The sequence below is a fragment of the Quercus lobata genome, chromosome 5, assembly GCF_001633185.2.
Source record: "Quercus lobata isolate SW786 chromosome 5, ValleyOak3.0 Primary Assembly, whole genome shotgun sequence".
In the NCBI taxonomy this organism is placed as follows: domain Eukaryota; kingdom Viridiplantae; phylum Streptophyta; class Magnoliopsida; order Fagales; family Fagaceae; genus Quercus; species Quercus lobata.
In genome coordinates this window covers 60,132,702-60,189,587 of record NC_044908.1, presented here as the reverse complement: position 1 = coordinate 60,189,587, position 56,886 = coordinate 60,132,702, and the positions used below count along the sequence as shown (strand labels likewise).

The 56,886-nt window shown below is 34.9% G+C and overlaps 4 protein-coding genes and 1 long non-coding RNA gene across 7 annotated transcripts in view; 3 read left to right on the top strand and 2 right to left on the bottom strand.

The window, feature by feature from the left end:
• Nucleotides 1-19,474: 19,474 nt before the first annotated feature.
• Nucleotides 19,475-20,077, top strand: LOC115988917. Its single transcript, XR_004091707.1, has 3 exons — nucleotides 19,475-19,520; nucleotides 19,705-19,770; nucleotides 19,863-20,077. It is a non-coding gene; the product is annotated as an uncharacterized LOC115988917 (long non-coding RNA).
• A 2,458-nt stretch (nucleotides 20,078-22,535) lies between these two features.
• Nucleotides 22,536-30,453, top strand: LOC115991679. 2 transcript variants are annotated; one of them, XM_031115520.1, is made up of 8 exons: nucleotides 22,536-22,751; nucleotides 23,900-24,574; nucleotides 26,492-26,680; nucleotides 26,949-27,040; nucleotides 27,859-27,918; nucleotides 28,008-28,077; nucleotides 29,468-29,671; nucleotides 29,806-30,453. In XM_031115520.1, the coding sequence occupies exons 2-8, from the start codon at nucleotides 23,900-23,902 to the stop codon at nucleotides 30,190-30,192; spliced, it is 1,677 nt and encodes a 558-aa protein (XP_030971380.1). In that variant the 5' UTR covers nucleotides 22,536-22,751; the 3' UTR covers nucleotides 30,193-30,453. The 2 variants fall into 2 exon arrangements, with proteins under 2 accessions (XP_030971380.1, XP_030971379.1); XM_031115519.1 differs by having other exon boundaries at nucleotides 23,723-24,574.
• Nucleotides 30,454-32,305: 1,852 nt separating this feature from the next.
• Nucleotides 32,306-37,480, bottom strand: LOC115988615 (coatomer subunit zeta-1-like). The gene is made up of 6 exons (XM_031112180.1): nucleotides 37,375-37,480; nucleotides 35,363-35,522; nucleotides 34,716-34,863; nucleotides 34,519-34,596; nucleotides 32,748-32,832; nucleotides 32,306-32,594 (listed from the first exon to the last, which is right to left on the bottom strand). Exons 1-6 carry the CDS (start codon nucleotides 37,375-37,377, stop codon nucleotides 32,535-32,537), a joined length of 534 nt encoding a protein of 177 aa, XP_030968040.1. The 5' UTR covers nucleotides 37,378-37,480; the 3' UTR covers nucleotides 32,306-32,534.
• Nucleotides 37,481-40,111: 2,631 nt separating this feature from the next.
• On the top strand, nucleotides 40,112-46,770 carry LOC115988614 (pterin-4-alpha-carbinolamine dehydratase 2, mitochondrial-like). 2 transcript variants are annotated; one of them, XM_031112177.1, is made up of 7 exons: nucleotides 40,112-40,298; nucleotides 40,406-40,440; nucleotides 41,393-41,490; nucleotides 44,811-44,896; nucleotides 44,980-45,103; nucleotides 45,221-45,289; nucleotides 46,376-46,770. In XM_031112177.1, the coding sequence occupies exons 1-7, from the start codon at nucleotides 40,203-40,205 to the stop codon at nucleotides 46,462-46,464; spliced, it is 597 nt and encodes a 198-aa protein (XP_030968037.1). In that variant the 5' UTR covers nucleotides 40,112-40,202; the 3' UTR covers nucleotides 46,465-46,770. The 2 variants fall into 2 exon arrangements, with proteins under 2 accessions (XP_030968037.1, XP_030968038.1); XM_031112178.1 differs by lacking the exon at nucleotides 41,393-41,490 and having other exon boundaries at nucleotides 40,116-40,298; nucleotides 44,788-44,896.
• An 8,595-nt stretch (nucleotides 46,771-55,365) lies between these two features.
• LOC115993005 (flavonol synthase/flavanone 3-hydroxylase-like) overlaps nucleotides 55,366-56,886 on the bottom strand; it is a 17,112-nt gene continuing 15,591 nt past the window's right edge. Inside the window, exons 2-3 of the mRNA XM_031117269.1 lie at nucleotides 56,068-56,395; nucleotides 55,366-55,818 (exon numbers count right to left, since the gene is read on the bottom strand). Coding sequence (XP_030973129.1) covers nucleotides 55,606-55,818; nucleotides 56,068-56,395 — 541 coding nt within the window. The 3' untranslated portion in view covers nucleotides 55,366-55,605. The remainder of the gene's footprint in view (nucleotides 55,819-56,067; nucleotides 56,396-56,886) is intronic.

Below are 56,886 nucleotides of genomic sequence, written 5' to 3'. Positions count from 1 at the left end.
GTCGCAATTAATTTTTGTTATGGTTATTAGAGCATTACTATCAGGTATGTCAAATGTCAAATATCAAACACTAAAAAATCACTCTTATAAGGTGTTTTAAATGCCAAAATATTTTACATGAGTGAACACTACCATCTCAAATATAGAAGTGTACCGACAACAATTGTAAAAATTTTATTATTTTTTTATTCCCTTTTCTCTCTCCTCTCTCATCACTTTATTCCTTTTTTTTTTTTTCTTTTTTTTCTCTTCTCTCTCATTCTTCCTCAGACATTTCTATCAACTCATCTCTTCTTCTTTCACTCTTTTTTCTTCTCACTGTTGTTGCTTTTCTCTCTTCCTCTCAACCTCGCCGCACCACCTCCTCGACCTAATGTCGATCTCTGCTGCTATGGGAATTTTTTTTTTTTTTTTTTGTAGTGATTTGATGGGTGGGTTTGGTAGTGGATGGGTTCAAATGGTGATGGGCAAATCAGTGGTGGTGGGTTGCGATGGGTAGATTCAATGGTGTGTGGGTCAGCCTGTCGGTGGGTTGTGATGGTGATGGGCAAATCGGTGGTGGTGGGTTCTGATGTGTGAATTCGATGGTGGGTGGGTCCGCCTGTGGATGGGTTAGCGGTGGGTGGGTGGGTTGGTGGTGGCAGTGGGTGGTTGTGGAGGATGCGGCTACTTGGGTTGTGTTTTTTGTTTTTGTTTTTGTTTTTTTTGTGGTGGTGGTTTTGGTGTTCTACTGTAATGGTTCTAGTGTGAGATGGTGGTGGGGTGGGATGTGGGGTGTTGATGGGTGGGTGGGTCGGCGGTGGGTGGGTGGGGTGTGTGGGATGCGGTTGGGTTGTGTTTTTTGTTGCTATTTTTGTTTTTCTGTGGTGGTGGTTTTGGTGTATTGCTGTGGGGGTTCTGGTGTGAGACGATGGTGGGTGGGGCGTTGATGGGTGCTGGCAGCAGGGGTGGGCTATAGGTTGTGGTGGGGGTGGGGGTGGTTGGTTTTTTTATTTTGTATTTTTATATATTGTTGGTTTTTTTTAATGTTATTTTAATATTTTTATATATTATTTTAATGTATAGAATTGAAGAATAGAAGATGTGATAAATGGTGAATTGTAAAATGGTGTGTTAAAATAATAAAATAGCCTTTTTGGTGTGTTAAAATGGCATATTTATAGAAGTACTGATGGTAATGCTCTGTGATCCTCATGAAATAAATCATGGTCACATTTGAAGGTTTAATACGTACCACTTACGTGGATCAAAATATTAAAATAAAATATATAAAAATCATTTGATGTTAAACTATCCTCTATTTGTTTTTTGTTTTAGAGAGTTTCAACTTATGACATCCGCTTCTAATGATACTTTTTATCATCAGACCAAGACATCAATCGGTTTTTGATATAGGCAAAGATTGAACTCAGATCTCTTATTCAACTATCATAGACTTTACTAGTTTAGCTAATTGAAACCCACAACTATCCTCTATTTGTGTTGCTTTTGTTTCTTAAATCTTTGTCATTCATTTAGAATTTGAATTATACATCCATAATCTACTTCACATGAAAGGGAAAAGACTCTTTAATAGACTTATTGATAGCCATGATGAAGAAATAGGAGGATGGACAAAATAAGATGGATTGAAAAGTGAGAGAATGAGAAGATATCATCAATAAATTGTTTATTACTTGTATTTGGCATAAGAGATGGAAAATAAATATAAATAGAGCAAGACTTAGGTACAGTACTTAGGTGTTGTTCCTTAAGTTCCCCTTTTAAAATTCTGTCCTGTAGATTTTTTCTCATAAGATAGAAGTGTATTTTTTAATTAAGTAGCCACATGGCTAAATTTTAAGAGGGAAATCTAAGAAACAGCACTTAAGGTACTATACCTAAGTTTTGTTCATATAAATATATCATTTATTTTGTTAAGATGAAAAATTACAACAACAACAAAAAATTATATCAATTAATTTTTATGACCTTATATTATATAAGGAGTTTATGTTCATTTCTTTTTTTCTTTTTTTTTGAGAAAAAGGTAAGGAAATTTTATTGAATCAAATCCGATTGGAATACACTATCCAAATCACTATATAGAGATTCTACCCATACATCCGTGTCTACAGATATAACTGCTCTCCTAGCTAAAGCATGCGCCAACCTATTCCCTTCCCTCCTAACATGGCTAAACTTGCAAGAATGGAGCGACACCCCTAGACTCTTGCACTCATCAATCACATGACCAAATAAAGTGCTACAGCTCCTCGCCATATTCAGAGTAGCAAGAACCCTTGAACAATCCCCTTCTATCTCCACATTAAACAAACTCAGCTCTTTGGCAAATAATAGGGCTCGATGAGCAGCCATAGCCTCTGCCAACTCCACCGATTGAACCAAAGGAGTTTTTTGACTCAAAGCTGTGATCACTTGGCCCTGGAAATCATGGAACACCACTCTAACACCTGCGCAACCAGACATGTCAAAGAAAGCCGCATCAAAGTTTCCTTTATATACCGATTCCGACGGCGGAGACCAAGACCTAAGCACGCCGAGAAGAAACCTATGAGGGCTGATGATTCGCATTGAGAAAATCCATAACATAAGCCTTAGCTCACTGCCCAACTCGTGAAGATTCCATGATGGCTGCTTCTCCCTAAGCCAATTACGCTGCTGCCATAAACTCCAAGCTGTGGTGCAAAATAAAGCAACCCGAAACTGAGAGCTTTTTAGCATCACTACCTCAAGCAAGTCCCGAAAAGAGCAATACCGTTTCTGAAACAAGGGAGCAAAACCTGGATTAGACTTCCAAACAAACTGAGCATGGTCACACAGCCATAAACTATGCAGCAACGTCTCCTGATGATCCTCACAAAGATCACAGATTTCATCAATGGGAATATGTCTAGCACGCAAATTCTATTTAGTCGGGAGCGCATCTTTTGCTGCACGCCAAATGAAATTTTTTATCTTATTAGGGGCTCGGATCTTCCATATTTTTTTCCAAAAATTCTGCTACTCAATACCTGAGGAAGAGCTTGGTTGAGAACTAAAATTTTCCGAAGCCAGGAATCTATAAGAACTACGAACACTGAAGGAGCCATCAGAAGTCAGGGGCCAAACCAGGAGGTCTTCGGCACTACCATCACTGACTTGAATCCGACTTACCATCTCTGCCTCCCACGGATAGAAATTCTCCTCAAGCTTTCCCGGATCCCATATTTGAGTATCCAGATAGAACAAATCACTAACCCGAGACACAGAAGACTCTCTTCTTGGAGAGACAATTTTGTTGTAGGTCGAGTTTGGGAGCCATTTATGCTTCCACACATCAATCCCATGACCATTGCCCACACACCAAATAGCACACTTCTCAATGACCTCCCGAGCTTGTAAGATACTCTGCCAAGCATATGAACACTTCTGAGGAACTGAAGCGTCCATAATACTCCTATACGAGAAGTTTTTCGCACTAAACACCTTGTAGAGCAAAGTGTCTTTTTGATGGATCAACTGCCACACTTGTTTAGCCAAAAGAGCATTATTAAAATTTTGGATATCTCTGAAGCCCATCCCACCAATCGACTTAGAAAAGCACAAGGAACTCCACTTCACCCAATGAATCTTTTTTGAATCACCTTGCCCCCACCAAAATTTGCGAATCATTGCTTTAATATCCTTACAAAGATTGATCGGCAATTTAAAAACACTCATCGAGTAAGTAGGAATGGATTGAATTACAGCCTTGATCATAACCTCCTTTCCTGCTTGAGACAAAAGCTTTTCCTTCCAACCTTGCATCCTAGCCCATATTCATTTTTTCACCTTAGTAAAACAAGCCTTCTTTTCCCTACCAATAAAGGATGGAATCCCCAAATATTTTTCATAGTGTTGAATGGCAGGGACATTGAGTGCCACTTTGATTGCATCTTGTGTTTGTGTATTTGTATTTCCGCTAAAAAATAGCATAGTTTTCTCCTTATTAATCATCTGGCTTGAAGCCACTTTGTAGATATCCAACAGTGACCGGATCTTAAGGCACTCCTCCAATGTCGATCTACAAAATATAAGACAATCATCTGCAAAGAAAAGGTGAGTAAGTTTTAGGCCATTCCTACATAAGGAAAAACCCTCAATCTCTCCATCCAAGGCTGCTCTCCTGAAAATGACATTTAAACCTTCAGCACAAAACAAAAATAAGAAAGGAGAGAGGGGATCGCCTTGTCTTAAGCCCCTAGAAGGAGTAATTAAACCCTTCGACTCTCCATTAACAAGGATTGAATAAGTGACAGTACGAATACACTCCATAATTAAAGCCACCCAAGAATCCTGAAACCCCATCTTTAAAAGAATCTCCTCAAGGAAAACCCATTCCACTCGATCATAGGCCTTACTCATATCAAGCTTTAGGGCCATAAAACCCTTCCTTCCTGTGCAATTAGTCTTCATATGGTGTAAAGACTCAAAAGCTATCAAGATATTATCAGCAATCAATCTATCAACAGTAAAGGCACTCTGTGTTTTTGAAATAATGGAATTAAGCAAAGGTTTAAGGCGATTGGCTATCACCTTACTAACAATCTTATAAATCACATTACATAAACTGATAGGCCTAAAATCTGAGACCTTTTCTAGATTATTAACTTTTGGAATCAAAGTAATGAAAGTATGGTTAATAGATTTCAAGATAGCACCTGAATTTAAGCTGGACAAGACCGCTTGATGAACATCCACTCCTACGTCCGACCAATAGGTTTGATAAAATAATAGAGGCATACCATCTGGCCCTGGAGCCTTCAAAGGTGCCATCTCCTTAATAGCAGCATCTACCTCATCAGAAGTGTAAGGACGTGCTAACTCTACCCTCATCTCTTCAGTAACAATTGTATCAACCCAGTCAAGGATACGATCAAAATCATGAGGATGTGAGGTTGAGAATAGTACTCAATAAGCAAACCCGAAACTTGGTTCTCCTCTTCATGCCAGACACCTTCATCATCCTTTAAACCACTAATGAAGTTTTTCCTCTTCCTTTGAGTGGCTGTCCCATGAAAAAATTTTGTATTTTTATCCCCACTTTGCAACCACTGAATACGAGAGCGCTGTTGCCACATCTTCTCCTCCTTTTCATACAAAATTGAAAGTTCGGATTTGATACGAGTTGCTTCCTCATAGCTCCCAAATCTGACCGACTCCATCTCTGCCTTCCATAATTGTTCTTTAAGCTTCTTTATATTATCCTTTACACTTCCAAAATGATCCCGGTCCCAATCCTTCAACCTTTTTTTACACTTCTTCAATTTCTTCGTGGCAACATACATAGGGGTACCCACGACATTACAATCCCAAGCTTTTGTGACAATTTCCTTATACCCCAGATCTGTCAACTACATTGCCTCAAACCTGAAGGGTTTCCTTCTCCACCTTTGCGCCTCCCCATTAGAATCAAGAACTAGAACAATTGGCCTGTGATCAGAAGTAAAGCAATGCAAATGATGAATTCTAGCAGTGGGAAACTTAGCCAACCAATCATAATTAGCCACCCCCCGATCTAACCTTGCCCAAATCAATTCATTACGCCATCTTCTATGTCAAGTAAAATCCGGCCCTAAATACCCTAAATCCACAAAACCACATTGAGCCAACACATCTCTGAACATTTGCATTTGATTATGAGCTCTTGGAGATCCCCTTTTTTTTTCCTCTACCTCCAGAAATTCATTAAAGTCCCCGAAGCAAACCCAAGGAAGCTTTGGTTTGGAATTAAGCATTCGGAGCATATTCCACCCTTCAATTCTATGATTAGTATCCGGCTCTCCATAAAACCCCGTTAATCGCCAAGCACTCTTTGAATTTCCATCTACAATGGAGTCAATGTGATACTTCAAAAAGCTATCCACCCAAACCTTTGCACCCCCTCTCCAAAGCAAGGCTAATCCCCCACCTCGACCATCAGTTGGGACAACAAACAAATCATCAAACACTAACCTTTCCTTAAAACTAACCATCTGTTCCCTATCTGACCATGTTTCAGACAAAAACACCACCATGGGATCTTGAGCTCGTACAATATCGACAAGCTCTTGAACTGCAGGACGGTTCCTAAGCCCCCTGCAGTTCCATGCTAAGAGTTTCATTGTTGTTGGTGGGGCTAGTCTCCAGCCTCCACCGATAAATCATTGCTACAAACTGCCCTTCTCTTCTTACTGCCTTCAACATCCTCCATCTCTTCATCAGTGTCCCTATTCACTCGTTTCATTAGCAGAGATTCCTGCACTTCCTTAGACTTGTTTTGTTGCCGTGGCCGTCTTTTCCAAGTACCGGTCAAATTTTCCTTCCCGAAACAACATCATCTTCCTTATTCATTGGTTTGAAAACCACGTGGCTACCATGTTTGCAATGTGATGTAAGTATCTTTTCCTTATCCAATGCTGTAGTTGCCACATATGGATCACTAGTGGGTAGGCACATCTCCTTGACTGACACATACTCCCTCTGAGGTTAGCATTGGTTCATTAGTGGACAAATTCAGGTCCTTGTCTATTTCCTGTAAGTGAGTATTGAATAAAACAGGGTCAATTATAATATCTTTATTAGTTGGTAATGGGATTACCTCTTCATCATCTGCATGCATTGAATTTTTAATCACCATAATATTCTTTGTCCTTATGTCCTCATCATCAGTTAGTACAGTGAGTCGGAGAGTTGAGGGAGCCTTTTGTGGCATATGATTTGTCTGATCAGAATTGGCCCCGCCCTGCTTAGTTATGGGTTGTGACTTGTATAATCTCTCCATCATAGCTCGCATCCACCCCCCATATTGTTGCTCCTCCTTTCGTAAACTCCCTTTACTCCTCAACCACATTGGACAGTCTTTCTCATCGTGGTTCAAAAGTCCACACCAGTAGCAAAAAATAGGAAGCCGTTCATATTGAAAAGATATCCATTCAGGTTTTGATCCTCCCATGTTCACCATTCTACCTCGACAAAGGGGTTGAGATATATCAATATTAATCCGAACTCGAATACACTGACCACGACAATCCCCAAAACTGGATTGATCAACACTCCATAAAACCTTGGGTTTCATTATCTTTGGTGGTGGCATGCGGTGGTGGTTTTATATGTTGAGATGAGAGAAAGGAAACGGGAGAGAGACAAATTAAATATTTAATTGAAGTAAGAAATAGAGTATTGAGTTTGATGTGTGTCCATAAAAACATGAATAGCTAAACTATAAAAAGTAGAGTTTTTTGGGTTAGTTATCTAAAAATTTGATAAGGTTGATGTGAATGCTCTTCGAATGGAGAATTTGACAAGCAATCAAAATTTTAGTAAATGATGGGAGCTAAAATTGAGGTATAAAAAAAATGTCACTAATCTCATCTTATCTGGGTTTTTTTTTTTTCAATGTATATATTTAACTTTAAAATAGGAGCTACAATATGTCCAAAAAAAAAAAAAAACTAAATTTTTGTAATTCAATGATATTTATTGGTCTCTTTTATATGAAGATCCAATGTATAAAATATGGAAGATAATTAGGTACTTCTAAAACATAACAACCTAGTACTCCCTCTTCACATGAATAATGGATTTCACCATAAATTTAATTAGAGCGAATACTATTATGTGGGAGAATCATTGTACTCCCTAAGTGCTAAGTGATTATCCTTAAAAATATAAGTGTAGTTGGTATTGCAAAGATGACACCAAAAAAGACTCCCCCCATATTTTGGCATTAACATATACTTTCAAACAAAATACTTCAATTTTATGATGTACTAGTTGTAACATGTGTAGTAATAATGTTTGTTTTATTTGAATTCAAGTCAAACTTAAATGAGCTTTAATTGAATGACAATTAAACAGGTTTATATGAGTTCTTAATTATCACTTCAAAACCCTCTCTCTCTCTCTCTCCACACGAGACCAATTTGTCTTTTTCCTTCTATCCCATCCCCTTCTTTCTTTATTAGGCCCATTTATTCTATGTAAAATATTTTCCTTTATATTCAAGTGTTTGGAGTGATTAAAAAACTTGTTCAAACTTCAACCAAAATCATTTTTTATTGATGAAGAATAAAATCACACACTCTTTCTCTAACTCAAATCCCCATCCTCTCAATAGAACTAAATCCATAAAACTACAAAGTGAGAAATAATCTTGAACCTTCAAAATGACCACCAAAAAAAAAAAACCCTTGAAAATCTTCGGAATGACCAAAATACCCCCTCTCCAAAACTCCAACATATCAATGAGATTTGCAAAATTATAAAACTATTCCTAAAATCTTGAAAATACCCAAAAACTTCAAAATTAATCGAAATATCCTTAAAACTTTAAATTGACAAAAAATCACTAAAACCTAAAAAAATGATTAAAAAAATACTCCATAAATATGAAAATTCCAACAAAGCCTTCTAAATGTATTTGAAAGTTTCAAAATACACTTTTTTTTTATAGAAGAAATACCATAAACTTTCATTTAATCAAATTAGCTGAAATCGGCTTGAAGTAAATTCTGTAATTGTGGTGGAACATCCTCCATCCATACTAAATAACCACTAACATGTCTAGTATGTCTAGCTAGGTTATGTGCTATAATACTGCCTTGTCTGCGAGAGTGAGAGAAACTTATATTACAGAAAGCATCTATTGTCGGACTTGCTGCAGAAAATCAGATGACCAAAAGTTGCAAGTGACTCCTCCTTATTCTTCAAGGCTTTAATTACCACTGTTGAATCTTCCTCAATGATGATTGATGAAAAGCCTAGCTCAGCAACAAAGGACATAGCTCATATTGCTGCTAATGCTTCAACATCATCGGTGGAAGGAGGAAGGACAATATTCTCAGACAAAGATGCGAGGACCTGACCTTGATGATTTTGGATCACCACGCCCAACCCCGCTCTTTTGTTTTCTCTAAATACTGCCCAACAAAGTTTGCCTTGAGTTTTGTCATTGGTGGAGGTTGCCATTTGACTTGCTGACCTTTTGCTCTCAGTAACTGCGCTCCGAAAGCACCTGCAAAAAATCATGTAACAGTTGGGTGGCAAGGGGGCAAATTTGATTGTAAGGGAATTCTTTTGGCTGACCCTGACTTGGTTCCTACGATACCAAATCATCCAAGCGAGTGTGGTGAATTTCTCTAGGTCCTTCCTTTTAGCAATGATGTGTTGAACTAGTTCATGGAGAGTTGAGAAGCTTGTAACTCCTCTAAAGCTCCACTGACTATCTATTTCCCACACCACCGACAATTTTGGACACTCCCAAAGTGCATGAAGGATTTTTTCGGGAGAAGCACGACAGTGATCACAGGTGCTCTCTATCAGAACTAACCTATGGACCAAATTCGCCTTCGCTGGGATTGCATTCCTACACACTCTCCACATGAAATCCTGACTTTGTTAGAAACTGTGGAAGTCAGGAACTGTGGCTCCCCAACTATTCTTCTAGAGATCCTAATGAAGGCTTGGGTTGTTTGAATTTATGTCTGGAGTGGAATTTTCTTTAACAAGAAAATTATAGCCTGATTTGACATAGTATCCGAAGAGACAAAAGGCCAAATTACTTTATCCTTAGTCTGATTATGGCTCAAAGGAATACTCAATATCAACTCAGCTTCTTAGGGAGTGAACAAACCTTTGATTAACTCGGGCTCCCACCTATGAGAAACCAAATTGATGAGGTCCACCACTCAAGCTTCTTGAAATCCTTCCACAACTGGTGATTGCATTGTAGGATGATCTAGAGATGGTAACTAGGCGTCATTCCACATGCTAATATTATCACCACAGCCAACTCTCTATCTTGCTCCTCTCTTCAAAACTTCTCTTCCTTTCAATATGCTTTGCCAAGCATAGGACCCTTTTGCTGACTGAGTGGCCTCCATGATTGACCAGTTAGGAAAAAATTTAGCCTTGAAGATTTAATAAAATAGAGAATTTTTATTGTGTTGGAGACGTCATACCTGTTTTGCTAAGAGAGCATCATTAAATAAGGCTAGATCCTTAAAACCCATACCTCCATCTTTCTTTGATTGACAGAGGGTCTCCCACTTCACCCAATGGATTTTCCTATGATCTCCTCTTTGTCCCCACCAAAATTTCTTGATAAGACTTTCAATCTCAAAGCATAGATCTACTAGAATTTTGAAGCAACTCATGGTATAGGTGGGGATTGCTTGTATAACCGCTTTACTTACTACCTCCCTTCCAGCTTGCGAGAGTGGCTTTTCTTCCTAGCCTTGTAGTTTTCTCCACACCTTTTCCTTGATGAAGTTGAAACTGGCCTTCTTTCTCTTTCCCGCAAAAGATGGTAACCCCAAATACTTCTCATATTGCTTGATTTCAGGAACTCCCAAGGCTTGCTTTATGTGGTTTCTCATATCCTCTGATGTGAACTTGCTAAAGAAGATGGTAGTTTTGTTCTTATTAATCTACTGACTAGAACATCTACCATAGATCTCCAGTATGTGAAGTACATTTCAGCACTCCTACGCTGTTGCCTTGCAAAATAGAAGACTATCATTTGCAAAAAGAAGGTGGGTTAGTTTAGGGCTATTTCTGCAAAGTCAATAGCCTTGGATCTCTCTCAAGAGTGAGGCTTGACTTATGAGACCATGTAGTCCTTTTGTGCATAGTAAAAATAGAAAGGGTGAGAGTGGGTCTCCTTGGCGAATGCCCCATGTTGGTTGGATCATGCCTTTAGGTTCCCCATTCACCAAAATAGAATATGAGACTGTAGTAACACACAGCATATGCAGATTTACCCATTGCTCATTGAACCCCAACTTCCTCATTACCATTTCCAAATATGACCACTTCTCCCTATCATAAGTTTTGCTCATATCCAATTTAATTGCCATATAATTATCTCTCCTATTATGTTTCTGCAAACTATATAGTGACTCAAAAGCTACCAAAATATTATCATAAATCAGTCTACTCTTTGTGAAAGCACTTTGATGTTTCGAAATAATTTTTCGTATAACTTTTTTAGTCTATTTGCTAAAACCTTCGAAAAGATTTTGTAGAGGACATTGCATAGGCTAATGGGTCTATATTCTGAAACATTTTTTGGACTTTTTGTTTTAGGGATAAGTGTAATGAAGATGTGATTTAGGTGGGGGGAAGGGTAGCAGAGTTTAGGAAATTGACAACATCCTGAGTGACATCATCTCCAATTAAATTCTAGTAATTTTGAAAAAATAGAGAGGGCATACCATCAGGACCTGGGGCTTTTAGCAGGGCCATCTGCTTAATTGCTTCCTTTACTTCCCATGCCATAAATTGAGCTGAAAGCTGAATGTTCATATCTTCTGTTATTATGCTCTAGATGGAGTTGATAGTCTCATTTTATTGAGGAGGATCTATGGAACTGAAGAGATCTCTATAATAACCCACCAATGCAGCCGTCACCTCTTCCAAATTCGAACACCACTGCCTTTCTGAATTTCTAATGTTTACAATAGAGTTTTTTCGATATCTTTGTGTAGCTCTTCTATGAAAGTACTTTGAATTCTGATCTTTGCCCATAAAACTTTTGATCTCTATAACCACATGCGTGACTCCTTATCAAGGAGATCATTTATTTCTGCTCTAAGAGACCTGACGCGGGCATTGTCCCCAAATTGCAAAGCTTCATTTTCGACTTCAACAAGTAATCTCCTCTTCAGGTTCAATTCAGATCTAACATTCTGTAGAGGTCCAAAATATCACAATATTGTATTAAAGCCCAAAACAATACAAAAAGAATGATCTAAGAGCCATTTGGGCTTTCAAGAAAAGGGCAAGACCCAAACTCATTAAAAGTCAAAAGGAAGGGACCCAAGCCCACAAGTGGGCAAGCTTTGGGCCTTATGAAACAAAGAAAAGAGAAGCTCAGCCCAGCCCTTAAGGGGAAAAGTTGTTGGGAACCTAGGGAGAAAAACAGAACCAGGATACCTGAGGATTCCAGAAGCCTAGGATCCTCGGGATATGCAACAGGGCTAGGTTAAGATTGAGACATCTCAAGGGAGCATGCCCAGGAACACAAAGAACGAGAGTAGATGTGTCCTATCAGCCACCCAATGATGTAGAAAATGAGCAGAAGACTTGGGAACCAACAACTCATGAATAAGAGTCTAGTACCTTGGGGAACCCAAGAAGATGCACCATGAAGGAAAGAGGCTAGGAATCTTTCAGCCTGATAGAAAAGAATCTACTTATTTAGGGAAAAGGACAAAAGGCAAAGCAGCCAAAAGGTGGGTTTGAAAAGGGTGGTGTCTAGAAGCCTTGGGAAAAGAAAGATTAAAAGTCAACCTTTTAGGACCTCCCAGAACGGGAAGGTCAGCTGGGGGCTTTTGAAGAGGGAACCTCAAAAGAGGGAAATAGTGATAAAATGAGGAAGGTCCAGCCACCAATGTTGTTGACACAACATTGGTTCTGGTACCCAGGACAGCAAATGGAGGGAAACAATAGTACACCAAAAACCCTAAGGTGGCACTATAAAAGGAGGGGCAGCTAACAATGAAATTCATTCAGCAACAGTGAATCAAAGGAAAAAGATCCTTTAGAAAGCTCTTGCAAAATTTAAAAGGAGAGAAAATAGGGAAAACACCGTCCGAAATCCTAAAATAGCTACTAGAAAATATACTTGGATTCAAAGGTATTCAAATTTCGCAAGTCTTGGAAGCCTAATGAGCTATCCAAGTCTGTGATTTTTTTAACTTATTTTGGACCTTGCAACATATCCTAGTGCAAAAAGAGCATGATGTATTAAAAATTTAAGAAAATAATGAATCATTTCTTACTATCCTAAGGATCCCTAACATTTATTTCACTTTTCATCTTGCTTACATCTTTCTTTACTGTCCCTTGCTGTACAATACGTGTATATTTTCTATGTGTTAGTATGTATGTATTGTAGGATTCACGCTTTGTGCACAACTTGGTTCGAAATTAGCCCAACTTAGCTGCGGTGAACCAAGCCCAATCCCTTTAAACATAAAGCATTGGGCCCAAGATCCTTATTTCTACTTGGGCCTGTGTGCTGTCAAAAAAAAGAACCCACACATTCCTAAAGTGGACTTTACTCCAATGCTTCAATTCTTTCCCACCCTTCTCTATCTTCTGAACTATTCTTGTGTTTTGATCCAAACAATCTTGAGAAGACCAGAAGGCTTCAACTACTTCTGTGCATCCCTTGTCGGACAACCACATCTCTTCGAACTAGAATGGTTTGGCAATTCAGGGAAGTTCCAAACTTTTTGACATGAGCCATAAAGGGCTGTGATCAGAAGAGATTACAGATAAATGGTGAACTCTCGAATCCGCAAATCTAAGCATCCATTTATTGTTGACTAGAGCTCTATCTAATCTCTCCTAGATCAAATAACCATCAGTGAAGTGTTTTTTCCACGTAAATTGAGAACCCACAAATCCAAGGTCAATTAAACCACATTCATCCACTGCTTCTCTGAATAGCTGCATCTGTGCCTGACTTCTGTTGCTTCCACCCCTTTTTTCTGAACTTTTTAGTAGTTCATTAAAGTCCCCCACACACACCCATGGAAGATTAAAATGATTATTGAGTTGCCATAATAAATTCCATGATTCAAATATTTTGTGCGTGATGGGTTCTCCGTAAAATTGTGTTAGCCGCCAATCATCCTCCTTACCCATGTTGACAATTGCATTAATGTGGTTTTTTGAATTGGTATCAATTTGTAAATCCATAGAATTCCTCCAGTACATCACCAATCCTCCGCCTCAATTATTCCTATCAACAAAGAACATATTAGAGAAATCAAAATCTCTTTTTATTTTCTTTAGCCTTGCTTCATCCGCCCATGTTTCAGCTAAGAACACGACGGAGGGATCTTTAGCCTAGATCAATTCTCCAAGCTCTTTCTCTGTACGCAGGTTCCCAAGCCCATGACAGTTCCAAAATAAGCAACTCATTGTGATTGGCGGGACTATCCAGCAGCCTCTATCATTTGATAATTGATCCTGCCATCCTCCTTCAAAACCTATAACTTCTTACTAGGTAAATTGGGTTGGACATCTTCACTGCAAGTCCCAAAGCGTTTGCCATTGCAAGAGAGGACATACATGGTTTGGTCTTCTAAATTTACTAAACAAATAATCCTTTTCCACGTTCTCAGGTTTGGTTGTCCACTTGTCTTCTCCTTATTGATTCCTTCGGATAACTCATGCGTTGGCTCATTCTCAATAGCGAAGTTTGAAAGTTCTTGTCTATCCTCCCCTAAGAGATCTTCGGAAGTTGAGGCTTGATAGTCGTTAGAAATACTTAATGCAATAGTATTGTATTTCTCGCTATGAAAGAATATACATGAGTGTCTTTATATAGGAGGCATATGAGTGCAGTACAAGTAAGAGTGTAGTACAAGAATGTGTGCTATACAAGTAATCTAGTTGGGCCTAAAGCCCACAACACTATACACGTTAACAGCCCCCTTCAAACTCAAGGTGGATGTGAAACCAACTTGAGGTTATCAACCAAAGTACAAAGATGTCTCTTAGGATGTGACTTGGTGAAGATATCTGCAAATTGATCTTTAGAGAAGACAGAGATCAACTTGAGAGTACCATGGACAAGATGATAACGAATAAAATGACAATCGATCTCGATGTGTTTAGTCCGTTCATAGAAGACATCATTGTGAGTAATATGAATGACACTCTGATTGTCATAATAAAGAGGAGTAGCAGAGGATGTAGACATACCTAAGTCTTTGAGAAGCCATCGTAGCCAAAGGAGCTCAGATGTGGTATCAGCAAGGGCACGATATTCTGCTTCAGTACTGGAGCGGGCCACATGAGTTTGTTTCTTGCTTCGCCAAGAAATCAGAGAAGAACCAAGAAGAAAGTATAACCAGTGGTGGACATGCGATTAGTGGGATCTCCTGCCCAATCAGCATCAGAAAATGCACGAAGAATAAGAGGAGACTGAGCAGAGTAGAAAAGACCATGGAATAGAGTGCCCTTTAGGTATCGAAGAATACGCAGAACAGTAGCATAATGAATCGATCGTGGAGCAGACAGATACTGGCTCACCTGGTGAACAATATAGGAAATGTCTAAACGAGTGACAGTGAGATAAACTAGGCTGCCAACCAAGCATCTGTAAAGAGAGGGATTAGACAATGGTTTCCCTCCTGAGGGAGTCAGATGCGCATTAAGCTCAACTGGAGTGTCAACAGTCTTGCTATTAGTGAGTCCAGCTCGAGATAAGAGTTCAGAAGCATACTTGGCTTGAGTAATATAAAGTCCATCTGTAGAATGAGTGATTTCAAGACCCAAGAAGTAGCTGAGATGTCCAAGATCTTTCATCTCAAACTGCTGACTGAGAAAATCCTTGAGTTCTTGAATGACACTGAGGTCATCACCAGTTATGATCATATCATCCACATACAAGAGAAGTAAAATAGTGTCTTTGTTAGTGCAACGAAGAAATAAGGCAGAATCATAATAACTGGCCATGTAACCCAAGCGAGAGATGGTAGAGCTGAATTTGGCAAACCAAGCTCGTAGATCTACTTACAAACAACCACAGATTTCCCAAGAGGAAGTGTCACCAAATCCCAAGTATGGTTTTTAGATAATGCATCAAGTTCTTCTTTCATTACAATCTACCATAAAGGGTCAGTGGAAGCCTCACGATAGGTGTGAGGCTCGTGTTGTGTAACAAGGGCAGTATAACAATGATAGTCAAGTAAATGTGCAGGAATGGATCTTACCCGAGTTGAGTGACAAGGTGGAATGTCTTGTGCAAGATCTTCAGGCGGAGCAGGAGCAGGGGACCCAAGCTTAGAGTTGGGGTTAGGTAGCTCATCTTTGACTTGTTCATCTTCCACCTGTTCATTAAAGGGTGCACTAGAAAAGGGATCAATGATATCTGATAGTTGAATAGAGAAGTCTACAAGAGAATCAGGAGTAACTAAAGGAGGATCAGGAGTAGCTATAGAGGAAATATGTACCTCATCTGGAAAAAGATCTAAGATAAAGGAGAAAGATATGGAGGTACGGAAGTGAGAGAGCTCAACAAAGAGGCGATGGTCCCAAAAGACAACATTGCGGAAGATACGAAGATGATGAGAGACAAGATCATAACACCGATACCCCTTTTGAGTTTCGCCATAGCCAAGAAAACAACAAAACCTTGACTGAGGCTCAAGTTTGTTATGCTCATGTGGTTAAAGATAACAAAACAAGCGGAACCAAAGGAACGAAGGTGGTGATAGTTTGGAGGTGACCCAAAAATGCGCTCATATGGAGTTTGATTTTGGATGACAGGACTCGGAATGCGATTAATAACATGAACAACAGCTTCGCCCTAAAAAGGAGCAGGAACTTTAGCAGAGAGAAGGAGAGCATGAACAGTGTCAAGAATATGACGAAGTTTTCGTTCAGCTTTACCATTTTGCTGAGAGGTACCTGGACAAGTTAGTTGATGAACAGTGCCATAGGAATGCAAAACAGCTTGGAAAGCATATTGAGTGTACTCAAGAGCATTATCAGATTGAAAAATTTTGATACGTTTGGAAAATTGAGTTTCAACCATTTTTGCAAAATTAGAATATACTTGCAACAATTCAGAACGATGTTTCATATTAAAAATCCAGCTATAGCAAGAGTAATCATCAATAAAGACAACAAAATATTGAGATCCACCAATACTAGAAACAGAGGAAGGTCCCCAAACATCAGAATGAATAAGGTCAAAAATATTAATGGATATTGATTCACTAGTATCGAAAGGCAAAACTGGTTGCTTTCCTAACTGACATGAAGCACAATCAAAATTTTCTGTAGACACTGAACCTAACAAACCTCTAGAGGCCAATTGTTGTATTCGAGAAGAAGATGCTTGACCAAGTCGAGCATGCCAAAGTGCAAGGGAAGGAATAGAAGGAACTGCAGCAGCTGCAGCAACAGAAACAGGAGCAACAAGTGGAAGACGAAGGTTGTCCACGGGAAACATACGTCCAACTCTGGGACCAGTCCAAAGCTCTTGTCCCGTCCTTGGATCCTACATAATACACCCAGAATAATCAAAGATAATATTATAATCCAACTCGGCTAATTGTCCTACAAAAAATAAATTGTAAGAAAGGTCAGGAACATTAAAGACCCCAGGAACCAAGAGGTTGGAGGTCGAAACGGAACCTATATTATGACCAGACATTGTGGAACCATTTGCTGTGCAAATATTAAGAGGGTGTGGTGTGGGTTTAAGTTCAGAAAATAAGGACGAGTCAAGAGCTTGGGACCGGTCCCAGAGTTGGACGTATATTTCCTGTGGACAACCTTCATTTTCCACTTGTTGAATATGCTAGTATGGATGCGAAAGCATAAAGTATAGGACACAGTAACACATAAGAGTTACATGGTTCAGCCTAACGGCCTACATCCACGGAGAAAACCCTAAAGGGTTACATCAATAATATATTATAGTGTAGTACAAATCCTATATTACAATAAATCATAACATGTGTATATATAGTAGACTAAACCCTAGACTAATAAACTTTAGTACAAGTAGGAGACTTGGCTTGTACACAAAGTAGAATTAGACTTGGGCTTATGCTAATGGGCTAATATATCTCTAACACCTCCTCTCAAACTCAAGATGGAAGCTTGATGAAATCTTGAGATTTGATAAGGTTGAGAAGATCACTTGAATGAAGTTTGACTCTGTGACGGTAGTTTGAGGAAGGCAATGATCTTGCAGTGTTGATGCGACTTCTAACAATGGCTTGACTATACCAGAGAGTTTCGACAGTAGCAGTAGGAAGCCAAAAAAGATGAACACAACGAAAAAACACTGAGGAAGACAAAGATTGCTCTTTAAATACTGAATGCAATAGTATTGTATTTCTCACTATGAAAGAATATACATGAGTGCCTTTATATAGAAGGCATATGAGTGCAGTACAAGTAAGAGTGTAGTACAAGAATGTGTGCTGTACAAGTAATCTAGTTGGGCCTAAAGCCTACAACACTATACATGTTAACAATAGTGATCATCGGCCACCATGATTTTCTCACCAGTTATTGCATCCTCATCTTAATCAAATCTCTTTATCTCAGAATCTACCTTAGGAAATTGAAATTCAAAAGAATCTGATGTGAAACCTGGTTACTAGATACTCGGGTTTGTAGTTACATCTTCAAAGTTTGGAATAACTTAAAACCAAGTAGATTGTGGGATAACTTCCTCAATAGTCGGAGCCTCCAAATTTGAAAATCCTTGGCAAGAAACCTAATTGACAGTTTCTGTAACTTCCAAGGACGGTGGGATTTCACCGAAGTTTGGAGATACGTCGTTCGTCAGTTTTCCTGCTGGTATTTCTTCCTCAAACATGTTCCCAAAACCTTCAACCATAATGAAAGTTTTCCAGCCCAAGGTGGACGATGAAGCTCTGAGCCAGGCTCCGTACTCCTGCTGGTCCACTGCTAGTAACCCCTTACTTGCTAGCCAAATGCTACACTCCTTGTCATCGTGAGTTACCATACCACACCAGTAGCAAAAGTTTGGCAATTTTTTCGTATTTGAACGACACCCACCCTTCATTATCACCATTGAGCAAAACTTTCCGACCACGACACAGAGGTTTCAAGACATCTATCTCTACTCTCACTCGTAAGAATCACCCTTTATCATGTCCCCCTTAAGCTTTGAATACAAAACACTTCCCATCGATTTGCCCACCTTGATAGCTGTTTTCTAGTTTAACATGCTCAACGGGAGACCATGTAGTTGTATCCAAAACTTGATATTCAAAAATTTCAAATTTCGGACTAAACATGAACCATCATACTTCTGTAAGAGAACTAAGTGCTTATCAAAAGTCCATGGTTCCATGGCTAAGACATGTTCAGCATCGCTCTCTACTTCGAAAACAAAAAGGATCATGTGACTGCCCACAACTTAGATATGGAACCCATTATGTGCTTTCCATAGAGGTTTAAAGGTTCGACCAATGGCCTCGACATTCAAAACTCTACGGGTTAAAAATCTTGCTGCGAGAATGAACTCAGTAGCTGCCACATCCGTCACTTTCAAGATTGACTCTAATGATAGTTCTTTATCATCAAACCAAGACACCAATCAGTTTTTGGTGTAGACAGGGATTGAACCCCAGATTTCTTATTCAACCATTAGAGACTTTACCGGTTGAGCTAGCTGGAACCCACATCCATTGTATGAAATCAAAATAGATAATTTTCAATTTTTGTCATTAATTTACCATTGCAAGATTCAATAGCGCACCCAACCTTGAACCCAAATGCTTGCCCCATCAATAACAAAAAAAAGAAATCTCAATTGCATTCAAGAAGGTATTATCCCCTCCAAATACTTCCAGAAAACCAAAGAAAGGTTAACTTCTGCAAGTGGTGGAAATATGCAAATTGAATTCAAAATCCCATATAACCGAAACCTTTAAAGCTCCCACAATTTTCCACATTGGCTTGTTGAAAACTTTAAGATAGATGAAGGAGCGAGTCGATAATGCAATTATGTAAGCCTCTATTGAAAAAATTAGCGGTAAATTTTTTTTTCCCTTTCATTTATATGCTTATTTTTGTATGTTCTCAAACTTATATAATTTCATTTGGGTATTAAGCAAAATTGAATAATTTTTGCTTTCTGATTTATAGATAGTTTGACTAAATTACACCCTTACGTTTTGTAATTTTTAATAGAGAATAGTTGATTGGCTTGTTGAAAACTTTAAGATAGATGAAGGAGCGAGTTGATAATGCAATTATGTAAGCCTCTATTGAAAAAATTAGTGGTAATTTTTTTTTTCCCTTTCATTTATATGCTTATTTTTGTATGTTCTCAAACTTATATCTGATAGTTTGGCATGGATAAAGATCACAACAAGGCGTTAGCAGAAGAGTTGCTCCTTTTCAAGAATGGCTTCATTATGGGCACAACTGATTCCTTCGATATTTGACGATTTTTTAGTGAAGTTATTGAAAATTTTCAAACCTAAACAGGTAATTATTTTAATTCACTATATTTATTTCTTTATTAAAATAGGTTGGCCATGATTCTCAGTTTGTGGCTTTAGTTTCTGTAACCATATGAATCATAAAATGAGTAATAAAAATCATGTTGTTCTAACTTTGGTTAAATAAAGAATAAAATTCAACTACATTAGCTTTCCATCCTACTTAATAGAGTATATTTATGTATAGAATGTGAACTGTGATACTAGCAAGTAACATGATTTAAAGGTATTAATTTTAACGGTAAGAATAATACATTGCTAAAGATCAACAAGTAACATGATTTAAAGGCATTAAAACCAAAGATTATAGCGACATGACCAAGCATCCTTTTTCCTGTCTATTCTTTTTAGTAGAATCTTGGGAAACATCATAGAAGATCAAATTCTACATGGACTTTAAAGAATAGTTAGTGATTTTTTACTTTAATTTTAGGATTTTCCCCTTACTAGATATCTTTATTTGTTAGTGGGAGTGAATTTGTGGTTTTTAGGTCAAATTTGGCACTTTGGTTTACTAATATTTTTAAATTGTATTCTTTTAATTCAAAACTTTTGAATAAGGTTCTAGATACATAATAGATTTTTGGGCGTCAATGTTAGTTAGTTACTGTTTTGTTATATTAGATGTTACCCATAAGATAATTATACACAAGCTATGAGTTTTCTATCTTTGAAAGACTAAATCTTCATCAAAACATATAGAGGCTTAAAAAGTAAAATTTTATTTTAAATTTGGGGGTTTAATAGGATTAGTTTTTGGTATTTTGATCAGTTGGATTTGATTTAGGTGATTGGGTTAGATTTTGTTTTAATTAAGGTTTTGATTTAGAACTATTCCTCTTCATCTGCTATGATTTTAAAAGGTTGTTTATTCATTTGAATGAAATTGTTGCCTCTTTTTGGTTGTTTAATTGTTTTGATAATGATTGAGTTTGTTTCTTTGTTTGGTGTTTTCAAGTTCACAAAGCAGTTTTTTTAGGCTATTATTAGATCGACCTCAACCTTGGACTCATGATTTGAGCTTTTTCACAAAGATAATGCTCGGTGAAGGTGTTACACGCTAAGTCGAAACATAATGATTTGATGGCCCCTGGTGAGTGCAAAAGTTTGAGTTTTTTTTTATCACAAAGTCATTATCTTTTTCAATAATTTTTTATTATTTTAATGATTTGATTTAAAAGATATTTCATTAAATAACTTCATTTTAATAAGTTGGGTATTTTTGGTGTTTTAGAAGGTTCAGAAGTGGTGGAGAAAGTAGAGCAGCCTTAAGTTGCACATTGTTATGGTGGATATTAGACTATTGTCCTTATTAGTTTATGCAGTTCGATATTTGGTTCCTTATGATTTGAAGAGTGAAGGAGGTTGTGTATGGCCTTGCAAAAGATGGGTATGTGCAGAGTGATTTCTTAGCTTAAGGTTTCTGTTGATGACTTGATATGAGAATAATTTGTGCTTGACATATTGTTCTTTGTAACTTTTGTTGCTTTTACTGTAAGTGAATGGACAAGTACCTAGGGTCGTATTTTAAAGTTTTATTTGAAGTCTTCTATATATGTGTTGTTGTAGTTTAAACTTGGTATTTGAATTGTTAAATTGTTAATTCACAGTTTCATTGTTCATCTCTTAATCATGAATAATAATATTGTTATTTGCAACTATCATAATTTGGTATCAATGATGTGATCATTTCAAATGCTTTTCTTTAGAGTTTAGATAGAGTCTATTTTATGATTAAAAAAATTTATAATTAAAAGACTTGAAATTAAATTTTTTTTAAAAACAAATTATTGGATATGTTGGATCTTAAATTACTTCTATTAGACTCCATCCTTTATGGCATCATTAAAAAGAAAACTCATATAGATAGGTATTAGGATATTATTTTGAACTATCATAATGAACTAACGTATTATACATGATACGAAGCTAACTATAACATTCTATGCTATAAAATAAAAATTCGGCCTATGGTTATCTTCACTTTTAGTTAAAATAGAAACTCTATTAACTAAGTTTTAAGAAATTTAAAATTTTATTTCAAAAAATTTCCCGAACATTAGATTTTATTTTAATTATTTTTTTTGATAGGTTATTTTAATTATTTTAATCATCTATCATAATAATTTTATATATTGTAAAATAATATTGAGACAAACAAATTTAATTTTGTGTAGCACTTAAAGAAATGAAATCATTTTGAGTTCAAGCCTAAGGTAGACTTGGCTGTGTATGAAAATGGAGGAGTGTCTTGATTTGGTTAGATGAAAGTTTTTGATTTAGTTGAGTGAATTTTTTTTGTATTGCTGATATTTTTTTTTTTGGTTTAAATAGTAATATTGCTACAATAATTTGATGATTTATGGACGATCTTATATTGGGGACTTTTTAGCTCTCAATAATTGAAATTAGAGGAATGTTTAAACCTGAACATGTTAACATTTAGTTATTATTAGTAATTAAAAAAGTAAGATCCAAATTAAAACCGCATAAATTTGCTTCCTAGAACTTTCAGATTAATTGTTACGAAAATGTAACATTTATACTTAGCGAGGCGACTGAGATTTGGTTCTCATTGCGTTCGCGTGTCTCCTGGTGCATGTCGGCAATCTCGGCAGGCACTCTTGTCACACATACTTCACTTCACTCACCTTTTTCTTTCTCTCTCTCTCTCTCTCTCTCTCTGCAAATCCATTTGCTTCTCCACCACCTTCTTCATTCCTTCATTCACTGGTAATTCTTATCTTATCTTAACGTATCTTTTCTCTTTTTTTTTTTTTTACTTTCGTTATTCGTTACTTTTCATTTCCCTCATGGCTTTTTCCTTTTAGAACTCTTTTATTAAACAAAGCTGATTATGCTTTCCTCTCTTTTACTTTGCCTTCATATTGATTTTTTTGAGCTTATAATCACTGCCCAATAGCTATCTGCATTGATTTTTTTTTTTTTTTTTTTTTAAATCTGGGTTTTAATTATTTGGATGTCAATTCCCATTTTTTATTTTTGCCAATGCTTGGTTGGTTAGGCTGATAGACTCTAATTTCTTTGTTTCAATAGTAGTATTCATTAGAAAGCTTGGTGGATTAATTTGCTATAAGGTGAATTGTGATTGAAAGATATTAAATTGAAGATAAATTTCAAAACTTTGAAACTATGTTCATGGTTGTGCTGTTAAGGAACCTCTTGCTTCAAATCTCTGTCTCCCTTTACAATTTCGAGACCTTTGAAGAAATATGTTTCTTCTCTCGATAAATTTTAAATGTGAAATTTTTTTTTTTTTAAAAGCAATTTTATTTCTTCCATGTATCAGATTATATCTCTTCAATCCCATCTTAAGAAATTGATGTTATGGTTCATATAAATGTTTGTTATATAGTGAGGTTATCAATTTTGTAAAAGTTATGTTATCAATTTGAATGAAAAGGCGATATTACTCAAATTTAGAATAGATAAATAAATAAGCATAATTAGAACCGTATGTTATCAGATAAGAAAGAAAGAAAAAAACACGAACAATGATACCAATAAAACGGTCCTTTAAAAGTACATGTTGTTAAATTATGGCAGCAACAATAAGCAGTCCTTTAAAGTATTGAATTTCTTTTTTTCTTTTTTTTAAACTTTTGTTTCCCCATTGGAATTTGTGGCATTATTTTGGAACAACCAACCCCCTTGCAGCTATGCTAACAAATTCAACTTCTCAGCATGTCAGCATGGGCTTCTTGAAAATCTGTTTCTGAAATCAGATTCTGTGAGTTTCTTGCTGTGTGACGATAGCAGCAGAAGGACTGACTGATATTTATCATTCTCTGTATTCCGTCGACTGAAAATTTGGAGATTCTTAGACTATTATTTGATGGTTCTTTTTTGTATATGCATAGATGGAACAAATAATTAATGACACGGGTGAGAACCACTCTACTACCCAAGGGAATAAAAAGAAGAAACCAGATAGCCATAAACACTATTCTAATAAAGATGACATGCCACGAAATGTTCTTTGGACAGAAGGGCTTATCTGTGCTTTTGAATTCATTCGGGGCCGCAAGAAATCAATCAGTTCAAGAATGATGCACGTGCCTGCAAATGGACAAGCTGAGGCTTCTTCCCCAAGACTAGATAGGAATGTATTAGTAGAGAATTCATCCTTAAATGATTTCAGGAGCAATGAGATTTCCTCTTTTGATGACCACAAATATAGCCAGATCAGTCAACCAAGCCAATTGCATGGTATAGAAAGACTTGATGGTAGTCATTGGGTACCAATTGGTTGGGCTAGAATTTCAGAACTTGTCCAAAATCTGCAAGTAGATGCTGACTTTACCTTGCGTCAGTTTGAGTCCATGGATGATGAAGCTGACCTAACTGTTGCTGATTTAGCAGCTCCCTACTGGGAGCGTCCAGCAGGGCCTATATGGTGGTGCCATGTGTATGCAGGTCACCCCTCCATTCAAGCATGGCTCAGCAATGCTCAGTGGTTACATCCTGCTGTTAGTTTAGCCTTAAAAGATGAAAGTCGCCTGATTAGTGAGCGGATGAAACACCTTCTCTATGAGGTAGATTTCTTGTACCTTATGTTTGGATGGCAGAAAATTAGTAAATTCCTTCCACCCTTCCTGTCTCCTCTCCTCTCCTCTTCCTTCCTATCTCCCTTAATTCCCAATGTACCCTAAAGTATCTCTCTCTCTTTTTTTTTTGCTAATTACTTGACCCATGTCCAGAATAGCATGTAACACATTATCATTAACATGAAGTCATGATCAATATCTGGAGACTGATGCAGATAAAGAGTGATCAACTGTTAATAAATTTACATTACTTATGCTTATCTTCTAGGGGAGGCTGAGTATGAAAATTTTATTTTGGGATGGGTTTAGATTATTTTTTGTTGCATTATGGATCTAAGATTCTTTATGTTGCTAGTAAAAGTCTTAAATATGTGACTGCATGACTGCACATTAGATAAAAGTGTCTAGGAAGTTGTTGATGATTTTTTCAATCAAAGCAACAGATCCTCCTTCTTTAAAGCAGCAAAATTGATAGTTTACCAATTCCTATGTTGTTGCTACCTTAATTACTTTAGATATGTTGTACCTTTTTAAAAAAGATTGGTAAGTTATACACACATCATCAAGTGGCTCTTGAATCCATGAATTCACCAGCCACCCCATTCTAATGGGGGAGGGATATGTCATTTGAGCTAAAATTTGTTGGCTTTGAAAAGTCTGTACTCGTTAGTTGTTACATCAGTTTTCCTTGTGTCCCTCCACACCTCTCTCTCTCTCTCTCTCTCTCTCTTAGTTATTAAACAATTTTTTTTCATTATATAATTGTCTTTCCTGTTTAATTCATCTACCATCTATTTCCTAAAACAAATGAAGCTTAACCTAAACTACTATAATTTTTTATAATAGAAACAACAAGTAAAAATGAAAATAAAATAAATCAAGAAAGAAGGTGTAAAAGTTAAGATCATAAATTTATTACACTCTTACAATAAGAGCTCCGTAAGGTATGGAGTGGTTCTTCTATAATAATATTAAAATTCATATATGATCTTTTTGGCAAACACTACTTATAGTTGAAATGTTAATGTCCATTGTTGTTTCACGATGAGACTTTTAGCCTGGCATCTGAAAAATCTAGAAGTAAACTTGGACAATTGATTTTGTAGTTTTTCTTATAATTACATGATGAGCTATTAATAATAAAATAGGAATAATGAAGCTAAACTTTAGTAATTATTCAAGTTGCTGAACCTGGTATTTATAGAGCTTTGGTGATTTAAATTGAGTTGTAGTTGATCACTCAAATCATTGATGGTCAAATCTTATATGGTTATGATGAGAAGGAAAGAGGAAGAAAATACAAATCACAGCCTTTGTTGCATGCCCTTGGATACGTATGTATGCATATAGTGGGGTGCCCCTATGTTTAAATAGTCTTACATTGTGAACATCAAAGATTTCATGGTCCTTAAGGATGGAAGTTGTTATGATTTCTATTCCTTAATCTTCTTTAATTGAACATAAAAACCACAAGTATTAAGTCACATATGTAGACAGTTGGCCTGACTTCTGAACTTGGTTTGAATTGTTTTAAATGACTATGGAAAGATGAAGGATGCAGATGTAAAATTTTTGTAGTTTGACTATATTAAAAGAATATATGATGGAAATGTCATGAGGGCTAATCTTGTACGCCAGAGTCCTCCATTGACAGTCAGTTTGATGGTGTTTGGTTTTTAGTCATCTGTTACATTAATGGGTCTTACTATATCTATAGGATCAAGTACTGTAATTAAGCTTGTTGTTTAGTGTTTATTGGTCATTTCATAATAACTAAAACAGAATAGCATGTTGTAATTGTTCTTATGAAAAAGTGGTTCAAAAGTCACTGGATTTTGGCCTTCGACTCTTTTTATGGACTCTGATTGTGTTGGATGATTTATTATACTTTATGCTATTATTCAGGTACCAGTTAGAGTTGCTGGAGGACTGTTATTTGAGCTACTGGGACAGTCAGCAGGTGATCCTTTTGTTGATGAGGATGACATCCCCATTGTACTCCGGTCTTGGCAAGCACAAAACTTCCTGATAACTGCAATGCATATAAAGGGAAATGTTTCCAGAATAAATGTATTGGGTATCACAGAAGTTCAGGTAGTTCATGCTTGGAAAAAAATGTTTTAAGTTTTATGATTTGAAATAGGGAAGGGTCTCTAGGGAGGCTGCAAAGTTAATATTTGATCACTAACAATTTTGACTACTCTAGCTTTGGACAAATTATCCACATACTGCTTCAACATAGTTATTCCATTTGGCCCTCCCCATGAAAATTTCATAATCTGTCCCTAGTTGAAAATGCATGTAACTATTATTGCTTACTTCATTTCTGCTTTATAAATTTGGTGCACTGCTTTTTTGATAGGAGCTTCTTTCTACTGGAGGTTATAATGCGCCAAGAACAGTGCATGAAGTCATAGCACATCTAGCTTGCCGTCTTTCTCGATGGGATGATAGGTAACTAATGCATGGACAACTATTATTGTTTATATTCTGGGAGCGATAGAAGCGTGCCTACCTTTGAACGATGTGTATTCATTTTTTCCTTTTCTTTCTAGCTACACAGTCACAAATATTTTAGATGCCATAAGTGAGATGAACATCTACTTTACAAGACTTTTCTTCTCATTGAAGCCTTGTTTAGGCATTTCAATTAGTCCATTTCTTATTAAACACCAAAGATAAACCAACCACACCAAAGATAAACCAACCATTGTCCATAAATGAAAAACAAATTTGGGACATCTCCCACTAAAGAAAGCCTATGCCATCTATCTCTCGAGTCTTGACAATTGTCCATTCACATATCTCTCAAAAAATTTGGCTAGTGCATCCATGTCTATTCTCAGATAGGACATTAATTACATGTCTTCAAGGATGAATTTCAAAAACACTAAATAAAATAATGGCAGAAGTAATCTCTTTGTAAAGTTTGTGTGATGGTGTTTCCTTGAATCATACAAATACAAAGAAAATGTGTGTGTGTGTGGAGATATATACATATTATTTATACAAACACACATGAAGTGCATAGGGCCAGACACATGACACATGCAACTCTAGTTATTTTTATTCACATTATGCCTTTATCCTTGTATTGGGTGTTATTCTTTAATTGGTATTCTAAAATATCTGTCAATTTTCCCATGTCAAGCTTTGAGTCATATTCTTTTTCATCATACATGATATCATAACTATTGTATACTTGTTATCATACAACTTTATTTCAATTTTCAATTTTTCTGGACAACTTTTCTGTTTAATTTGTTTTATAGGCTATTTCGTAAGGACATTTTTGGGGCTGCTGATGAGATTGAATTGAAGTTCATGGACAGGTTTTGTACCTCGCTATTTTGAAACCAATTATTTCGTTCCACAACATTGATATACTACAATGGTGACCGATATTTTCCCTATTTAACAGGAGAAACCAGGAAGATATGAATCTCTTTAGTATAATTCTCAACCAAGAAATCAGAAAGTTATCAAGGCAGGTATGTCACTTCTCCTTGCTAGAATGGACACAATTGCAGAGAATCTTCCACCAGTATGCCCAGCTGGGATATGATATATATGGAATTTTGATAAGTTATGATCTGCTAAGTCATAAAGTCAATTTGTTAAATGAGATTTTTGAGAGGCCCTTTCACTTCTTATTTTCTTATTTGTTTCTATGTGATTGCAGTCGATGAAATCACTACTTTTCTGTTGGGATGAATAAAAAACTTACATTTTAAAACAATAGATTAAACTTAGAAATAGAGTCTTCCCTGTAACACCACCAAACAGAAATAAACCCAGATCAATCTGAAACATTAAGGGTTACAGAAGCAATCGTCCTAGCTAAGTGGAAGCTGAATTCAATCAGATCAGAAACAATCACTGGACCAGGATACATAAAAGGATCTTCCAATCCAAGCTTAAGAGTAATCTCTGTTTTGCATTGTATGTTGGACTTTTTCATTATTAGATAATGGGCATCAAACATCCAAGAAGATGATGTTGAATAAGGATTTCTCACTTTTTATATCCTTCAAACAGTTCTCCAGCCATACATGGTATGGATGTGCAGCCCAAGAAACTTCAAGTAGAATCACCTTAGACTTTCTTTCTTTCCAATTGGGAGTAGCCCAGCTAAGCAATGCATCACGGCTATGGTGTGTGTGTTGACAATGATTAAAATGCCTGTGACTTTCAAGCTACAGAAAAATAGATTTGTATTTTCAGGAGGTGCTCTACAGGATAAAGGGATAATGAGGCCATTTGATCTTTTTGATTCTAGACTTATATAAAATATATGCCTTTATGAGCCCTTGTGATTGTTGGTGATTTTATGATGAATTATATATCTGAGTAGCAACACCAAACTGAAGTTACTTTGGAAGAATCTGAGATCATAAAGGATGGGATGGGAATGGAGGCATTCCACTCAACATACTCTGGTCAATGGAGAGAGAGAGGAGGAGGAGGAGGGGAGTGGTGATTAATTTCTGGTTCCCATGCATGGAGTTCTAGTACTATCATTTTTTTTTTACACTCCGATGAATCTAAGATTTACTTATTTAACACTCCATGAAGATTTGCATCAGTTCTCATTTGCATTGATATTTTACTTTAACAATTCTTTCTTGCCTATATCACTTAATTACGTGTATTTGGAGAAGCAAACTTCACGTACTGTCTCCTTATTTCTCCAACCTTGGAAATTTTATTCCTTGTTCAAGCAGGCTACTAATAGTAATTTTTAATATTTAGCATATTAAGGCTACCCAGTATTACTATTTGCATTTTGTCTGAGTCTTGGAAGGTTACCCACTTACCCTGCCACTGAAGTTCATGGGTACGAAGATGGGGCAATCAATAATTTTGCAATTCCTAATACAGGTGATCAGAGTTAAGTGGTCACTTCATGCAAGGGAGGAGATTGTATTTGAGCTTCTCCAACATTTGAGAGGAAATGCAGCAAAAAGCTTGTTAGATGGAATCAGAAAAAGTACAAGAGAAATGATTGAGGAGCAAGAAGCTGTTCGTGGCCGCTTGTTTACCATTCAAGATGTGATGCAAAGTACTGTTCGTGCATGGTTGCAGGTTTGTGTAGACAGAGTCAAAATCTACTCTGAAACCTCTAAATTTCTAGGTGATATTTAATGTGCCAAATTACTTTATCTGTCTCTTCCTATATTGACATTAAGTTTCTCAACTTTCTGTGAATAATAATTCAGGATAAAAGCCTTCGAGTAACGCATAATCTGGCTGTTTTTGGGGGTTGTGGCCTTGTTCTTTCTATTATCACTGGGCTATTTGGGATCAACGTTGATGGAATCCCGGGATCAGAGAATACACCATATGCATTTGGTTTGTTTTCAGCCATCCTCTTTTGCGTAGGAGTTCTGTTAATTGTAGTTGGCATAATCTATCTTGGGTTGAAAAGGCCTGTTGCTGAGGAACAGGTTGAAGTTAGGACGTTGGAGCTGGATGATTTGGTTAAGATGTTCCAGCATGAGGCAGAGACTCATGCCCAAGTTCGTAAAAATATTTCTCGGAATAACATGCCCCCAACTGCTGGCGATGCGTTCGTAAACAACGTAAATTATCTTCTCATGAAATAACCTTTTCCCCCCTTTATTGTTCAATATATATTCTCATACAAAGAATAGAGTAAAGAAGGGATCATGAAGGAGATATTTTTTGTAATTCCTTAATGTAAGAATGTATAACAAACCATGATAGGGCAGTGTTCTATCAATCATAATGAGGCTTCACCCATTTTTACCTATATTGGAGAAACTTGGTAACAATATAAGACGTTTAATATTGTAATTTTGTTGCACATTACTAGAGAGTGAGTGAAAGGGCGTGTGTTTCTACCTTGAAGGTTAGAGTAATTATTTTGATGTGGGCTTGGGATTAATAAGTATTAGCCTCATCCCCTTCCGTATGGGGGGCAAAAACAGTAAAGATGTTCTAATTTTTCCCCTAGAAGCACCTTTATCTACCATTTAGATGATCTACATGTATTGGGCAAAATTCAAATTGCATCCTCTAAGTTTGAATTAAATATCCCACCCCGCCCCGCATCTTAGTCAAGTTGGTGAGTTGGTGCTTCTGTATATTGTCATCGATAAAAAAGAATTGTTATCAAGTCAAACTTGTCAATACTTGATAGAAATGTAAGGTTAAGGTTTAAGACTGAAATGATAAAATGAATTTTAGGGACAAAGATGAGATCATGTTTCATGAGTCAGTCTTCAAATTTAACATAGGAGAGCCTTGACTCCTTGCCTAATTGCCTCCGAGACAACTAGGAAGGCAACCTTTGCTGTTCTGACTTCTGTCTAGGATTAATCTCCAGCCATGCCACAAGCTGTCCAATCCCAGCATATCATAACTTGCCAAGAACATATCTGTATATCACAGCAAGGAATAACCTATTGTTACGCTCAGCGGCATCGAAGTTAAATTTTAACTAACCATTGGGAGGAGGATTCCATTTGTGCTCGTTTTCCAATCATGGGTGCAAGAGAGTTCCAGGATGATTTATAAGAATTGAAACTTTGGTCAATTGCAAGGAGTGTTTTCTGTTCTTTTTTTCCCCTTAAAATTGCGAGTTTAGTCTTTCATCATTAAAAAAATAAAATAAAATAAAATTTGATTTCGAGCCCAACAAATCAAACTGGCACTTGAGCTTAGCTTCCTGCTGGTTCAGATGAATTGGTAACACTGGAGGAGCACATTCATGGAAATAAGGATGAAATAGAGTCGTTGCCTGCTGCAAATAGGCAATAAAACTAACATATACATGCGGAATGCCTATAGAATAAAGCATCCAAATATCCAATTATATTTGTTGCCCAGGATGAGTCGCACTTAAGACTAGGAGTTTAGAGAAGCTTTATATAATCAATAAGCCCATTATAATTTTCCTCTAAATCTACGAGGTACATTTGGATCATCTCTTTGAGTAGAAATTTTGGAAAACATAACATTTGCTGATTGACACCAATAAGCCATGCGTGTTGGTGTACTTGTGTGTGTTTGGTAGAGATGATAGAGAATGCAAAAAGGATAAAATGTTTTAGTTTTTCCCCTATGTACTTGATAGAGAAGATGAAAAAAATGAAATAATAGAAAATGTGATTGAATAAAATCACCGTACCTTTATTATATCATGAGAGGATGGAAAATTATAAAAGAGGCAAAATAATAAATTTCATTTAATAAACATTTTTTCTTCCCCACTTTCCTCCCAATTTGGAAGGATGGCTTTTAGTGGACTTGGGCAAAAAATTCCACCCGCCCCATTTTCCATCCATCATTTTCTACCCTTCACCATTTCCACCCAACCAAGAGTATGAAATGGGTCACCTTTTCCACCCAACCAAGAGTATGAAATGGGTTGTGTATGCATGCACACCTCAATAACTCTTAAAACACTCGGGCGCCTTTCAAAAGCAAGAAATTTCCCCTTAATTTTTCTCATGTTAAACTTCCTATCAACCATATCTAAAATGCTAATTAAACAAGCATGCTTTTTGTTGCAAAAATTCTCATCTATAAAGCAAAACATTCCTGGCACTATAAGCTGCAAGGTGCTTAATAATTATCTAACAGAAATGTCATTATATGTGTAAACAGGTGTGCAGGTGGGCATATGTTACTGCAAAACTTGTAAAAACATGTTAATGAACTCTAGTGGTAACTTCATATCCAAAAGTCAAAACCTTTAACAAAAATTCATCTATACCACCTTCATTGACATTGGATGTCCAAATTAATCAAGTTTACAAGAAAACATGTAAATTCAGCAAGTTACCAACACTGACATTGAAATGAACTAAACTAAGGATGCAAGGTATAACAAAATTCAGTGCTTATAAACCATGACACCAAGTATAATGGAACTGTAAAATACAAAAAGATGTTCCCTCCTCACTTTCATCCAGCATATGCATCATTTAAGTAGAGATCTTGTTAGATGTTCACGTGCGGTGGCCAATGCTTGACTAATTGTCTGCAAAAAATACAAAAAACACAGATACAACATTAATATGGCATCAATGGTTGTCCTTTAGTTTAACTAAATGTCTTTTGCACAATTTCTAATTATGGGAGCAATGAAAGGATATAAGGAAGAAAGGGGTAGAGAAGAACAGGATTATAATACCTGTTCAGATAAGGAAGCTCCAGCATCCAAACTATTACTTGCAACCTTACCCGCTATAACATTTGCATCTGTCTCAAGAATAATACTGTAGAAAATACAGAGTTAGATCTGGGTGGGTAGACATGCCCTCTTTGCAGGCTGAGAGGGAAACAAAGATCCCCCAAGAGCTGGGGAAACAAGAACCAAACAATTATGGTATGGGGCTATAGATAAACAAGTCCTCCTGGCAAAAGTTCAAAAGTTTTAAACTGCATTCTGCTTACGATGTGTCTTTTACTATGATTAAGCACTGAATTTTAGCTAAGGGTTCACTACCTGAAAAAGGACTACAGATGTTTACCAGTGTATCCTATCCACACCCAACATCACAACATATTTTTCACTTTTTCTTAAAATGGCATTGTACAGAAATTTAAAAGAGAGAGAGAGAGAGAGAGAGAGAGAGAGAGAGTACACAAACTAGTGGTAGTTCCAGCAAAATTGTTCAAATTCAAGTATTTCTTGTAAGCCCATAAAAGTTGAGATGATCAACTGAACTAATTAGCGGCCAATAATTTTAATTTGTAGTCATATGAGAACAATTACCATAGTAATTAGAGTTCAAACTTTTGAAATTTTGGAATGTCCAAGAAAGCTCATCAAAGATAATAATTCCAAACTTTTTTTATTCCTTCGGTTAAGTAAACCAGTCATGCAAACACAAAAACTAAAACAACAAACCAAACAGCTAAGGGTTAGCAGAAAGCCAATGGCCACAGCCTGATAGCCCCCTGGCCTAATGAGCAGCCCAGACCAGTACTCTTGAGGTAATAATTCAAAACTATTACAGTGTCTTCAACAATTTCATAGGTCACACTCCTTTTATGTGGCCTACATTGAGATCTGTGGTTGAACTTAAGGATTCCTATTGCGCTTTCTATTTGAATGCTGTGCAAGTTTTTTGCTTTTGTTTTTGTTTTGGGGGGGGGGGGGTTAGTGTTGTTCTTGTACTTCTTTACTTGATTATATGGATCACTTGGGCCTCGGTTGTAATCTTTAGGGAGGTCTTCCTTAAAAGCTTTCATTTTATTTTATTAATAAATTTCTATAGTACTCTGGGGCAATAAAAATGTGATAGTAGAAGGTCACAGCACAAGATGGTGCTTTCCTGGCTTTGCTAGGTTCTACTGTGCATCCACTATAAGTAGCCATGGTCTATCATAATAACGCTCCAACATAACAGGTAGAGATTCCTCAGAAAATGATTTGGGAACAGCAATATCTTCTCTCCCTCTCGTAAGTCACCATGAATTTTATTAAACTCAAGAACAAAATGAGTATGCAAGAGAACCCCAAAAGAATTACAATCTAAACCAAATTTCTTTTTTGATAAGTTATAATCTATAGTAAGTCATAAGTGAGACCTACAAAAATAGAGAAAAGAAGGAAGCCTGCTGATTATGGTTTAGCATTTGTTTGGGACATCTAAAGGTTTTAGAAATTTTGCACAGGCTTACATGCAATTTCCAACTAAGGCTTCAGAAATATTCACAGGCTTGCTTGTGTGCTGTTCCTCACAATTATAAGTTTATACGATCATTAAGTTAACCACACAAAACTTCTACAACTGAAGATTTTTAGAATCCATAGTTTCAACTAGCATGATAAATAAATAAATAAAACACAGCTATGGAATAATAATATCAGCAAAAAAAGCTAACAATCTTTTTTTTTTTAACTTAAGGATGATAAAACAAATAAACAAGACCTTACAAATACACATATTACATACCCGCCATCAACAATTTCATCAAGGCATAACAGAATAAGATCCAAGTTTTCAAGTGCCTCCTTCTTGTCCGCATTACCTCTGAGTAAAAAGCAAACCAAATTTTTTTTTTTTTTTTTTTTTGTTAATAAATGAATAATGACAACAATTGAATGAATACCCAAAAAAAAAGGGTAAACAATAACAGCAATTATGAATACCTAAGAAGAAGACCAACTGCATCAAAAAATCCCTGAAGAACAGTGGCTAGGATGAGCTCATTTTCATCTTCACCCCCAGTAACAAAAAAGTGGAGGTCTTGAACAAACTTGTAAACAATGATACAGTTCTCAAACATTGCTACTTCCGCTGTAGATGAAGTTGTAAGATGTTAATATGCAAACAATAAGCATCAAAGCCAAGCACTGTAAACGTCCATAGTTGCTTTCATCAACCATAAAGAACAAGTAAACAGGATTCCAAGAGATTCATACAGAAAGAGTTGTCACCCAAAAACTAGATTCAATTGCAGATAAAGGACATAAATTCTCAAAAGTAGATGACCCATTTCAAAATGAGAGTAGTATAGCTACCATTACCAAAAATGTTTGCATGAGTGCCAATGCTAAATACAGAATTGCATTGGAATAGATATCTTTGCAAATTTGACCCCCAAGAAAATGACACCCCCCCACCCCCCCTTTTTTCCCTTCTTCTCAGACACCCACTACTTAGAGAGTAGAAAGATTGTGATATAAGACAAACACACAAACACAAACAACACATCCAGGAAGAAAGGTATTCATCATTTATTTATTTATATAATTAAAAAGATATTATATGACAAAATAATAAGGAAACAGGCTACCCTCTGTCCGTGCATTTGTCTTCTGAGTCTTGGTAAATACAGCTTTCTCAAATGTTTCCTTCGCAGTATTTGTAGGCCAGTCATCTGAGTAATACTTAACAGCTACACGTTTCCCTTCAGAATCCAAAAGGAGGATGTTTTTAATTGAAGGGCATGACTCCTACAAACAACATATCATATAGGATTAGAGAATTCAAGAATCTAAGCAGTATGATCATGGCTACTGATTTTAGCACTAACAAAATTATCTAGGGTAGCCCTAGAAATGTCCCTTGGAGGGTCAAACGCATTGTTCATTCCAAGTTTAGCAGTGTATCTTGTTAGAATGTTGCACCTTTACAAACATGTCGGGCTCAAGAATGTTGCTAACTTTGACACATATTCAAGAGGCTTTAATCAGTCAATCATTTTTCTTTTTCTTTTATTGATCAGTGTTTTAATCATTCAACCATTTTTCTTGCAAGCTTAAGTTATCCAAAACATGTATAAATGTGGTACAGCTGATGGAATCATGGTGCAATACATACTGAAGTATGGGAAAGAGGGGAAGGTGGTATTTCATGTTTTAATCAATTTATTTTTTGCCTAAAGCTTCAAATGCTATATGAGGTTCGGACATTTCTTCTTGTATTACTTTTCAGAGAGGACAATTAACAGCAGAAATAGAATGGCATTTTCAGATCACCAAAACTCAGAAAGAATATCTCTAGCAATCCTCAAGTGTAGTTCTTTGGGATATATTTTTCTTTTTTGGATAAGTAAGATAAATTTTATTGAAAAAATGCTATTTCATGAAAAAAAAAAAATGAAGTGGCCAGAATATCATGAAAGCTCACGAACTCCCAATAGAGGCTCAAAATATTTTAAGAGCTAAATATACCAACCGAACACTTTATCTGGAATGTTATAACATGTTTATAGCCTAACAGGGCCTTTTTTTTTTTTTTTTTTTTGGTTACAATAAGATTTGAAACCTATGGCATTCACACTATGATGATTACGTGTTACCACTGGAACCAAGACACCAATTGGTTTCTTTTTGGTGTAAGCAGGATTTAAACCCAAATCCCTTATTCAAACACAAGAAACTTTATCAATTGAGTTAACTAAAGCCCACAAGGATATTAAAATCACAACAAGCTGGTTTGAGAAACTAACTAAAAATAGTCACTCTAAAACAAATCTAAGGACATTAGAACTGCATTGGGAGCATGAATTTTTAGTTTCTATTATATTTCTTAGTTTCTAGCCACATCTTCACTTTTTTGAAACATATAAAACACATGGTCACTAAGCTGCGCATTTCTTTTGTGTTTGGGTACATTTGTAATGTAATGTCGAACAACAACAACAAAACCTTAGACTCAAATTTGTTGGGGTTGGCTATCGACATATTAGTCAGATTCGGCCACATGTATTTTTTTCCTCAATACTAATCTATCCGAAATCATATTCTCTATTACTTCCTTAAATAACATATTCTTTTTAACTCCTTCTACTAATGTTAGTTTTAATAGAAATGATAAGAGCTTCAACCTATGACACCTGCTTCTGATGATTACTCTTTACAGCTAAAACACCAATTAGCTTTTTGTGTATGCGGGATTCAAATCCCAGATTTCTTATTCAACGACAAAAGATTTCATCAATTGAGAACCCACTACTACTAATGTTCTTTTAGCGTGTGTAATGTAATGGAATCTAGAAAATAAGTATTTCTGTTATCATCAGGGGATAGGCAAAGATCAGGTTTTTAGAGACATGGGTCTGCTATCATATGAGTCTAAATGTTGGAATCTTTAAAACAGCTCAGATCTAAGCTAACAGACACCTGTGGCTAAAAGTCAAATTGACCTGAGTCCGAATTTCTATGATGATAATCAAATCGGATCTAATTCTATTTCTCTAAGCAAAATTAGTGACAGAGGCGAAGAAATTAAGGAAGAACAAAACGTGAAACAAGGTACGAGAAAGAGAGAAGAAAGAAAGACAGAGAGTGGAAAGAAACTGACCATGTTGTTTGGCGGAATTTTCCAATAAGATCTTTGGACTTTAGGTCCAGCAGAATGCGTCAGATCGTTCGGGTTTTAAAGGGTGAAATAATATTTTTTATATATATAGACATGACCAAAATGAATTACTATTTGCTAATGAGGCACTTTTTTCTTTTTTTGATATAAAAGATAGAAACTCTGTCTACACCTATATTATGTAATTTCTTATTGACCAGTTAGCAAACTTTTTTTTTTTTTTTTTGGTTATTTTTTTATACTAGAGTTGGAATAAATAGTAATATATGGATATTGGAATAAATAGTTTTTGGGATTGACTCATTTAATAGCCATCACTCATGGTTGCTCCAAGGGCTTATAAGTCATGAGTGGGGCGCATCTCCAACCGATGTGGGACAAAGATGTCAAGCCAAAATGGCTACAAGGCAAAGCCCTTGGCCTGAGGTGAAAATCCTGGACTTCTATACTCGGGGCTGAAAAATAAAACCTTGCGGGCTTGGCTCCTCAAAGAGGACAATAAGCTTGCGGGGTAAAAATACCCCACAACTACTATTTAAGGGGCTACACATATTTAGACCGGTTTTTTTTTTTTTCCAAAATACCCCTACAGCCTTAGGTTTAAGTAGAGATAAAATTAAAGGATAGTCTAGTAAAAATACATGTCTAACTTGCACTAAAATATTGCCAACAAAATAGAAATACTCTTTTAGTAACCCATTTCTTCAAAGCAACTATACATTCATTTATTTATTTATTTTTAAAATAGAAAAATGGATATGAACTATCCCATGTTTTACTCTAACGGATCCATGTTTTGATCTTAAAAACTGATTTTATTATGTCAAGTGTCAACAACGTTTTGCAATTTTCAATTACCAACCAAATTTCCCCCCCTTGTTACAGCCGATTAATCACGTTTTATTGTTTTACTCCTAAAAAAATGATTTTAATTTGCCAACCACGTTTTCCACTTATCCAATTACTAAATTCAATTTTTTTCCCTCTTTCAACAAATTGTAAACTAAATTCAAATTTTTTAAGAGATAAACTTATACAATTATTTTTTTATTAGCAGAAAGCTTATATAATTATCACAACAATTGCTAACCACGTTTTCCACTTTCTCAATTACAAAAAAAAAAAAAATTCCCTTTTACTACAGATTAGAACTTCCAATACACAAAAAAAAAAAAAAAAAAAAAACATTGTCACTTTCTAATCCTCATTTGTCTCTTGACTTCTCACCAATAAACACGTACATGGTAGTTACCTCTCTTTCAAAAAAAATTCTTTGAAATTTCAAAATTCAAGCAATCAATAACTCCCAATATTTTTCACCAATCAAAACTAAAATTGGGTAACACATGTGAGATTCAAGTATTAGCTTTTCTATTTTTTCTGCTCCTTTGTTTCTCAAAAAGTACAAAGTTGTGAGGTTCTTAGGTCTGTCTATTTAACTTTGTTGGATTTGATTATTCATTTTATTTATCATCAATTGAATTCAACTTAAATTTGTAGTTTTGCTGTTCGATCTCCATAAATTATTTGGTTTTCATTTTCATTTTCTTTTCTTTTGTGAGTTTGTAGGTGTAAAGGAACTTTTTGAAGCAACCCAAGTTTGAGAACAAACAATAAGACGAGCAGAAAAGGTATAGTTTGAATTTGTGTTTTCAAATTTTGTAGCTTTAATGGATTGGTAATTTTCCTATCTATGATTCTATATAGGGTGAAAATGGTTCAAATTTGTTTTTGAAGGGTTTTAATACTTAGTTTATTTTTTATCCATAAAAATTTACTTTCAAAAAATATTTGTTGGTTAAACATAAGTAAGAATGGATTTTTTAAAAGTGAAAATCCTATGTCAATTTAAACAATTTCTTTAATTTAATAAAAGTTTCTACCGTTGTAGAAAAAAAAAATTCAAACAAAAAGTCAGCACTAGGATTCAACAGAATGGTACATTTACAGATAATTTATAGGATTGAAATGAAAAACTCCCTTCACATATTTTTCAACTATTTTCTTTTCCTTTTTTTTTTTTCCATTCAAAACTTCGCTAAATTTGTTTCCAATTTTTAATATCTTCTTTACTTTTTTTTATTGCATTAAAATACTCTCTTTTTATTTTTTGGAAAGTTGGATTTATGCTGTTTTTAGGTGACTAGGAACCTTGGAAAATGAATGGAAATTTGAAATATTTATTATTCGTTAATTTTTGAGGATTCTTTTTTCTAGCAACCAAAACCGAATTATTAGTAACTCACTTTTTAAGATTTATATGCACTATTTATAAGATTTATTCTATGGATCTTTTTTTCCTCCCTCTATAGGTTAATACTTAGGGTCATGCTGACGAGTGTTCTTAGAGCACTTGTTAAGAATCCAGAAAATTTTTATGGGAAAAGAAAAAAAGAAATTAATATTTTGACAGTTTTTTTCATTTTCCATAAAAGTGATGTTAAAATTTTCTTTAATTGGATTCTTAACCACTGCCCTAAGGGCACTCATTAGCATTTTCCTAATACTTAATACTAAATTATACCATCATCTTCCAATTAATAACACGTTGATTACTACATAAACAAAATTGGCAAAAAATGATAATAATTACAGAATACTTCCCTATGAGCGCGCATAATAATTTATAATAAATGCTCTAAATTCAATAAAATATAATAAATGTTCTAAATTTACTTTTTACCGACAAATATAAGAGCCTCAAGGGTAATCCCAAACTATTTGATGAGATCAATAGTCGGTTAATACTTATCAGAAAAAAGTGCGAACCTATCCAATCCCATTGTAGATCAGAGTAAACGGCGCTTATTATGAAACATACGATGTTTCGTGACTCTATATCTATGTTTCGGATGCTACATCTCCATCATCCCATTCTCTGTCTCTCTAAACCTGATCTTTTTAAGGTACCAAACTCTCTCACTTCTCTCTTTTTGTTGAGCTTTTATGAGTTTTACATAATACCCTTTTGGCTAATCATAAATCTTTGCTTGTGATTTTGTTATGCTTTCAGGCTCCATCGGTGTCTTTGTTTGGAACTCATGGACGGTACTTGCTTTTCCTATCCCATGTTTAATTTCAAGAATAACCCATGTATTGGATTCTAGTTTGTGTTCTGGGTCTAAGTGCAATTCCGAATTTTGTACATGTTCGTTTGTCATATTCTAGTTATAAATATTAGAAAAAATATATATATTGGATTTGATGAGTTTAAGCTATGCAATGCAATGTTTGTGTTTATACCTGATTTTTTTATTAATATTTATTGTATATTTTTGAATTAATGTCCAAGTTTAAGAAAATAATTCAATAAGAGTCTTATATGGTTGGCTATAATATATGGGTATAAGAGTCTCTGTGGGAAAACAAGGTGTTGTTTTTGATAGGCCCAGTTGTAGAAAACGAGTTGGGTAATTCTATTTCCGTGGTTTATGGTTTGTAAAGGGCTATTTTCTGAATATGAAGAATGAATGGCATAGCTAAATATGTCATAATTCGTCTAGCAGGCTGGTGCTTCCCAAACACAGTTAGTTTTGTTTTTAGGATTTCCCAAAGAGATTCTTAGACTGACATGTTAATTTTCTGCAATGATATAAGCTAAAGGGGGTCAATTCATGTCCTTTTTGATTCTTATATTCGATTGGTATTTGTGTCTTCGATATAATATCAAATTAGTTCATGAAAGGATTAATGTTTGATTTTTTTGTAGAAACTTTTCCGCTCATGTTGGTGAACATGATAGAGCTCTCTGTCACCTTATGAATCGCACATGATTTACCTAGAGTACTTAGATAATCTTCAGGAAAAATGTAATTCTCTTATATTATTATTGTTACATGGTCTTTGACTTATATACTTGATGCTTTGAAATGACACTCTAAAACTTCTCCTAGTTTTCTGAGATGCTGCTCGTCTTTCCTCTTTTTAAAACTTCCCCCCTTTTCTCATCCATTTCTTTTGGATTTAATTTTATTTGTGCATATGAAATTTGTACTTACAGTTCCAGTATACGAGTAAGTGAGATACTTCTAGACCATGTGGGGGTGTCATCAAATAGGAACTCACTTTATGGATTTAGAACTTTTTGCACTGGCCAAGGTGTGTGTGTACATTTAACCTGCTTGTTCATTTGATTATTAAATGTGATTCCACTCATGTGCCAATCTATATACATCCTTTGCAATTTACATGCAGAACAACGTCCAGGTTCTTTGTTATAATCACCACACCATTTTGAGGTCATTATTCCATATAGGCCTATTGCTGACCTCAAAGTGTAGGGAATAAGGGTTTTTTTTTTATTTTTTTTTTTTATTTTTTTATTTTTTTATGTATTCCATATTGGTCTATTCAAAGAGTGTGAATTGCTTTTAGCATCATATAAATATCCTCTTAATGCTTGGAGAAATCACTTTTTCTTGCTTCACACAAATCCAAACAACTGGTGATTAGATCAGATTTTATGCATGTCTCTCTCTTGATCGATTCCTGTGAGATAATATTTTCTTCACTTTCTTACTTCTTTGTTTCTTCTTCCATATGACAAAGATTCCAAAATTCTCTTAAAGCTTCATTTATAATATAACTTTATTTGCCTATTGTCCTGTTTTATAGCCCTGAAACATTTTTTATTGAGAATATTAAGTACTATTATTTTTTTTCAATAAAAGTTTGGTATGATTTGTGGTGCCTATGTATATTTGTAAGACTGTGTTGCTTCTATGATTAAAGCATGCTATTTTGTGAAAGACAATTTCTTCACCTTATGTCAATCATTATATTTGCATTATTATTATTTTGGTTAGTCTGATTCCAATTTAAATTCCAATATCTGACTGCATTTAGTTAATATTAGAAATGCTAAAATGTATTGGCAATGCTAAAGCCAAAATTTTAGCCAATGTCCTTTTCTGCCTGGTAGTAGTTCTGAATTTGCAAGATAATCAGGGCCATAACCTAGCCAAGAGCCTTGTAGCTTAATTGGCACCTCCTAGTGTTTCTAACGTAGACATCCAGGGTTCAAATCCCCTCACTCCAACTATCAAATTATCAAAAAATAAAAAATAGAATCAGGGCCATAACTTAACTTTACCCTATGCTTAACTATTTTTATATGGTAAGACAAATAAAGTATATATTACATGTATATCACAGCTCTAATACAGAAAAAGAGAGAAGAGATTAAATCATAAACTTTCAACAAATCCCTAAGTCAAGAATCTCTCTATCTCTAGATCTTTCTATTTTTTAGTAAAATAAGTGGTGGAAACCCATAATGATGGTTGGATATCATAGATAACCTTGGGTTTTCACTTCTCAGATGGTTTGGGTTTAATATTCCTCCTTCAAATTTCAATCTAATGTATTTTTGATAATTGTGTTTAGAAATGAAGTATTGGTATTTGGGTTTTCAAAAATCATTCATCATAGAATATACATAAATTGATGTATGAGATGTACATGAGTCAAGAGCTCCTTGGCACTAATTCTAGGACTTGGCTAACCAATATGCATCACGATGGGTCAGTAAGAGCTTAGAAATTAATTTAAATCCTCTTAGCTTTTCCGTCGATGATTCTTATTCTTGGAATTCCTTTATCTCAGTCTCTAGATTGGGTGGTAGAATATTTTTCTGCCGTATGCCATTGTTGTTTAGTCTAAGGTTAAAGACCTCATGAATTATTTGGTATCACTTTTGATGTGTAGCATAAACATTTTATGTGGATTGGTAGTTGCATACATTGCCTAGTAAATGGTTATGAAGGTAATGGAAGTTCTGGTAACTTTCATTTTTTTTTTTTTTTTTTTTTTTGGGTTGATGGTAACTTTGATATGTTAATGAAGCTATAGGCCTGTTTCAAATCAAAATTGCCTCTATTGGCTAGTTTAGGGACTGGCCTCTTGTCCTAAAAGGGTGCATGGTCATGAGATGCTTACTAATGCCATAGGTTCAATCTGCCTTTTGTAGCTTCTAAGGCAGCATTTGAGGAGACAACTGCAAATAGATTTTAAACTTTAGTAGAATGAATTCAGACCAAATAAATTTTTTTGACTACATTCTTTTGAGAAATAAATTTTGGTATCATGCTAAAACTCTTACTAGAAAGTAATTATACTAAATGAAATTATGTACGGTTATGTCATCGGAGAATTTATATTTTGTCAATAAATAATATAAAATATTATTCAATGTGACAATTTCTCCAATTTCTCTATAATGATCCACAATTTCTACAATTGCTCTACTACCTTTCCAACCCACAAATACCAGACCAACCCCAACCAAATTATCCAAATCCCAACTTTATCCACCACCGTGAATGACCCAGATTCCCTAATCACAAGTTGGTTTTGTGATTGTGGGGTTCCATTGTCGAATCAAAATGTTACAAACGAAAAGGGTAAAGAAAATTCAAGAAATTGAACTAAATGAATCAAATTCAATTGTCAATCATGCAAAAAATAGTCAGCCTCTTCAAAGACCCATACCAAATCATCAGCCCAAGGTTCAAGCTGCCACCATTGTGAAACCCATCCAAACTGCCATCATGCAAAGACCCAGCCACCTGAATAACAACCCCCCACCCCTCTCTCTCCATTAAAGCACAACCACCCTCCATGCCACCTTGAGCCACCATGACCCAAATTGCATAAATAGATTACTGAAAAACTTTGGGAAAATCAATTCAACCTCCATCACCCACATAAAATCACTTTGGGAGAAAAACCACCGTGACCCAAACTCCAAGCCATTGACTTACATGAACCTGTGCCATGAACCCATAGTCAAGCCACCACACACAATGCCAATCTCCATCACCCAAAATCAAATCAACTACCATTTTCATCCGAGCAAAAATCCCCAATCCACTAAATGCATCCTCCCCCAAACCTCCACACTCAGTCAAGGGCATGATACCATGGCTACCCACATCCACTAATCTACAATTCAAAAAATAAAGAGGCCTAAAAAAAGAAACAAGAGAAACAGAGCTTGTGCTATCTTGTGCAATACGATATGTGTCCCATTGATTTTTAGCAAGAATTATAACTAGAATCCTTTTTGGCTTAAAATATCGAGAGAGAATGCATTCTCAGAAATCTTACTAAACAGGGGCTAAATTGGTAGTTTACTTCTATTTTATTTTGTTCAGGAGATAGGAGGCGTGTAACTTGTTTACTTCTGACTTCCTTTCTTGTAATAATTATTGTCTTTTTCTGTATCATGCTTATGCACTTCCCATATTTTGCTGGCTGCTGCATGTTGCTTTTTAACTTACAAATTGTGTCTTTTCTATCATCTTTCCATCATTGGCTCTCAATGCCCACTCATTTCATAAGATGGAATTGGTTACTGTTAGATTTGTCTGAGATTGCATATTTTAAATTGGGTAGTTGTGTGACACATTTGATGTTAGATTTGTCAATTAAGAAGTGTGTGCCATGCGACTTAAAAGATCTGCGACCCATGACTGAAGAAGTGGCAAATGGTCTACTTCGACAGGTTGGTGCTTGCACATATGTTATCTTTCACTCCTTTTTTATTATTATATAAATTCATGTTTCTTAGTGCTCTATATTGTTTAGGTGGCTGGATGGAATTTGGTGAATGAAGGTGGTGTGTTGAAGCTGAATCGATCAATGAAAGTGAAGAGTTTTACCAAAGGTCTGGAATTATTCCAGCTTATAGCTGGTGTTGCAGAAGCAGAAGGTATCTAGCTCTTAGCTAATAAGTTTGTGAATATGCACATGCCGTCAATTGAAACACATGGGAAGCATATTTTATGTTGTGAGGTAACAAATTAACAACAATACCTGTTCAATGCAGGTCACCATCCAGATCTTCATCTTGTTGAATGGAACAACATAACAATTGAGATCTGGACTCATGCAGTTGGTAAGAGATATCTATTAATCAAGTAAAATTATCTGTTCTTTTTGTAAAGGCCAATAAAACTGACTGGTTGAATAAACATTTTCTACAGTCCCTCTAATCTGTCATTGTTGAGCTATAAATTTTCTTCTAACCAGGAACAGAAGCAATTATATTCAACTTATGTTTGTAAAACGTTTTTGCTAACTTTGCTTGTTATGGTTTCAAATTCCCATAGAACATACTTCAGTGTCATAAGTTATTTGACCTGAATTGATGTTGTATTCCTTACACGTATTTCTTACACTTCGTCGGTATCTCCTCAAAGCAAAATGTAACACATATTGCTGATTTGAATCCTTTTAAGTAAGCATCAAAATATCATTTTATGTGTTGAATGCTTAATCAGGAGGTATTAATCTTTTTGAGAACAACAGAGATGGAGAATAATTAGAATCCAATATGTTACATTACTTATGTTAAGGATCACACATAACTGGAAGGTCCTTTTTTTTGGGTGTGTGTGTAGGGTGGGAATTCTATAGGGGCTATATTACTCAAAGGTGTTTAATATATCGGTGCCACATTTTTATAATGTTTATAAATTTTAAGAAAATATGGCAAGCAGAAGAAAATAAGGCTTTGTTGTTGTTATAATAGAATATCATTATTGAGTTGGCAAAGCTGGCCCAATTTAGCCACTTGCTTTGGATTTGGTCCTGGTATCCATTGACCAGCATCTGATGCCATTGTATAATGTTATAGGCTCCTTGAATATTTTTCAGACAATTTTTTTTTTCTTTTTTCTTTTTTCTTTTGGTTGCTTTTTAGTCTTGGTTATATGTGGCTTAATATATACTTCAGTTTTTTAACCAGGTGGACAGGGCAGTTTCAAGACCTGCATGAATCTGACCCATTCAACAGTGAAATCACCCTATCCTTATTCTTAACCCATTGCATGATAAAACATGCTACATATCACTCTAACAAAGCATTTGAATTTTGAAGTAATTCTTTTGGAATCTAGTTTCAGACATAATATTTTCTTTTTCTGGCACAAGTTTGCTGTACATTAGAGATGTGCTTTTGACATAATTTTTATTTGTGCAGATGGACTGACTGAAAATGACTTCATACTTGCTACGAAGATCAATAAGCTGAATATGCATCACCTACTGAGGCGAAAACTTACCGATTAAACAGTCGGCATAATATGGCGTATGAAATCTGTTATGTCGGTGTGATGTAGTGGATTTCTATCTCTTGTTGATATTTTGAGTTTGAAAATAAGGCACATGAATTTTGCATCTGTCAGTGTGGCATACTTGATTTCTGTCTTTTATTGATACAATTTTGAGTTTGAAATGGACCACCTTAGTAGCATTTAGTTTGTGATGAATTTTGGGATATGTGAGACATTGCAGCTGTGTACAGAACACTCAATCCACAGTAGGTGTTCAATATTGCACTATTGTTCTGAAGTTGCAAATTAATTTTCAATTCCATCTCCTGTTAGTGGATCTATATTAGAAGTGCATATGGAGGCCCTATGGTTTGGGGAAAATACAGTATATTTGGTGTATTATGTCTCTCTCATATTACTGGATATAATGTGTGTTACAGGTGAGGCCTACCCTTATGAGAGATGTTTTGAATAATTTCACCATAGACTGCATAATCATGTTCGCAAACCAGCCATATGAAAAGAATTTTAGTCATATTTAGAACAAGAAGTTACTTTATGTATTTTAACTAATCGATTTTCACAACATTCCATATCTCTTTATTCTAAACTTTATTTTCTTTAAATATTCTTTCTTCATTTATTTTTATTAAGTCTTTCAACAGTTATTAAATACATTCAATTGTCTTCTAAAAAAAAAAGCATTCAATTGAAACAAAATTTTCTCATAGAAAGAAACAAGTCTCATGAAGGTCTTTGTCCAAATACTTTTAGAATCAATAATAATAATAATAATAATAACTCATACATTACCTCAAACAAGCAATGTGTAAGTGAAAAGGGACGAGATTGTAAATGATTCAACCATGGAGCTTAATCCATCCAAGTCATTCCCACCAAATACTAGCCACTGCCATCAAAGAATCTCCGTAGGCACTAAACAAAGAAAGCCTCAAGGAGATGTTAAGGTCCAAACTTTAAGAGGACAGAAAAAAAAAAAAAAAAAAAAAAAAAAAAAAAAAAAAGAAAGGTGGGGTGTGAGTTGTCTACCTCCCATGAACATGGCTGGGAAAGATTTGCAATTGCTTGGGTCTTGAAGCAACCCTCCATGATCACACATCTCGAGTTTCTTTTTTTCCTTTTTTGGTTGATCACTATAGCTAAAATCTATTTTAGCTAATGAGTTACTAATCCAATGTGTGTCAATTTTTTAGGTTTATTAGGACTATTTTAGTTGAAATGATGTTTTGGCTAAAAGCCGTTGGGAGTGCTCTAAGAAGAGAGTTAGTTGTGGTTTTATAACTAATAAGCATCCAAGCTAAAAAGTAATGATGTTTTGGCTAAAAGCCGTTGGGAGTGCTCTAAGAAGAGAGTTAGTTGTGGTTTTATAACTAATAAGCATCCAAGCTAAAAAGTACTCCTTTTGAGTAGACTTGTGGCTTACACCTGTAAATAAAGATTTTATGTTATATACTATTCCCTTTTCCCGGGTGATGGATATACGTTCATCATGCTCAATGGGAACACTTGTCGCCATACGGCGTCGCATCACCTCTTGAAAGCAATCCCAAAATGATCTAACAGTAACAATCAAAACAAAGAAAATCCCATTTCACACACATCGCCAATAAATTATTTTCTCAACAAAACAAATCACAAAGAAAGTGTTTTGTTGAATCAGTTGGCGGATCTTCAGGAGAGCTAAAAATGAAGATCTTTACAAACAGAAATTAGCAGAACAAAGAGAATTGAAAGAAAGAGAGAGACTTACTGGGTTTTGATTTTTTGAGCAAGATCGACAATTTTTTTTTTTTTTTTTTTTTTTTTTTTAAATAATTTTTTTTTTTTTTTTTTTTTTTTTTATAAATAATTTTTTGATAGATTTAATGTGAAAAGAGAACAGAGGGAGAGTTTTATTTTATATGACTGTGAGAGTCACTGAGGTTTGGGGTGGCGTAGGCGCACGTTAGCGACGTGCGCTGAGGTTTGTCTTGATGTCGGTAGTCGGTGAGATCTCGATGCGTGGACTTTGTGGGTTAACGTGTCGGTGTGCTGAAACCGATGGAGGGTGGGGGGCTTCTTGAAATTACGTTTGCAATTTGCGAATTCTTGAATCATGATGTGATAAAAGGAAAATGGTGGTTTTGTTTTTGTGAGAAATGTCATAGTAGTTAGGATTGGATTTGTTATAATGGGCATTTTTTTGTAAAGGGCTTTTCATTGTAAACTTTGAGCTTTAAGTTGTGTTTTGTCACGGATTGCCAAAGGGGGAGTTTGTTAGGTTCTAAAGACTTAGGAACTAATGTATTTAGAACTCTAATGTGTAATGTTGGCAAACCATGATCAAAACAATTGTAAGTCTTGTTTAGACTTGCTCAAAGTGTGTACGTTGTATGTAAAGTTGGAATCGAGTGGCTGCAGAAGTATTAGTGACAATTGGCTTGGCTCGATCGATCAAAGAATAGGCTCGATCGATCAAATCTCGGGCAGAATGCATTTTTCTGCAAAATTCCAACTCAGCCCTAGCCTATTAAAACGTTTAGGGTTTTATGTTTTGCCCTAGGTATAAAAGGCAAACCCTAGCCACGTTTTTAAGGTTGCTCATATTGTTGTTTGTGTGAATATCTTGTGAGATCTGACAGGAGCTTTCCTTCACACATGCTTAGGATTATCAAGAAGGAGATTTGATTGAGAGCTTGATGATCATTCAGTTGCTGAACTAAGGAGCTAAGGAGCTTAAAGAAACACAAGCGGATGTGCTTGTATTTGTTGGAGAATCCGAGAAAGAAGGAGTCCATGGTCTCGGAGCTTGCACGTGGTCGTGTCAGTAAGTTTCTACTGGTGGGTAGCAATAGGATGTTAGTGGTCTAAGTCCTATTGTAAAACTTCGATTCTTTCATAGTGGATTCAGGTTTACCTTGAGGTTAGCTAGGTTAAATCATCCCCAGGTTTTTACCGGTGTGGTTTCCTGGGTCATCATAGCATTGTGTTTTTTATATTTCCGCTGCTATGCATGATATGATTGTTTGATTGTGATAACCTAGATTTGGAATTTGGACTAAGTAATAACTTGGCTAATTAATTAGGTTAATCCAATTGTGGTTTAAGGGGTCTAAAAACATACAAAGGAGAGTCAAGCTTTCTTTCTAGCTCTAAGTATTATTGTTTTTATTGCAGTTCAAATCAAATTATGATTATACTTCTCTGTACAACAGACTATTATTCAATAATATATATTTTGGTCCTGAATTATCCCTCACTTCTTTTGCTGATGTAAAGACAATAAAGCAATGTTACATGTTCTTTATACTTATCAAAAAAAGTTTACGTGTTCTTTATAGCATTTTCGGTTTTTGATCATGCATTAATATAATTGTACAAGATAAGTAGTATAATGCATTTTCTGACAATTTATTTTCAGGTCCCTTTATTTTTTTTCCATGTCAGTGAACATAGACTCAAGACCCCATTACTTTTATTTTCCCTTTCTATTGTGGAAGGAAAATTGGTTTATACTCTAAACTCAGTGGACGATGACTTCCTTCATTTTATTTTTTTATTTTTTTATGTTTATTTTGTATATAAGATGTTACTCCGATTGAACAATCTCTGGCTCTCCAACAATCCCCAACTCTCCAAAAATCATCAGTTGCATCCCATCAACCAAGCAGCTTATAAGTTTTATGTTGGTGTTTGAGGACTTTTTGTGTACAAAGAACTACATTTGAACAACCACATTTTTTGCAAGTGTTGAAGGATATTTTTAAACACTTTGAAACTTTGATTATAGTATTAGTTTAGTTTAAGTGTTGAAGGACTTTTTATGTATAGAGGACCACATTTTTTTTTTTTTTTTTTGTTAATTTTGTGATGATGGTTATAGACAATGTTATATATTTGATAATATATTTCTATGTTAATATAATGTTAGTTTGGAGACATTTGTGGTATTGTCTCAGTGGAGTTAAAATTATTACAGGTTCTTTGTAATAGGTTTATGGTTTTAAAACCCAGGAAAAAGAAAACAATTTAACCTATAGCGGTGGGCAAAAAGCGCTGCTAAAGGTCTAAAATTAAGTTTTAAATGCAGCCATATAGCAGAGTTTATAGACCGCCGCTAAAGCTTTACACATATAGCTGCGGTCATATTTGCCGCTAAAAGGTGCATACGTTCTATTTTACATTAACCCCTATAGCGACGCTTATAGCCTATCGCTAAAGGTGGACACCTATAGCGGTGCACATTACTCGCCGCTAAAGGTCAATTGATTCGAATTCAAACTTGTATGGCAGCGGTTTTCCGCCTGTTGCAATAAACCAAAACTGCTGCTAAAACGTGCATCTACAGCGACGCTTTTTGTTACCGTCATAACAGATCTATTGTGGCACCGCAGCAGTGACGGGATGAACCACCACAATAGCACTTGTCGCTAAATGTCAAATATACCTTTAGCGGCACTTTTTGAGGTTTCAGCGGCGCTTTTGGCCTGTTGCAATATGTCGTTTGTTTTGTAGTGTCAAAAGAATGGATAGACAAAGATGATAGTGCACATGATAAGGTCAAATGGGAGAAAATAATTAAGATGATGTATTACATTGGACCGTGAGTTCAAAATTCTTTTATGTGCGATCTTTACATTGATGATGATAGAATCCAAACTATATATATATATATACATACATATATATATATATATATATATATATATATATATTTATATATATTCAGATGGGGGGTTTGTATAGACATTTAAGGTTGGAAAAACCAACACAATTGTGCATGTAAATCCAAGTAGTTGATCTTCTACTTAATTTATTTAGGTAAAAGGGAAATAAGAAGGGGGAGATAGAGAGAGAGCAAGAGAGTTGTGTGTGTGTGTGTGTGTGTGTGTGTGTGAGAAAGAGAGATAATAGGGTAGCCAAAGCATAGAATTTAATAAAAATCTCTCATGAGAGTATGATTATAGTCAAACAATCAAGAAAATACACCAATAATTGGAAACCTTATTCTAAGCCAAATACTTAGAGTTTGTTTGGTTAGAGAGTTCAAACAATAACTTTCAGTGTACATTGAAAATTGTGAGCCCTAAAACAAAATGTTTGGTAGGAGAGTTAACAAAGAATATTTGAGTCACAGTGTTTAATTTAGAGTGTTTAAAGACTGTATTTTGAGAACACTTAAAGAGGTGTTTTCAGTTTTCGAGTAACAGTTTTGAGTGATATTGTTGTAATTGTTTTGAAAATTGTAGGACCTAGATGATGTTGACAACACATAAAACACACATATAAAAAAAACAAACAAACACGTACTCATACCAAACACTCAATTGTATTTTTTCACTTTTAAAAATATGTTATTAGAAACATAGTACCACACACAGTTTTTGCATTAAGAGTACTTTACATATTTTCATTACACTTTTTAAACCACAATTTTCACACTATTTTGAAAAACAATACCTAAACTCTCTTAACAAACAGACCCTTAAGGACTTTGATATAGCATCCAAAATATCGTCATCTATACTACTATTTAAGGGGCTTCCCCTATTTGAATTCCACATTTTTCATGTCTAAGATACCCTCATCATACCCACTTACAAGTTTTCAACTACCAGGGATAGATATGTAAATTAAAACTCCTACACTTTAAAACCACAAACTCACGTACGCTTTGCAGTTTCTATCTCACTTTCTCTCTCTCATTTTTCTTCAGATTGAAGACATTTAGTTTAGCTCTACATCCTCCTTTCTTTTTCTTCAGATTAAAGACATTTACTATCAGAGGCTTTAACAAATTTTCAGGTTCTATTTTTTGCAAGTTCCTCTTTATTTTCTTTTCTTTTGTTTATGATTGACTTTCTTTAAGTTCTACTTTTTTTTTTCTTATATGTATCACGTTAACTTTTTTTTTTTCTTCTTCTTCTTTTCTAAATGTAATTTTGAAATAAATGGTTCCTTCATATATTTTACCATTATACTTCTTAATGAATTGTCATTTTATGTTGTAGGTATTGTGATCCAAAGACAGGGCTGCCTTATGCTACGTACAAAAGAAACATTCAAAATCATTCGTAAACAGTTAAACAGTATGGCTTTCCTTACCTCCTTTAATAGCCTTTGTTTACATTTTATTTTAAAATTTTGAATTGAAATAAAAATAGTTACATATAAATGATCAATTACTATTTCCTTCTCCTTCCTCACTTCACTTCTTTTTTTTTTCCTTCTTCATATATATATATATATATATATATATTTTTTTTTTTTTACCATCATTGTATATGTTTTTGGCGTTAAATTTTTTTATTTAGGTATGTAGCAACCTTGAGTTCTACATTTTTTTTTTTAATGTATCACATTAACTATCCTTTTTTTTTTCTTTTTTTTTTAAAATGTAATTTTGAAATGTTGGTGGTGACTGAATGTATATGTTTTTGGCGTTAAATTTTTTTATTTAGGTAGGTAGTAACCTTGAGTTCTACTTTTTTTTATATGTATCACGTTAACTCTTTTTTTTTTCTTTTTCTTTTAAAAAAAAATTTAATTTTGAAATGTTGGTGGTGACTGAATAATTTTAAACCTGAGTAAGGAAAGTGAAGTTTAAAAAAATAAAAAAAAATAAATCTGGATAAAAGAAAAAAGGAAAAAAGAAAAAAGAAAAGAGAGAGAGAGAGAGAACGTGAGGTGAGTTTGCTTTGAAAACTAACAGAAAGTTGTCCTATTTTGTAGGGAGTTAGATATGTATCTTTATTCTGAACAATTTTAATAGGATTTTCAGGAAAAATGATCTCATCAAAATTTAAATCAAACACAAACTCTAACAAACTTAAGCTATTATCTTTAATAACATGCACGCTAACATTGGTTTGTTAATTAAAGTTTAAAAAAAAAAATACTTGGTTTAACCCTAATTCTTTTATCTCTTTTAGGTTCACGTATGCACAAACTTTTTAGATTGCATTGAGGAGTCATTGGAATGGACATGTAAAATAGTAGGGTTAGACATGTAAAATTATCAATTTAAAAAGTCCTAAATTTTAGATAAATTTGACAAAACATTACCTACAAGATAGGAACACTTCTACTAACCCACTTATTCTAACACATGTTTCTAATATTATATTCTTAAAAAAACCTCACGTTGAGTAAAAAAAAAAAAAAAACACAACTAAATGGTAAAATTTCTAATATTTTATTCTTAGAAAAAACCTCACGTTCAGTAAAAATAAAAAAAAATAAAAAATAAAAAAAAACCTAATGAAATTCCCTTAATTTAATAAACTTATCTTTATCTTTAAATCATAAGAAATGGTTTAAAATCTTAAATTGATAAAAATTGAAAACAAAAAGCCTAATGAAAAAAGCCATGTTGTATCAAAAAAATTATCTACCACGTTTCTATTTTGAAAAAAAAAAAAAAAAAAACCTTAACACGTTTGAATTCCACTCCCACATTTTACTCCTAACAAATTGTTTGAATTCCACTCTCCCATGTTTTACTCCTAAGAAACTGCTTTACTATCAAATTTAAAAATTTTAACTTCTCTTTGACTTCTTTTGCTTATCCAGTTTTTATTTTATTTTATTTAAGTTTCATGTTATATCCTCCTTCCTTTTCATCTTCTTCTTCTTCTGGATATATATATATATATATATATATAAACCGAATAGAATATTATTGCACTGGAATAACAAAAGACTTCATTACTTGACTTCCAAGATTATCCGGATAAGTATATAAGAAAATATTCTTCTTTTACTTATCTTGTTTTTTTGTTTTCTATTTCTTACATTCAATTGATGCTTTAAAATATTGTATCTGTTTTTGCTCTCAACGTGTCTTCTCTTGAGTTCCATTCATTGTTATCCAATTTTTAATGCGTCAGGTTGCAACCATTGTCATACAGAATCTATGGTGAGTAGGGTTTCTTTTTTATTTATGTTGTAATAAATTTATTTTAGAATTTTTTTGAACAAAAATTTAAATGGATTTAATCTCAATTGCAAGCTAGGCAAGACCACGTGTGGTGTTGTTAGCAAACTGTGGAACCCAATATGCAAAGCATTCCTCAAAATCCCATTAATTCTTTGATCTCATAAGAAAATCAATGGAACTCAATGGATGGTTGTGCCACTTGATCATTCCTTTGCTTGCACAATTTATTTGGTTTTATTTCGGATTGAACATTTGCATCCTTGGCCTCTATTCTACAACACCATTTTGTGCTTTGTGTGGAGCCCAGGTCTTACCATTTTTTTTTCTTGCAGATGTTATGTACATGTGCAAAGAACATGAGGATATTAGCAAGATGGGAGAACAATTGACTGCCCTGTCTTTTGATCTAAGAGAGATGTATTTTTTTTAAAGTAAATATTATGTATTGTAAGTAGCTGACTTTTTTTTAACATTTATTCGTTTTATTGAGAAACTACCTTTTGATTGTGGACTTAGTAGAGGGCACAAACAAATTTTTGAAATAATTTTGTTTACATTTTACTAATTGAATGGCATATACCATTTTGTTTGATTATTTTCTTTCTTTCATTTTAGAATTCTTTTCATTTTTTATGTTGCATTATATTCTTCATTTTTTATTTTTTATATTATTCCCTTTTTATTTTTTTATTTTTTGTTATTTGATAGTGCAAGTTAGCTAAGAGTGATATAGATAATTCTGAGTATATTTTAGTAACCATTAAATTTGATTATCCAAACATTTTAGTAGGGAGATTGTGAAAAAGAAAAATATAAGGCGGATCAAAATTTTAGTAACAAATAAATTTTATGAAGCTTTAAAAAAAAAATTCCAAACAAAATGACTACAAACATATCAAAAGGAAAAACATTTTAAGTGGGTTTGTGGGAGATATGTAACTACATTATAGGAAACCCACACATAATGTAGGAGAGAGGTTTCATGAGAATCTCTCTTAAGATAATTTTCCTCTTTTCTTATTTATTCATTATATATAACCTTACAAAGTTTATTAGTAAAAAACTAGCCTCTGAGCACGCGTTCACGCCCGTGCTCAGAGGCTAGTAACTTATTACATATCTTTCATTGGAGCTTGACCGTAGTCAAATAATCGAATGAAATACACAGACAATTGGCAACCTTGTTCCAAGGCAACATAAGGCCATATGAAACTATTATTACTGTGGAAGCTTATTGAATTTGCAGTGTCGGTACTCAGCATAAGTTTTAGTTGAATATTTGGCTTGGTTTTGATCATTCACAAGCTCTGAAAATGGTCCAATGTTCGCCTCATGTGGAGGCACAATAAACACTGCCCATGACATGCGTGTGCATTCCTTGTTCACCAAACTCCTATGAAGAACACTCTTGTACTTCCCGTTGCTTAGCACCTATAACAAAATTCTCATAAATTGGACATTTACAAAAACAACTATTTGTTGCTATTTTCAGAGTGAATTTTAATTCTAAAAAAAAAAAAAAACTATTTGTTGCTTCTAAAGCTATAATTTAGCCTCTATAGCGGCTTAAACATCTCAGTGGACACTTGAACATTTATTTTTTGCAAAACAATTTCATTAAAATTATATTATAAAAACATTATTGTCATATTTCATTGCACAAGATAGGGAGTACCATACCTCAATTTGATCACCAACATGGACAAAAAGGGCATTTTCCAAGAGATTTACAGCAACCCAATTATCGTCTTTCCACACTTGAAGGCCTGGAACATCGTTTGGAACTAGTATTGTGAGTGCAGACATGTCCGTATGAGGTTCAACTCCTAAAGCCAATTCAGGTTGTGGGCAAGGTGGGTACATGTTTATTTTCATCTCTAGCTCTAGTTCTTCATCACCCAAACAAGACTTCAAAACCTTCCCTTCCAAACCTAACCCCTCTGACAATAGTTGCAGTAGGTTATCAGTTATTCTCAATATTTCTTTGCCATATTCTTCTGTGACTCCTCTGTGTTAAGTGTACATGAGGTAAGCACTAACAAAGTCAGATTTTATTAAAGCAAAGATAAATATATATAAAAAAAAGTCAACAAATAACTTTTTTTTTTTTTTTAATACTACTTTTTCTTTTATATGAATTTAATCTACCTATTGAGTTCACCCCATGATTATTACTCTTATCATCTAGCTAAGATATTAATTGCTTTTTGGTGTAGGTAGGGTTTGAATCCTAATTAATCTCTTATTCAACGATATATAATAGTTTTTACCAATTGAGCTAACTAGAACCCACTTTCTTAAACTATTTTTTACATCTTTCCTTTTTTTTAGATTTGGTGTTCATAATTGTGTTGGACTATCTATTTGTGTGGAATCAATCAATAACTTGTTCACTGATTAATTAATCTATTGCTTATGTGTCAAAAAAAAAAAAATTAATCTATTGCTTAGGTTCTTTTGGGTATAAATAACAGTTTATTAATTGGTAGCAAAGGTTTT

Excerpts from the sequence above, each read along its gene's own strand:
- LOC115991679 (XM_031115520.1), top strand. The coding sequence starts at position 23,900 with ATGGAACAAATAATTAATGACACGGGTGAGAACCACTCTACTACCCAA. Across the intron at positions 24,575-26,491 it reads TGAAACACCTTCTCTATGAG|GTACCAGTTAGAGTTGCTGG; the intron begins GTAGATTTCTTG and ends GCTATTATTCAG. Across the intron at positions 27,919-28,007 it reads GAATTGAAGTTCATGGACAG|GAGAAACCAGGAAGATATGA; the intron begins GTTTTGTACCTC and ends CCTATTTAACAG.
- LOC115988615 (XM_031112180.1), bottom strand. Across the intron at positions 34,864-35,362 it reads GACAAATGCACGGACAGAGG|CGGAAGTAGCAATGTTTGAG; the intron begins GTAGCCTGTTTC and ends CTTCATCTACAG. Across the intron at positions 32,833-34,518 it reads GATGAAATTGTTGATGGCGG|TATTATTCTTGAGACAGATG; the intron begins GTATGTAATATG and ends TATTTTCTACAG.
- LOC115988614 (XM_031112177.1), top strand. The coding sequence starts at position 40,203 with ATGAAACATACGATGTTTCGTGACTCTATATCTATGTTTCGGATGCTA. Across the intron at positions 41,491-44,810 it reads AACTTTTTGCACTGGCCAAG|ATTTGTCAATTAAGAAGTGT; the intron begins GTGTGTGTGTAC and ends ATTTGATGTTAG. Across the intron at positions 44,897-44,979 it reads CAAATGGTCTACTTCGACAG|GTGGCTGGATGGAATTTGGT; the intron begins GTTGGTGCTTGC and ends TATATTGTTTAG.